Source organism: Capricornis sumatraensis, chromosome 8, assembly GCF_032405125.1.
Source record: "Capricornis sumatraensis isolate serow.1 chromosome 8, serow.2, whole genome shotgun sequence".
In the NCBI taxonomy this organism is placed as follows: domain Eukaryota; kingdom Metazoa; phylum Chordata; class Mammalia; order Artiodactyla; family Bovidae; genus Capricornis; species Capricornis sumatraensis.
In genome coordinates, this window is record NC_091076.1 from 14,491,111 (window position 1) to 14,552,058 (window position 60,948).

At 51.3% G+C, this 60,948-nt stretch overlaps 1 protein-coding gene across 1 annotated transcript; it reads right to left on the bottom strand.

Moving 5' to 3' along the window:
• Positions 1-13,797: 13,797 nt before the first annotated feature.
• ST14 (ST14 transmembrane serine protease matriptase) lies at positions 13,798-51,871 on the bottom strand. Its single transcript, XM_068978609.1, has 19 exons — positions 51,791-51,871; positions 30,077-30,236; positions 29,787-29,914; positions 29,535-29,605; positions 28,825-28,982; positions 28,593-28,628; positions 28,087-28,327; positions 24,022-24,161; positions 23,750-23,847; positions 23,071-23,180; positions 22,859-22,989; positions 21,236-21,340; positions 20,915-21,025; positions 20,705-20,818; positions 20,367-20,489; positions 19,507-19,693; positions 14,653-14,927; positions 14,238-14,374; positions 13,798-14,099 (listed from the first exon to the last, which is right to left on the bottom strand). Exons 1-19 carry the CDS (start codon positions 51,869-51,871, stop codon positions 13,938-13,940), a joined length of 2,568 nt encoding a protein of 855 aa, XP_068834710.1. The 3' UTR covers positions 13,798-13,937.
• Positions 51,872-60,948: the final 9,077 nt, after the last annotated feature.

A 60,948-nucleotide genomic window follows, 5' to 3' on the forward strand; every position in this document is an offset into this window, starting at 1 on the left:
TGGGCAGCCTTTTGTGCCATTCCTAAAAACACCTGTTTTTTCTAGAAAGACTTTTTTTTGTATTTTTTGTAAGAGCTTTCTCTTATTTCAACCATCAGTTTAATTTTTAAGTTGACAAATGCTATGTAAAGTCTCTCATACTGAGAGTGGTCCTTTGAGTTATTGAAAGTCGCACTGCTGTTCATCTTTCAGGTACCTGAAGTGAATGCCATCAGCTGAATCAGGAGTAAGATTAGTCATTTTCTTCCTTATACAAAGTAATGGCTTCTCATGCTTATATTTCAAGATATTTTTTAAAAAGACCACAGCCCCTACTAGAGTACAATTTGATCTCAGTTCACATCCCAATAATAGGTTTGATGTTTCTCTTGTTGCTGGTGCCTCCTGTTGCATCAGATAGAGATTGCCTGCCTCTTTGTAGGGCACCCTTGTGGCACCTTATGTCCAGTTGGAAGATGGCAGATGGCTTCATTTTGTGCCTCTGCTATCTTCTCAAAAGCCATTTTATAAAAATCCTAGGTAGCCTATTTTAATATTTAAATATATATATTTGTGAGAGATACTTTTAGAACAGACTTTTTTTTACTTTAAAATTCCTGTATTCCCATTTTTAAGAGTAAATTTAAACTTTCCAGGATTTGAACTTTTTCCGCAGCAGCATAATGAAAAAGTCAATTTGAGATAATAGAATGTAATTCAATGATAAAAGAGATTGATGTCTGGTTATAGGAAACACAAGGGAAGGGGAAAAGGTTGTTTTGATGTAACAAACATTTTTAATAAAAATGTTTTTGTTTTCTGTAATTTTGTATTTGCTGCTACAGTAGCTCAATGTTTTACAGAGCTAACATATAGATCTGGCTCCATTCAGAAACTGGAGTACTTTCTAGTGCAACCAACCTAAGAGGAAGGTGTGTACCACAGTCTTCCAGAAAGGTGACTGGCGGCCCTGTTTAGCTGATGCATGCTTTAAAATGCGCCTGTAGCCCAACATCAAGGAAGTGTGGGAGAAACGTTTATCTTGCTAGTTAGTAGCATTATGATTCTTTTTGGGCCCTGGCATTTTGTGAAACCCTTGAGGGAGGGAAGGTGATGCTGGAGAAGAAATGTGAATTACATTATGTAGAAGGATGTTTTCATGCTTCTGTCCTCTCCTAGAACCAGAACAGCTTTTGTATCTGTGCCAGGCTCTAGTTCACCAGCTATGTATCCAGTCATCATCTCATTCATATTTGGCTTCACTTGGTGACAGCGCCCATAGCTAAGTTACTTGGCATGTTTGACTTTGAACAGTAACAAAAATGGTTTTGGATTTTATTTCCTAAAAATGTATACAATGTCAAAACTTTACATTTTATATACTAGTATCTGGCTATTAGTATTTTACAGGAACCATGGTTCTTGGTGACTACATATATATATATATATTTTTGTGACTTTTTTGTATACTAAGTGCCGTTTTCAATGTTACAATCATTTTTAGAGTTATTGTAATCAATGTGAATATCATGTTTTTTCAAATCTGTTCTGAGCCTATAGTGTTTGCTTTGTGAATATATATGTGTATTGTATATATTCTGTATAGTTACATTGTATTGAAATATTAGCTTGTTTGATATAAGGAAAGTATGTATTGAGTACTTTTTGCTAGTTTGGTTGTTTAATCTTTTTTAAAAAGGTTTAATCTTTTTAAAAAGCAAAAACTTTAAACCGGCCTTTATTACATGGTCACAAATAAAGTTGCAGTTAGAAGGGATGGGCAGGGAAAAAAATAGTTTTGAGTGTCTTTGAATAGAAACAAGACTAAGTTTTTAAGTTTTGTTTGGTTCCCTTCCTCCCTTCATTAAAATATCTTATTAATGCTTTATGGAGTAAAACTTCCTGCTGTTGTCATTTACTGTTGGCTGGAAGGAAGAATTGCTGCTGCTGCTGATTGAGGTCAAGTGGATAAGAAAAGTCATCAGAGTAATGCGTTTCTTAAGTAAGCATCCGTTGAGTGTGTACAGACCAGAGAGTGCTCTCTGAGACAGCACACATCAGCTTCCTGGGCAGCTAAGAAAAGAGTTCATGAACACCATCCCTGAAATCAAAAGGAATATACAGGAGGCTAATAAAGAAAGTCATCAAATCCCAGAGCGACTGAGCCAGGTATCTTGTTGGGGCTGCTTTCCTGAGTGCTGGGCTGCATTTTTCTGAGCCTGTGTCGTATTGATTAGAGACCTGCTGGTGATACTTCCATAATATCTTACAACCAAGGAATAGAGAGAGTACTTCCTGGGAAAAGCTGCTCGTCGCATAGGTGAGGAGCCTGCGCAAGCCCTGAAGGAAGGCCTTCCTAACTGTAGGTTCCTCTTGCTATGGACTTTGACAGTGAGTGGTCTGCAGAGTGAGAGTAACAGGCAGGGGAAATGTTCACTGACCCCAAGTACCAGGATCACTTCAGTTCTGGGAGGAAATGGGTAAATTTTTAAGAAGCATTTTCTGTCATTCAGCGAGTGTGTTGAGTATTTTTAACAACAGTTTACCAAACTCCTCAAGGTCAACAAACTGCTGGGGTCCTCAGTAGCCCCAGCCAAGGGTGATCTCTACAAACGCAAAAGGCAGCATCCATAGAATCATGCCCTATAGTTTATTAGAGACCAGAAAGATTGCTTCTGGAGAATGATACTTAATGTGATAACCAAAGGTGTGTGTATCCTTGGCATATGGCCCAGGGATTGATAGCTGCTTTTCTGAACAGAATGTTCTGAGTACTAACCCTGAGAGATCGGCAGACATACTGAGAGTTTCAGTGGGTTATACTTGCCCATAAACATCAAGTCCCAAAGTGTAACATCATTCCCTTTCCACGTGGGTAAACTTTTATACAGATGGGAAAACTAGGACGGGACAGTCAATCCAGAAAGAGCGTCCTCATCGCAAAATGATGAGAACTAGGGTTTAAACAGCCATGGAGAGGAGGGGAAGGCCGTTTTATTAAACGCTTGGTTCATTTACTTAAATTCTTATACCAAAAACACTGAATTTCTATACCCACCCATTTTGTAGATAAGTCATTGCAGAGGCTGTGGGCAGAACTGTCTTTAGAATCCTGTCGGGCTTCCATGCAGCCCCACACCCTTCTGTCTGTTCTTCCCTATGTTTGTTTGTTTTCCACACCTAACATTTCTGGCCCCCTTTGGCTGAAGTCTAAATGACTGAATAAGTGAATGAGTGAGTCTCATTGACTAAAGAACCTGAGCATCCACACATACCCACGGCCTCTGGTAAGCCTGGCCATCTAGAGATCCTTGGGAAGGCTGCTTTAAAACAGAAGAAAAGGTCACACCAAATAGAGCTCCACTCGTCCACTCTAATTGAGGGGCTGGGGCACATGTGCTCTCTGGGGTTCAGGCGTCACTTGGGCATATGGCAGGACTTGTGTGCATGATTGATAACTTGTCCAGAAATAATTCTTGATTGCAAACAAGTCTGCCTGCAGGATGATCAAAGATTCCTTCTCAGTATGTGTTACAGTTTATAAAAGGCTAGCACTGTGAGTGACTTGGTCTTCAAAGCCCCAATGACATAGTAACAAACCTGTGACCTGCACAGATAGTTGGCACCCTTCCTACCCACTGTGAAAAGGCATAAGGTCCACCCTGAAACCTCCAGGCACCCACAGGGCTGGAGCCCGAGAAGTGTTGAGCTGACAGAGCTCTGTGCTCTGCCAGGCCCAGTGATGGGCAGAGACGCCAAGAACTTGACCCAGCCAGTGCCAGCATCAGTTCTTTGGGGCAGTAGCATTTGGGGAGAATCCCTTGAGCAGTGCTGGCAGAAAACGTGAGTTCAGTTACGCAAGTGGGTGATTCTGTCTTTCGTGCCAGGGCCTAGTTCTGAAGGAGAATCAGGTTAACTTACTCTTACGATGTATAACAATTGCACATGACATTGTCCTGTGTAAACTTCCGTAATACAGGTGCTTTTACCTAGCTAAATACCACCTCTGGACTATCCTTCCCACCCCTGCTGGTAATACCATCTTATTATTTTCTCCATCCCTACTTCTGGTACTTAATTGGAGCCTTTGTTATTGCTGGCCTAGCAACTAAAACAGCCCTGTCTCCTGCCAGGCCCACTCTGGTCCATCCTTCCCATTTCTGCTGGAGTCATCTTTTAGTTGGGCCACTGCCATACTTCAAATCTGCCTTCCTTTCTCTTGGGAAATGTCCAAGCGTTCCAGCGTGCGGAACTTGGCTAGCTGTAGTTGGACTTCACAGCACAGATTAGGCTTCACCTCCTCGCAGAACCCACCCCTCAGCCCCCACTCGCATCTTCCTCCACTTTGGGGATGCAGTCCCTCCTGTTTATTCCCCTAGCATATTTTGTTTCGCTCCCAACAAGCCACATCTCAATCACATCATCTTGTAATCTACTTCATAGGGTGGTTGTGAGAATTAAAATGAATTACAACCGTGCCTAGTGTGTATATCAGTCAGTTCAGTAGCTCAGTCGTGTCCGACTCTGCGACCCTGTGAACCGCAGCACACCAGGCCTCCCTGTCCATCACGAACTCCCAGAGTTCACCCAAACTCATGTCCATTGAGTCGGTGACACCATCCAACCATCTCATCCTCGGTCGGCCCCTTCTCCTGCCCTCAATCTTTCCCAGCATCAGGGTCTTTTCAATTGAGTCAGCTCTTCGCATCAGGTGGCCAAAGTATATAGTAGCCACTTAATAAGTCCTGTCTATTTATTACTCGTGTGTCTCCCTCAGCTGACTTAATTCTTGACATCGGGGACAGTGTCTTCTATTTGTATATCCCCTGCAGTGCCAGGCACATAGTAAAACTCAGAAAATGTCAAATGAATAATTGAATGTCCCAGGAGATGCTCACAGGTAACCTTATGTTCACCAGGGAACTTTAGGACAGAATACCAAGAATCATGTCACCTGGTAGCTTGCCTCCATTCCCACTTCACCATATACATCAGAAGCCTACTCATCCTTAAATGAAGGTCTGAAATGTGAGGCTGTACGCAGTTTAATCCCTAAGTTGTGTCCGACTGCAGCCCCATGGACTGTAGCCCACCAAGCTCCTTGGTCTGTGGGATTTCCCAGGCAACGAGTATAACTTCAGATCTAATCCTCAGAACAACTACCATCAGCCTGACCAGAATGTCCCCACGTTATCTGAAACGCTGGTCCTGCCGTCTCTATCCCCTCAGGGTTTACTCATCCATCAAGTCCACAGCCGCACTGGCTTGGAACTTGCCTGTCAGGTTCACAAAGCATCCGATGCTTCTATTACAATGGTAATTGAGGATTCAAAAGCAGTCCATTAGATTCAGTGCCATTAGGACAGGGCCCTTACCCGTCTCTTGTACTAAGGTGTCCTCGGGGCCAGGGTTGATTGAATGAAGCCTCAGACCTTAGGAATGAACAGTTTCTGAATTGAAGAATTATAGAAATAAAACTCATAGAGATATAACTGCCCTCAGAGACCCACCAGAGCATGTGCTCTGCAGATTTGGAGGGCTCAGAGAGGACATGTTGGGGAGGGGCCCTCCCTGTCTAGAGGCCTAGTAGAGATGTGGGGGCGGGGTGGGTGGGGCACAGGAAACAACACTGAGCGTGGAAGGTGGCGTGTCCACGGGTGACGGTGGTTCAGCACCCCTGAAAGGACTGAGGGTTGGAAAGCAGACTCGGGTCAGGTCAGAGGAAGGTCTTTTAAGAACCTGAGCTAATCCGGTAGGAAATAGAGAAGCATCACACATTTTGAGGCAGAGAAACAGCTCAATCAGAGCTGGCTCTAGAAAGAGGAACACACGTGGAGTAGGTTAGAGGGCTTACAGGCTGAGCTGAGACCACAGAAGAGTTACATCGGTAGTTCAGGAAAGCAGTCGGAGGAGGGTGCCCTGAGGGGCGAGAGCTGGGGTCTAGGGAGGCTTTGATGAGACGTCGGCCTGGGATCTGAAGACTCGTGTCACTTCTGGACAGTGGACAAGATGCTCTCTTTCAAGCCCTCACAGTGCTACTTCCTTGATCTTGTCAGGTTCTCAGGCAGATTCCCCTTGTTTCTGAGGAGGGACTTTGTATCCTAGACAGTAAGAGTCAGGCAGAGTTCCAAGCTGGGTTCCAGCGCTGAGCTCAGAGTGAAGGTGAGGAGAGGTTTAAGAGTAGTCCTGCAAGAAAAGTTCCGTAGCTGGGCGGCTCTTTTCTAGCAGAGCCTGGCTTCTACTAAACCAGGTTGCTGGGGCTGAAAATTCCCCTTCACTCTGCTTCTTACATTCCATCTACTTTCCTTCAACAGACTGCTACACAGGGCGCTGCTCTAGGCACTGCAAACAGCATGGAACAGCGCAGCAGAAACCTTGCCCTCGTGGAGCTCATCATCGTGGTGGGGGAAGGGGTTTGTCCAACAATAAACAAGATGAAGTGTGGGAGTGGGCAGGGGAGCAACTTTAGGTACGCTGGCCAAGGTGAGCAAATGGCCAGTAAGCTGGGTCCAAGCACATGAGGGCCAGGGCACTGCACACAGAGGGTCACCAAGGTCAAGGGTGCTGCCCGGCCTGTACAGGAAGGAGGCCGGGCTCCTCCCCACCTACTTCTCTCTGGGAAGAAGCCGAGTAGCAAAGGCTGTACCAGGAGATTATAAAGGGAAACTGAGTGTGGAGAACGGAGGAAGTTTGTTTCCACATGTGATGTCTTTTCCTGGACAAACTCAGAGAAAGTCTTTTTCCCCAACACAGGCCAAGGAACAGGTTGCTGGGAGTCAGAAACTGAGCTTAAAGGCCAGTCCTGGCAGCGGCTGTAGATGTAACAACGTAGCTGAGCTCGTTCTCTAATCCAAATTTTTGACCTCTATCTAAGATGGCATTTAAGAGACCTGCCTGTGTCAGATATCCGGATGCAGCCTTTCCTGCAAAGATGGACTGCACACGGGCTCCTGTGCACACAGCCCAGAAACGAGGTGTAGACTACCAGCGTGTAATCCCCATTCACCCAGGAGATGGGAAGTGGCTTTTGTAATACAGTTGCTCTCTCCTCAAGAACCTCCTGACAGGCGGGCAGACATGCGTAACTGCCCAGGACAATCTTACGTGCCTGCTGAAGAGGTACAAGAGGGAGGTCTAGGGCAAGGCGGAGGTTTAAACACAGGAACATGCACTAATTCATGCAGTCCTGCTGAGTACGTGCCAGGTGCGGCCACGCACAATTCCTAGCCAGAGTTGAGGTTCCACAGCACCCCCAGCCTCCCAGGTACGACCGTATGACATCTGTGAGAGCTCACATCCACTGTCTGACATGGCAGGGCTTTCCACATGGTCCCAGGAGAGACTGGCACAGATCAGCCCTGGAGAAGGCCTCGCTTTGCCTTGCACGTTGGAAGTGCCACAAAGCAAATATATAGACACAACACACACACCAAGGACGGACAAGTGAAGAAGGCAGGGTTCTCTACTTCAGTCAGGATCCGTCTACGGCTCTGGTCTCCCTATGTCTTTGGAGAGCTGCTGTGACCAGGAGTCCTGCCTATCCAGCACTCCTTCCCCAGGGCTGCTGCCAGGCCCTCCCTCCTGGGGCCCCAAGCCTGCAGCCCTGAAACACGTGAGGCCAGAAGCCCTTTCGTGCCCCCACTGGAGCTGACACCGCCCCTTCCCCCGCCCCCACTGCCACTACTTCCTTTCTGTCAGTAACAGCCACCATTCCAGAGCGAAACAGTTCTGGCAGTGTACTTGCCTCTGTTTGCAGGTACCAGGTGTGGAAGGCTTTTCCCCAGCGTGCTGAATCCCTTCCCACCTGGACTCTCACTCAGTCACTAGTTAACCCTGGCGCTCATGTGTGCATCAGTGGATTTTTTGGCTCCTCTTCCACCATAAAGTGTAGGCTGAAATGAGGGTGGAGGTGTGAACAGAGCCAAGAGCAAAGGAAAAACCCAGCAGCTCAGTATGCCCAGCAACCCCCAGGCTCCAGTGGGAGCCAAATGCCCCCACCACCCAGGCCCAGCCCACAGCGCCTGGGCTCCAGCACCTTGGAATGCAGGCCTCTCCCTGACTGCCCACACGTCACTCCCAAGTACATTACATAAGCATAATCTGTTTTCAGCGTAGACTTGAAAGTTTGGTCCTTGCTTCCCAGAATTTATCTATAATGCAGTCCCATGAATAATCCAAGCACAAATAGATGGGGCTCACTAATCCCAAGGAGAATGAGAAGTATGTGGGGAGGTCAAGTCTGAACATAATTCAGACTGAGTCCAAGATAATGTTAAGCTAGGATGACAGGAACATGTGGTGACAAACGTGCTTAAGACCTTTCCAGAGCCAAAGCCTCATCTGTGAGTCGCTGGGCACTGGTACCTTTTCCGTGAAACCATCAGCTCTGCCTCCTGCCTCTTGACGTTTCTTCCCCTCCCCTGACAGACACACAGGACAGACAGGTGTATGGGCAGCTGAGCCGCTTACCTCCCCGGGCCTCGCTTTCCTCCCCAGTTACCATGGATGCAGCCCTGGCCCCCCACAGCCTGGAGCAGGCCTGGCACACGCTGAGAGGTCAGTGAGTGTCCTCGGAAAGATTCGCTGAGGAGGGACAAATGCGCACCCTGGAAAAGGGTTCATAAGATTATCCGGTCACAGCTTTAAAAAATAGGTGTAACACCTGTAACGTGTAACCTCAGCACACTTCCTGCCTCTCACTTTCACCCTCAGCAATGGACCACAGCTGACTGCGAGCTGCTCATGGAGGAGCAAAGCTCCTCGGCAACTTCCCCAGACCTTGTTATGAACACGACTGAGAAGCCAGAAAACAGTCCCAGGGAGGAAAGCCTGACAGGACCATTTCCACGTATTGTCTGTGCTCTCAGTCCTGTCCAACCCTTTGTGACCCCACGGACTGTAGCCCACCAGGCTCCTCTGCCTGTGGGATTCTCCAGGCAAGAATCCTGGAGTGGGTTGCCATTCCCTTTTCCAGAGGATCTTCCCAAACACAGATACATTAAGTGGGATGAAATAAATCCACGCCTTGTAAAAGCTGACCCAAGGAGCTTCTGTGGGCCCTCTACGCATCCCCCCTCCACCCCAAGAAGAAAGAAAAGAGGATACTGCGTCCCCATGATAGTGACGATGATCCCAACCCCCCTGGGCCTCCCGTAAACTTGCTCCAGCTTAGGAGTCTGCCAAGCAAGGCGGCACCACGTGCAGAGGTAGCAGTCCAGCGCCTGCCAGCCTCTCCAGGATGGTGGGTTTCCCATGGGGACCACTGCCCATGAAGTTCACATCCTGGAGTGAGTGGCCTGGAAGAGGACACGCAGCACGACCCCCACACCCACCCCCGCCAGAAAGCTGCCTTCACAGGGGCACACACATGGTATTCCCCCATTTGGCAGCACAGGGTTCTGTCTGTTGGAACACAGGGACGCGAAAGACTCACCATGAATTGGGTGGGAGAGGGTCGTGGAGAGAAGCTGCCCACCACACCTTCCTTCTGGATGTGGCTGCTTCAGCCACTGCACCTGTGATGTGCAGAGCATGGGCGCCCTCTGCTGCCCTCACCTAGAATGAGCCCCAGGGTGGAAGAATCTTGGCCTTTAACCCAAACTTACAAACTATATATATGTACACGTGTTTGGCTGCACCACGTGCCACGGCTAAATTCACCATGTCTTAGCTGTGGCACATGGAATCTCTTAGCTGCAGTGTGTGGGATCTAGTTCCCTGACCAGGGATTGAACTTGGGCCCCTTGCAAGCACAGAGCCTTTAGACCATGAGGGAAATTCCAAACTTACAAAATATTTATTAAGCCTAATCAAAAGGCTTGTGTTTACAGTAGATACCCAGTGAGACACTTCAGACTGTTAACCACTCACATATTTTTCAAAAGCCCTTAAACTAGAATGAGGTGGACTGTCTTTTCAGCTCCAGGTCCTAGTGAAAGTCCCTGTCATTTGTGACCAGAAGTACTTCTGTCACCTCACACCTGCTCATTTCGTGGCTCACTCTTTGGGAGAATCTTGAGAACGGGGATTTCCTGGACTCAGCTGGCTCTCCATCAGCCCTCCTTTTCCAGGCTCTCCTCCAAGCCCAGGTGCCCCATCACTTTTGGCCTCTGTTCCTTTTGCTCCAGCTTCCCCCAGCGCTCAGCAGATAGGGCTCCAGGGAGGAAAGTGGGACAAGAAGAACTGATCCTTCTGAATCACAGGTCAGAACATGTTGTTCAGCTGCCCACAGACGAGACCTCAAGGAAACATTTTCTCCCTCCAGTCCATGCTAGCCTCAGTCAGGGGGACAAGGGGAAAGCAGATGGTTTGGCCCCTGCGAGAGGGAAATACCCAGGGGCTGCCAGGGCTGGCCAAGGAAATGAGGACGGGAAAGATTTTAAAATGCTGCAGGAGTCCTTCCAGAGCCCAGCTAGCTCACTTTAACCGTGTCCACACGTGCCTGAGCCAGGGTGCTGATCACCTGGCAAGAGGTCCCAGATCCTCGAGGCTTCAGGTGGGGAGTGCCTTGCTCCTGGAAGGCAGTGCAGGACATTACTACACAGTGGCTGGAATTCATCCTTCCTCTTCTCTTTCTACTTCTTTTTAAATGTAGTTGTTCTTTTCTTTTTTAAAAAAATATAATAATGGCCACATCAGGTCATAGTCATTTCTCGGCCTTTTGGCTAAGATCAAGTGTAGTATGGGGGCTTCCCAGGTGACTGCCAGTGCAGGAGATGCAAGAGACTCAGGTTTGATACCTGGGTCAGGAATATCCCTGGAGAAGGGAATGGAAACCCACTCCAGGCTTCCCTTGTGGCTCAGCTGGTAAAGAATCCACCTGCAATTCTGGAGAGCTGAGTTCAATCCCTGGGTTGGGAAGATCCCCTGGAGAAGCAAAAGGCTACCTACTCGAGTATTCTGGCCTGGAGAATACTATACAGTCCATGGGAATGAAAAGAGTTGTACACAACTGCGTGCCTTTCACTTTCAGTTTCCTGTATCCCTGTTGGGAGTATCCCATGGGCAGAGAGATGAGGTTGGCGGGCTAGTCCGTGGGATCGCAGAGAGTTGGACACGACCGAGCTGCTGAGGAGAGGACATGGGATCTTTCGTTGTGGTGTGTGGGCTCTAGAGCACATGGGCTTAGTTGCCCCATTGCATGTGGGGTCTTAGTTCCACAACCAGGGATCGAACCCACATCCCCTGCATTGGAAGGCGAATTCTTAACCACTGGACCACGAGGGAAGTCTGGATTCCTCTTCTCTTTAGGAGGAACCTTGAACCAGATGCTCTGGTGAGGAAGCAGTGATGGAATACACACGCAGCACTCAGCACACGATGCCCTTTGTTGCTGACCCCTCCTAGATACCATGGGAGTAGCTGATCAACCGGACCCTCCCCCGCACAGACAGCAGCGGGAGGCATACAGACGTCTCAATGACTTCTAACAGTCGGCAGGGCAGGTGTGTGGACGTGGGTGTCCTGGTACCTGGAAGTCTGTCTCCCAATATGTTAAGCAGGTTCCTACCCACCAGACCTTTGAGTTTCTTTCCAGCTGTGAGATTGAATGGAGGTGTCCTCCCAGTTCTAAAATTCAGGCAGTGGTCATCCCACCAAGTAACAGCGGGGGAGGCTCAGAACCATCCTGACAGGCATCCGGAAAAGCCGCCAACATAGGCCCAGGAGACAGGTGGTCAGATCCGGGGACCCCACACCTCCCAGGAACGTGAACCCCCAACCTACCACTGCCTGTTTCCCCTGTCATGAAGGGCACGGGCCGGCCCTCAGCAAACTCTTGTTGAATTGATGACTTCCTTCTCCAGCTCCCTCTGCTATCAATAAGCTTGTTACCATCTTCTTGCAAGGCACGTGTTTCAAACATAGATTTCAGTTTTCTCTAGCCTGTACACATTTTTCCTGCCCTATTAGTTATCTGGACAGTACTTAGGTTATCCAGTTCAAAGAGGTATTGGATGCCTTGTTTACTCTGGGAGCTGGTGGTCCCTGACAGGAGAGAGGGAGAGACGGAGAGATCTTCCCCACCCTTCTCTCTGGACCTGGTCCTTCTCGCCCACCCCACCCCAGCCTCCTTCCCCGGCCCCCTCCCCACCCCCACCACACGCAGCTCTTTGGAAAAAAGAGCACAGGTTAAGGGGAGAAGAGTTTCCTTTTCGAGTTAAATAAGTCCGTATGAAGTTCCAGCAGAGAGGTCTGGCGGAGAGACTGAGTTATTCTGGACCGCAGGGGTATGGGCAGGGAAAATGCTGATAACCTCAAGGTGAAGGAAGCATGTGGTGGAGGGGAGCACAGAGCCAAGGGGAAGGGCGAGCTGGGCTTGCACCCCAGGAAAATACACAGCCCTCCTGCTGGAAGGTTCTGAGACAATGGAACAAACAGAATGGGGTTGATTCCACCTCGCCTGGAAACAGTCTGGACCCTGACTTTTTAGGAAACAGCTGGAGGTGACGGCAAAGGGCAGACTGAACACAGTCGCCCACATGCAGGCGCAGGGCATGGTGACATGGGAGTGTGCACCCTCTGAAGAAGGAGAGGGGGAAACAGATGATGGCACTGACTGAAATCCTCAGAGCTGGGGTTTTTTCACCAAAATGCAGTCATCGCCATAGGTATGTCAGACCCTGAAGCAATTAGTGTGATGTCAAGTGCTAATCTGAGAGTCAAGGCTGCTCTTTCCTCAGCATCTCTCTTGCAGTGGGGAGTGGGGGGTGGGGGGGTGGGGGTGGTGCAGACAGCCTGAACTTGAAGACAACCCAAACCCAGGCCTCCCCTCAGGCATAGCCTGCTTGCTCCTGCTTTTCCTGATGTTGTCAGAGTCAGCTTGCCCTCCTTCCATCCGCCATGAGCTCAGTCAGCTAGTCCCGGGGAGGAGGCTGGCCACCCCGCAGGCCTAGAGGAAGGGCCACTCACTCAAAACCTCTGACAATGTCCCTCCCCAGCGTCAGTGCCCATGTTTGTTATCTTGTGCAAGAACTCTTCAGACCACCTTCTAGGTAATCCCAGGACATAAATGCAGGTGATAAATATTTAAATTCTGCTCTGGGGTTTGATCTCACATCTGAGTGGTATCTGGTGGCTTTCCAAGCTCTGTTCCTGATTGCCACCCTAAGGAATCCCAGACCAGCAACCAGGTACCTGACCTGCCAGCATGTCCCCACCTGCTTCTAACAGACCCTTTCCCCCTCCCTCCCTCCGCCAACCACCTTTACAGGGCAAGAGGAGACGCCTGAGGGCTGGTACAAACCCAGGAGCATCCTCACCACCTGAGACTTTGCTGAGGCTCCCATCCTGGGGTGCTACACACCCTCCCCCCACCCTCCTGTCTGGGGAGCCTCAGGTAAGGGCAGAAACATAGACCCCTGCTGGCCCTGGGGAGGTCACAGGGCACTGTGGTCCCCGCTCTCAGCCCGACCCTTTAGGATCTGGGCTGAGGGGAATTTAAACCCAATTTCTTGCTCCTGGAGCTAGAAGAGCCCATCAAGTCCAGTAAGAAAAACAATTACCTAAAAAGAAATAAAGCGTTTTACTCATACACACAAATACACACAGTGAACCCCACCCTTGGAGCCGGTAAGACATTCTGATCCTGGACCCGGCTGACGTTCAGGGCCTTCGGGCCTGAGCTTCCTGAAGACTGTGACCCTGGGGGTGCCACCAGCCCCACCAAGGGGTCCCAGAGGCCACACGACAGCTGCTCCCGTGCTCCAGGCAGATCCAAGCGAAGCAGAACAGCTTGGAGAGGGGAGGTTCCGTCCTCTAACGCGCCTCCCGGCACAGCCGGGTCCTCCCCATCCCAACGCCACCCCCATTTCCGAGGCTGAGTGGGGAGGCCCCCTCATCCGCAGTCTCGGGGATCAGTTCACAGTCTGGGTTCCGGGGCCCGAGGCGGGGGCGTGCGGAGTAATCCCGTCCTCGGCCGGCAGGTGTGCACCTGGGGTGACTGCGGCTGGGCCTCCCATCTATACCCCGATCTGCGCTTTAATCCAGTCCCGGAACACAGGGAGCCTCGTGTACACGCCGGGTTTGTTCCTCTGCGCACAGCCCTCGCCCCAGCTCACCACGCCGGCCTGAAACATCCGCCCATCCGCCTCCGGGCTGGACAGGGGGCCCCCGGAGTCGCCCTGCAGAGAGAGCAGGCCTTGGCACGGCGTGCCCCCACCCTGGTCGCCACCTCCACCCCGCGCCCACCATGCCAGCCCCGCCCACACCCCAAGTCCCCGCTTATCCCCCCGCCCCCTGCGTCCCTGCCCCGCGCCCACCTGGCAGGCGTCCACGCCACCGCTGAGGTAGCCCACGCAAATCATGCGTGGGGTGATCTGCTGCGGCAGCAGGTGCTCGCAAGTCGTCTGGTTGATGACCCGGATCTCGCCCTTCTGCAGGATCATAGCTCCCTGGCCTGCGGAGGAGAAAGGGCGGACATGGGCAGCTTGCCAAGCCAGGCCGCGGAGGCAGGATCCGGGTCCAGGGCTCGCGGAGCCGGGTGGGATGCTGCGCAGCCGGACACAGTGGTCAGAGTGTCCTGACCACCGGGGGGGTGGGGGTGGAAAGGCGGGGCGGGGGGGGCGGAGGCAATCCTGGGAAGGCGTGTGGGAAAGGAAGGGACAGAAGGACAGCCACGAAGCCCCCGAGCCCCACAGCAGGGCGGTTGTGAGCAGACCCTCGGCCCCCACTGGCCTGCCTCCTGCGTGTGGCCCCAGCCAGTGACCCAGATGGCCTTGCCGGCGGGGAAGGTGTGGTCGGCCGCGGGCAGGCAGATGGGCCGGATGGTGGCGCTGTACTCCACCGGCCGGTCCAGCTGCAGCAGCGCAATGTCGTAGTCGAAGGTGAAGTCGTTGAAAAACGGGTGCTTGATGATCCGCTGCAGCCCGCGCTCCTGCACCCCCGGGGCGTTGCGCTTGCTCTGGTCATGCAGGCCCAGGAAGGCCGTCCACATGCTGTGCTCCGAGTACCTGCAGGGAGCAGCGAGGGCCCGAGAGGGAGGCCTGAGCCAGGACCCCAGCCAGATGCCCTGCCCCAAGCCTGCGCCCACTCGGAGACCATGCTCAGAGGCCTCCCTCCCTGCTGCCCTCTCTCAATACACTTTTATCTCACTACTAAAAATATCTCGCTGCTTATTAATCAACCCTTCCTGCCAGGAGAGATTCTTGAGAGTCCCTTGGACAGCAAGGAGATCAAACTAATCAATCCCATAGGAAATCAACCCTGAATATTCACTGGAAGGACTGATGCTGAAGCTGAAGCTCCAATACTTTGACCCCCCTGATGCAAACAACTGACTCATTGGAAAAGACCCTGATTCTGGGAAAGATTCCATGCAGGAGGAAAAGGGGACAACAGAGGATGAGGTGGTTGGATGGCATCATCGATTCAATGGGCATGAACTTGGGCAAACTCTGAGAGATGGTGAGGGACAGGGGGCCCTGCGTGCTGCAGTCCATGGGGTCTCAGAGACACAGACATGGCAACTCAACAACAGTAAGCAGGATAAAAATAGCACATCAATCCAAGTACTTCTCTAGCGCAGCGGTACATATTTTAAGTACCAAATGAGCTGAAAAGTAGCTGGAACTTTGTCTCCCAGGTTTGTGGATGGTGGCAGAAGGGTGCAGCAATTCTCACCACTGCACGTAGGAGAACTGAACCCATAAGGACAAGACCCTGCTGTTGCTGGGAGACAGGGAGATGCTGGCAGCAGAGGCGGAAGAAGAGGAGAACCCGCACTGGGAAGATCCCCTGGAAGAGGGCATAGCAACCCACTCCAGTATGCTGGAGAATCCCCATGGACAGAAGTGCCTGGCAGCTACACTCCATAAGGCCTCAAAGAGTCAGACCTGTCTTAGTGACTAAACAATAAAACATACCAACAGGGGAAATACCTTTATAACGGAGAAACCTGGTGGACATCACCCTAACCAAGTAATCAGACTTTTCTCCAAACTGTCCTCCATTGATGGGGACTCGTGTACTTCTTGAAGACACGTCAACTGTGTGGCGTTTCCTGACCAAAAAAATGTTGAACCTAACTCTCCTCATGAAGCAACAACCAGGAAAACCCACATCGAGAGACGTTCTGCACAACAGCAGCTGGGACTTTTCAAAAATGCAACGCCATAAAAAAATAAATAAATAAAAGGCTGGGAGAGACTATTCTAGACTTAAAAGAGCCTAGCATTGTAAAGCAACTATTCTCCAATTAAAAAAAAAAAACCTAATGACTAAAACAAAGCATATCCCTTGACTGGATCCTAGACTTTTAAAAAAATCTATAAATACCAGGAGAATTGGAGGAATCTGAAATCAGGCCACATTGCCAGTTAACACTGCTATGTCAGGGCGCTCGTTTCTGGGTGTAATAACTATGGTGGTGACGTGGAAGGATTTCCTTGTTCCTGCGGACACCAGCGGCTGTACTTAGGACAGAAGCGCCATGATGGCTGCACCTAACTGGGAAATGGCTCAGAACGGTGTATGTGAATGTCTCGGGAATCACAGCTGAGATGTGACCCGCGTGCTGGAGCCCACAGATGAGTACAGTGTCTGAGAGAAGAAGGAATCTGAGAAGACTTCCGTATCAGTCAGCAGTGAGGGCCTGGAACTTCCAGAAGACAAAGAAGAGAAAAGGAAGCAGGGGGAAGAAGAGACAAAGTGTGAAAGCCCCCCGCAAGGCCATGAAGAACGCTGGTTGTGCCGAGGCAGCTGGTGACGCTGCGTGCCGCACCGTCACACGCACATCGGGCTGGATGGCAGACAGGGAAGGTCACGCATCAAGAGGTAACTCAGCGACAGGTTAGACAGCACAGCAGCACGAAACACCTGCAGTAAACCCCGGCCATTCCATTGAGACCTAAGCAGAGGTCGACCAGTCAACCATAACAAGCACTCTTCCAGAGGCTGACATGCTAAGTCATCTTATCCCTAGACACCCCATCAAGGTGGTCACGGGCCACTGACTCTACCCAGTGCTCTAGCCTGTGCTCTTGACACATGAAGCTACCTCTCTGGAACAGCCTGGGGTCACCTGCTGACTTAGAAATGTGTGCAAAGTACCTGCACTTCAGGTCCTAGCACACTTCACCCCTGCCTGTCCCTGCTCACAGCCCTGCCTTTATCTGGAAGGTCTGAGTCAACTGGTCCAGTGACAAACACCCTCACGTTTCAACACCAGACAGGACACCCTGCCCACATAGGCACTCCCCAGCAGTCACTCTCCCCAGCCTTCAGGAGAGCTCTAACGCCACACACTGGGCCCTCAACAGCCTCTCCCCAGCTCTGTGCACGCATGTGTGCACATGTGTGTATGTGTGTACCCTGTCCCCCTACCCCGGGACATCTGGAAGAGCAGGGACCAAGTCTAATTCAGCTTTGTCTTCCCATGCCAGTGATAACAATGGGTGTTGAGTGCATTCACTGACAGAAGGAAGACTGCTGAGCAGAAGAGGAAGGAAAAGGAAATGAGAAATGAAAAGATGAAGCAGGGGAACCAGGGCCCAGGGGCAGGTTCTTTAGGAGGCACTTCCCAGCTCACCCGGCCGACGGGGCTGCAAGGGGACTGCGGGAACCGAGGGTGTGCGCAGTGCCCAGATCTTAGCTTCTTCTCAGGGGAATACCTAGCTCTGGGGCTGAGCCAGAAAAATACAAGATGAGCCTGGAGCACCAAGTAGTGTCAGCAGGGAGGCGGCTCAGAAGAACAAAAGGGGGAACATGTCAAAGGGAGCCGGGAGCCAGCCTGGAGAGTTCCCAGTGGCCAGCTTCAAAACAAGCAAGTAACAGCACACAACAGGGCACCAGATTACAACCCAAAACACACACGTCCCTGCACACAGAAACAGACGATTAAATAAACGCATGGGAGGGAAGGGACAAATCCTCCTTACAGAACAATGCCAGACTGACTCACTTCCAAAGAATAGAGACCAGAGAAGGAGATCCAGGCAGGGAGGGGAGGAAACTGGCATCAGCCTCTGGACCAGATGACCAAGACGAGCATCACCAGCGATCAGCCACGGTGACATCATTTACCTGCTGATACGACATGACTGTCTTCCCAACACTCGTAACCCCAGGCTAACCATGAGAACAACGTCAGCAGCCACTGGCCTTCAGACAATTCAGGTCACGAAAAACACAGAGAGACAACTGAGAAACCATCCTGGACAGAGGACACTGGGGAGACAGGGCAGCAGACACTGAGGGGGCACCTGGAAGGACTCTTGCTGCAGAAAGGGGGCTGGTATGAAACGCGTATGGTATTAAGCGCTCATATGGCACATGGGGTGGGGGGGTGGGGCGGGAGTGGAGCCCTGGGGCAGCCCCGAGGCGAGTTTCTAGGACAGAACTGTGAGTTTCTCGGAGCTGAGAAAGGCAGCACGAAAACATCAAGGGGAAGTATGTGTGGGGGGTGGTATAGTGAATTCTGTCCTGTCTTTGCAAGTTGTCCACATTCCAAAATGATAAGTTCATTCTAAACTTTCTTCAGTAGGCTCCCACCACCCCGAGAAGAAAGCAGCTCATGTCTGCCCAGAGTGGTATGGAGTGTGCTAGTGAGAAGACAGGCCATGCTTCACCCGCCTAGCCATGCCCAGCGACCACCACTGATCCCAAGCCCCTACAGGCCTCCAGTGACCCCTCCAGCACGTGCACCAGTCAGGCCTCGCCATCTGGACACAGGCCTAGTTCCTGCTGCGGGCCCCGTCTGTCCCAAAAGTCCACGGTGCTCCTTCTCTCTCTTTGCAAAAGGGTGACCGTGCCAGCCTGGGTCCCCTCCACCCGCAGCTGCCCAGGGCTGGAAGGCTGGCCAGCTGGCAGGGAGGGCCTGAGGGAGGGGGCCCCTCTAAGACCTCAGTCTCACTCCCGCAGCCGATGGCCAGAGGGCTTGGGCGGGCTGGACCCAAGTCACAAAGAGCCCCAGCCCTGGGCCACCTGCTCCCACTAAGCCACCCTGAGAGGCCAGCTCGGCCCAGTGATGTGCTTGAGGACCCTCCCCAAGGTGGGTTCGGGTCTGCATGGGTGCCACATGGGCTCAACGCTTCATTGTCACCCTTGTGTTTCCTTCTCACACCTCTCAGCCTACAAATCACAGTATCACCGTGAGCCCCCAGGAGCCCCAGGCTCAGAAAACTTGCCCATGGCAGCCTGGCAGCCTAGAGCTGGGCCGTGCATCTGAGGGCCCCAAGCGGGGCTCCCTGTAGACACTGACCGCTCAGGCTCAGGAATCCACACACCAGGGCTACGGTCTGGTTCTGCAACTTAAGAGCTGTACAACCTCAGACAAATATCCTTACCTCTCTGATCCTCTGCTTCTGTAAGATGGGCACATATGATACCTGCCCGCCTGGCTTTTAGAAGAGGCACTGAGTCCCGCCAGACAAGCAGGGGCACCCACTAAACATTTAGTGTCCCACCCCTCCAGTCCTGCTCCTGCCTCACCCAGGCAGGCCGCACAGACTCAGGGCCTTTCCACCTCAGGAAACATACAGGGGCCCCACTCAGCGCCCTGAAGAGGCCTCCCGGCTCCTGCCTGTGACCCACCTGAATCCTCTGTCGTCGACAAAGCAGTGTGCGGCAGATACCATCCAGCTGGGGGAGATGAGAGAGGCCCCGCACAAGTGGCCGTGGCCCAGGGCGTGGAGGCTCACCTGCCAGGGCCACTCGCCTTGGTCCGAATTCTCACCTCCAACGACCCGGGACTGCCTGGTGAACGACCGCCGCCCACAGTCTGGGAGAGGCACAGGCAGGAGTCACCGGGTGGGAGTGAGGGCAGGGGCAGCCTGCTAGATCAGCCTCCTGGACCCTCTCCCTGCCCCCAGACTCAAAACCCTCACTCCCCACCCCTGGGCTCCTGCACAGGTGCCATCGCGGGCCTTCAGACCTCTGCTGGTTTGCTGAGATTTAATTTGGATGTCATTTGCCTAGATATCCTCACTGAGTGCTGAAGGACACAGCTCTCAGAGACAAGAGCGATGGGTGATGGAAAGTCAGAACAGTCCAGCTCGTCACACACTGAACCTGTGGCCAGCGCTTCTGAAATATGCAAAGGGCTGCAAATATGGGCAGGCTGCAGACAGAACCCTGCCCAGGGGTCCAGGAGCTGTGCTCTTTCTCCTCCAGGTAACATGGAGAAGCCCGGCCTTGCCCCCATGGCCAGGTCTACAAAGCAGGGGTCAGCCCAGCACCGCAGCCCAGCCCACAGAGGCCTGACACCTCTAGGGTCAGAGCTGCCGGCGAGGCAGTGCCTGGGTGCCAGTCAGCAAAGTCGTCCTTTCCTCCAGGCAGACACATCCTCTTCCGGGGGCCGAGCTGGGTGAGTGAGGCCCTGGCATGATTTCTGCCTCTGTATGCGCCTTGCTCAGTGAACCACCTGCACAACTGTACGCAGCAGCCCTGCTCACCACAGTCCTTCTCATCCGAGCCATCAGTACAGTCCTCGTTCCCGTCACACTGGGGGTTGCTCTTGTCCACACAGAGTCCGTTGAGGCAGCGGTAGGTGTGTTCCGTGCAGGTGACGGCTTTCACTGCTCCAGAAGGAGGACACAGGGGAGGCAATCCATTTATCTGAGGCACCCGACCTGATGCTCACCCACCTGTCGCCCCTCTCTTGGGCCTGCCCCACCCACCCACACTGACACCCACTCTCCTCCCGGCCCTTCTGGACGATTCTCTCCCAGCTGACACCCTTTCTCATCATGTTCCACGTTGAGTGACCGTGGGAGGCGGGCCCCTGCCTCACCGTCTTGGCACTTGGCCTCATCGGACCCGTCGCCACAGTCGTCCTTCCTGTCACACTGCTGGCTCTGAGGGAGGCACTTCCCGTTGTCGCACTTGAAGGTATTGGGCGGGCAGCCTGGGGAGCACAAGGACTCAGCAGGGGCTCGAGGGCCAGCAGCGAGGCCACGGGGAGCTGGGAAGCGACCCCCGCCCCGACCCCGGCCACACTCACTGCAGCCCTCCTCGTCGCTGCCATCCTCACAGTCCCTCACGGAGTCACAGACCCAGAACAGGGGCTTGCAGAACTTGTCCCTGCACATGAACTGGTAGGTGGCGTTGCACTCTGGAGGGGCGGAGAGGCAGCTGGATGCCAGGCTCACTCGGTACTCAGTCACTCGCCACGCCCCTGGGGATCCCATCCCGCCCGGTCATGGAGGCTGACTCGTGGGCTGCAAAGGACAGGAACGACCCCCACCCCCACCTCAGGCCTTCCCGCTCGGGGTCGCAGCCAGAAGCCGGGCACAGAGAGGGCAGAGGACACCAGGGGACTCACTGCAATCGAGCTCATCACTGTAGTCAGTGCAGTCAGCCCAGCCGTCACAGCGAAGTTCCTTCCGGATACACCGCCCCGTGTTACACATGAAACTGCCTGGGCACGCTGCAGGCAGAGGGTAGGCCTGAAGTCCACAGCCACCCCCATCACCTCCACTGCAGGCTTCCCAACCTTGTGGCCAGCCACACTGGGCACCAGAGGAGACCTCCCAGCCCAGCCCCCAGTACAGGGGAGTGAGGCTGCAGCTGGGGGCCCACTGAGATGTGGCAAGGGGTTCCTACAACCGGTGGGACAGCCGGAGAGGGTGGGGAAGGCACTGGTTGTGGTCCCTTCCTGGCCCCCATGACCAATCCCTGGGAGGCCCCGGGGAAGAGCGGAGAGAGGCCAGCGGGTGTGCACTGATTTCTACAGCCCCGTGTCCTTGGCCGGCCATGACCCCAAGCCCCAGGCTCCCCATCAGCAACCTGGAGCAGCAGCCACTCGGCAGACAGATGACGTGAGTGTCCTCCCCCAGGCACCGGGAATCACTGGATCTCCTTAATTCTAAGGTGTTTCCACACTTGAACATTTCTGAAACTAGGATGTGTCTGACAACTGATGTCATCGGGCAGATGACAAACTGAGAGGAACCTGTTTCCCTTTCTCTGCACAAGTAGCTTTGTCACTTACCAAAGGGGTTTGCTCATCTAATTACACTTTGGGTGGTGAGCCGTGCAGCTGAATGTGAAGTTAAATTTGGATGCTTGTGTGCAGTTAAATGGAGAAGGAAATGCCACCCCTACTTCAGTGTTCTCGCCTGGAGAATCCCAGGGACGGGGAGCCTGGTAGGCTGCCATCTATGGAGTTGCACAGAGTCAGACATGACTGAAGTGACTTAGCAGCAGCAGCAGTGCAGTTAAAGTGTCTTGCAAAAGGTTATTCTATGATTTGTTATTGTTTACTAGCTAAGTCGTGTTCGACTCTGCGACTACATGGACGGCAGCCTGCCAGGCTCCTCTGCCCATGGGATTTCCCAGGCACGAATACCGCAGTGGGTTGCCATTTCCTTCTCCAGGGGATCTTCTCAGACCAGGGATTGACACTGCATCTTCTGCACTGGCAGTTTCTTGACCACTGGTAGCCACCTGGGAAGCCCTATTCTATGATACAAGGTTGAAACAAACAAAAAGATCCCACTGTGGACAGAGAAGAACTGATATTCACAGCAGACAGTGAAATTAAACGCCATGGAAACAGTTAAGATCTCTTCAGTAGAGATCTCACAATTTTCAGAGCTAGGAGTGGTTCATGCGATGATCCATGTCTCAGTGTGCTCTGTCTCAAAAGCATGCTATTCATCTGGCAGCTGCTAAAAGTCCAGAGACAAGCACAGATTCTCAAAGTGGTGCAGAGCCAAAGGGACAGTGGCCCAAAGGCACTTTGAGTTCCCCGGCCTGAGGGGCTGCTCCCAGGGACCTAAGGGCACTGTTGGCTCTTTTTCCCTCAAAAAGCTACTGCAGTGACTGAGATGCCCCATACGAGCTCTGGTGGCTCAGCGTCAGAGATGCTAATGAGATGCAGAATAGACAGCCAATCTCAGGTCAGCCCTCCAGCCAGGCCCCGCTTCCTGAGCGCGACACTCACGGTCACGGGCATCGAAGGACAGGAACTCCGCCAGGAATCCGGTGTCGGTGTAGGACTGGTCCGAGTGGAAGTGGACAGTGATCTTGTTGCTCCTGCTGCTGGTGACAAACTGTGGCCTCTCTCCACAGTACCTGGGGGCGGCGGGCAGCTCAGCAGAGGAAGAAGACTCACCTGGGGCGGAGGCACCCCACTCGCCCTCCCCCAACACTCACTTCTCCCCGTTGATCTCCACGTAGTCCTTGGTACAGGAGCCCACAGGGACACTGGGCTCCTGCAGGAAGAAGGCTTTGAAGCGCACCTTCACATTTTTGTTGTTGGGCACCTACAGAGAGAGATGCTGCTGTGGGCCTGGCTCTGCACAGCCTCCCTCTTTCCTGAGCTGGGGGGGATGCGAGGGGGTTCTTCCCTCCCACCTGCCCGCCCACCCACCCGCCTGCAGGGCAGTGAGGACACGGCAGCAGGGATCTGGAAGGAAGACCTTCCCGACTCGCCAGCCGCAGCACACACTGTGGTGTTCTAAAGAAGGCCGGGCAGTTCTCCCACATCACTGACTGGACGGCGCGCATTTCTAGCCGCCCAGTGAGCGTGTCCTCCTCTGCACAGCACTCACTGTCCCCACAGCTCCTCTAGGAGGCCCCAGAGCGAGCCGCATCCCGGGGGTGGGTCCCTCCGGCAGGCACCAGCCATAGAAGGAGGGGTTGAGCTTGGCCCTGAAGATGCTGCTTCAAAAACTGCCCCACCCACAGCCTCCACACACACCCCTTGGGAGTGGCCGAAGGTGCTCATCGCCCTCTCTCCTGCCTCCCTGGAGCACCCCCAACCGCTTCCTCTTTCCTCCCCCATCTACTGCCGAACCAGCTTCTCTAACCTCCCACAGCACACAGCCCCCACCTCAATGTGCCAGGTACAGTTGACATTGGGCGGGTAGTGGCCTGGATAGTAGGGGCTGTTAAATGTCCCCTGGGCTGCCTGCAAGTAGCCTCCACAGCCTGGAAGGAAAGGCAGAGAGACACACGTGACGACTGAGGTCCCAGGAGGGCGAGGGGCCCCGAGGAGCCGGCCGGCCTCCCTCAAGCCTGGGCACCAGACGCCCACAGCTCAGGAGGGCCTGAGCTTCAAACCCCGTGGCCCCGAGGCCTGTCCCTGCCTGGGCCGCCCCTTACTGCTCATCCGGGGCAGCTGGAAGAACACAGCCTCGAAGCCGGGGTGCCTGCGCTCGGTGCTGGTCACCAGCGTGATGAGCAGCACGTTCTGGGAGGAGAGGAAGGTCAGGTTGTAGGAGGGAGGGTAGGTCCCACACAGCCTGCGGGGCAGAAGGGGGAGTGTTATGGGAGCCACAGAGCCCCAGCAGAGGGTTCAAGGCTGGGGTCCCCCACCACCCTCGGCCTGCCATTTAAGTAAAGATCTCCTCATAAGACTGTCTTTGTTTATAAAAAACCCAGAAACACTGAATGCCTAATAATAGAGGACTCGCTAAACAAACTATGGGCCCAATAATTGCAGCAGCAGTGAACAGCATAAACTGTTAACACCAACACTTACTAAGACTATACAGGCACCATCCTTACTGCTTCTATATCCATTAACTCGGGTATTCATCACAACAACCATTAAATACTATTATCCCCATTTTACAGATAAGGAAACAGAGGTGAAACAGGTTAAATAGCTTGCCCAAGACTGCACAGCTGGTAAGTGGCAGGACTAAATGAAAAAACAGCCCATAGAATGGGAGATAATATTGGCAGGTGATACAACCCACAAGGGATTAATCTGCAAAATATACAAACAGCTAATGCAGCTCAATATCCAAAAAAAAAAAAAAAATTTTTTTTTAAAATGGGCAAAATATCTAAATAGACACTTCTCCAAAGAAGACGGCAGCCCACCAGGCTCCACCACCCCTGGGATTCTCCAGGCAAGAACACTGGAGTGGGTTGCCATTGCCTTCTCCGATGCGTGAAAGTGAAAAGTGAAAGTGAAGTCGCTCAGTCGTGTCTGACTCTTAGCAACCCCATGGACTGCAGCCTACCAGGCTCCTCCATCCATGGGATTTTCCAGGCAAGAGTACTGGAGTGGGTTGCCATTGCCTTCTCCAAAAGAAGACATAACACATGGCCAAAAAGCACATGAAAGGATACTCAACACAGCTAAATATTAGAGAAATGAAAATCAAAACTACAGTGAAGTATCAGCTCACACTGATCAGAATGGCTATCATCAAAAAGTCTACAAACGAAAAACACTGGAGAAGGTATGGAGAAAAGAATCCTTCCCACACTACTGGTGGGAATGTAAATTGGTGCAGCTACTATGGAAAACAGTATGGAGCCCTTAAATAAACAAAAATAGAGCTACCACATGACCCAGCAATCTCACTCCTGGGCAAATATCCAGAAAAGATGAAAACCATAATTTGAAAAGATACATGCAACTGAAAGTTCGCAGCAGCACTGTTTACCGGAGCCCCAATGTGGAAGCAACCCGAATATCCATTGACAGGTGAATGGATAAGGAAGACGCAGTATGCACATACAATGGAGTATGTACCCAGTCACAAAAAAGAACGAAATAATGCCATTTCCAGCAACATGGACCTAGAGACCATCACACGAAGTGAAGAAAATCAGACGGAGAAACAAAATACCCTATGATATCACTCATGTGTTGAACCTAAAACAATTACACAAATGAACTTATCTATAAAACAGAAAGAGACCCCCAGATATAGAAAACAAACTTCTGGTTACCAAAGGGGGAAGGGAGAGAGGGATAAATTAAGAGGTTGGGATTCACAGATACACACCACTATGTATAAAGTAGTCAACGAGGACCTACTGCATAGCACAGGAAGCTCTACGGGATACTCTGTAATAACCTATATAGGAACATAGGCTGAAAAAAGAATATAGATATGCATAACTGAATCACTTTTCTGTACACCTGAAACTAATACAACACTGTAAATCAACTACACTCCAATATAAAATAAAAAATGTTTTTTAAATTTTTCAATGAGTAATAAGTCAATGAAGGAAAAAGAAATCTCTGCTCACCAGAAAAAAAGCAGCAGGACTGAATTTCAGATTCGTCACTTTGCACCGGAGCCCTCACTGCTAATAAATACGGCCTATGAGCTGACCGACACCAGCACCGTTAACAGTGACACAGACATGCCACTCATCTGGGAGGGCCATCATAACAGGCTTCATCTTTACAGAGCAGACAGTGCAGCCAAGTGTGGCACATACGCCTACTTTTGAATAAATACACAGATATACACAGAGCAAACAAAACCTGCAAGAAGGTAGAACACATTTAACAGTGACCATTTCCAGATGGTAAGATTATGAGTGGTGTCTGCCCTCTCTGTGCACATCTGTTCCACCCTCTGCCTCTCAGGACCAGGTATGTATTGGCTGTACAGACGATCAGTCAGAGAAAGAGAAAGAAACCCAGCATGAAAGGGGTGTTTAGACAGAAGTCCTGGCTGCAAAGCTGGGGCAGCAGATGGCTCTCTCTGGGTTTCAGCCTGAAGTTTAGCCCCTTATTAATCACAAAACATCTGTCCAGCTCATTTCTACAGACAACAATCGAAGGCTCCGGTCCACTGAGTCCAAGGTGCCAGGGGGAGCTGAGTGGAGGCAGTTCATCCCTACCTGCAGGCTCTCATTCACCTCAGCACCCCCCAGCAGGTGTATTATGCCTTTTTTGAACTTTTTAAAATAATTTATTTCATTTTATTTTGGGCTGCGCTAGGTCTTCGCTGCTTTTGCTTGGGCTTTCTCTAGCTTTGGAGAGCGGGACCTACTCCTTAGCTGTGGCACACAGGCTTCTCCCTGCCGTGGCTTCTCTTGCGCCACAGCATGGGCTCGAGGGTGCAAGGGCCTCTGCAGTTGCAGCATGTGGCCTCAGTAGTTGCGACTCCTGGGCTCCAGAGCACAGCTCAACAGTTGTGGTGCACAGGTTTAGCTGCTCTGCTGCACGTGGTATCTTCCCAGACCAAGGATCGAACCCTAGTCTCCTGCATTCGCAGATGGCTTCTTTACCACTGAGCCACCACGGAAGCCTCCACGCCTTTTCTTAATTGAAGCGTAGTTGATTTACAGTGTTTCTGGTGTACAGGAAGGTGACTCAGTTATATATATATATATTTTTTCTTTTGGATTCTTTTCCATTATAGGTAATTATAAGATATTTAATATAGTTCCCTGTGCTTATATATTTTATATACAGTGATGTGTATCTATTATGCCTTTTTATTTTCTATAATTCTGATGCTCTGACCCCTGGGGGCTTGCTAACCCTGGAGAGGTAGCCTTCCCCCCACTACCCCTCAGGGCTAGTCAATCCCTCGAGACAGTTAACACTTAGGCAAGACTTTTACATGCAGACTAACTGGAGCCCACACCCCAACACCTTCTCTGTGAGGCTCTTCTGCTGGAGACCACTCTCTACCTCCCCTAACTGCCCAGGTACCAGTCTAGCGGAGACGGTCCCAGGCTACGGAGCCCGCTGGAGTTATTCAAACCAACCCATCCTAAGGTGTAACTCTGCCTTGCCATTCCTGCAGAATGCACACAAAGGCTCTTGCCCACATTATCCTCCAGGCCCCTCTGCCTCCTGAACAACCCTGATGCCTCCCCCTGTGGCCCTATGTAGCTCCTCCTCTCAGCAACTAACTGTCAGCTTGTAACAAACTGTCTTTTCAACAGCAGTCATCTCCCATCTGTAGGCCTCGGCATTGCTGAGCAACAAAAAAACCTTCATTCACAATAGCAAGGGCGGCAGGTAGGGTGGTGGCAGGGGCAGGACTTCCCTGGTGGTCCAGCAGCTAGGACTTGGCATTTTCACTGCCATGGCCTGGATTCAATCCCCGGTTGGGGAACTAAAATCCTGCAAGCCTTATGGTGTGGCCAAAAATAAAAATAAAAAAGAGAGAAAGAAAAAAACACAGTAATAGGCAGCACCTTCACGGGGGCAGGTAAAGGACAGATAAAGGAGCACCCTGCTCCTTTAGGGACCTGTGGGCCTCTGGCACCCTTGCCAAGGCTGATGGTCACCTCTAGATGCTCCCTGCAGCTCACACTGAGGACCACGCCACCCCTGCTCTGTGATGCCTGCAAGTCGGCTGTCGCCTGAAGTTCCAACCTCCACAGCGGTCATTCCGGAGGCTCAGCCCACCACAGGCAGCCCACTGCCCACCTCCACTCTCCCAAGACACTCACTGCACCATGGCTCGGGGTTCCACGGGGCTCAGGGTGTCATACACCGTGACCAGGTCACTGCCACGTTCATCACAGGTGGCAACATCGAAGCTGCGGAAGGTGAGGCTCAGCACGGAGTCAGCGTCCCCCCGCAGCGTCCACTGGCAGCGGGCGTGAGATGGGTAGGGGCTGTCGGGGAAGCCGGGTGTGCTGAAGCGGGTGGGCTCACTGCCCTGGGCGTGCAGGGCAAAGCTGCAGCTGTCTGTGTGGGGCAAAAGGACACGGGGCAGAACTGGGCAGGAGAGCCACCAGGACCCCCGCCCATGAGGGTGCAGCCAGCCCTGGCCCCTCTAAGGTGCCCCAGGCTGCTCTAGACCCGGGAGAGGCCAGGAAGGGGGTTTGTCCTGGCCTGGGAGAGGCAGAAGGATCTGGCCATCACCATGTGTGACTTTGGCAGACCCCCTTGACTGAGCGGGCATGTGGCCACATCGCTTCCCTTCTCCTTCGGGAGGAGGGCAGATACTTACTGTCCCGGGTGTTCTGTACTATTCTGGGGTCACTGGCTGAAGAACAAGAGGGAGAAGAAAGCACTTACTCATGCAGTCCATTTCCTCATTCCCCTAGAGGGAGGTGCCCGGCCAGCTCACAGTCTCCTCTCCCAGGCACTGAGTCCAAGAGAGCTGAGGCCCCCACACCAGCCCAGGAGCAGGCCCTGCTCCAGGCTGGACAAACGCCCACCCCCGTGGCCCCTGCACTCACGGAAGGCCACCACCGAGGTCATCACAAAGGAGCTCATGGAACGGGCTCGGGGCGGCACTGTGACCATGCGCTTCTCCGCCATGGCCTGCTCAGCTTCCTTCACCAGGTGCTTGGGGATGTCGAACTCTGACCAGTAGTAGGCAATGACGCTGCCCTCGCTGGGGAGAGAGGGCTGAGCCTGAGACGTGGGGGTCCACAACTTCCCAGGTGCCCGGTGATGACGAGGCAGGATTAAGAGCCTCCTGGCTGGAGGAGATGCTCACCAAGAGACCTTCTCCAGGCCGGTCCCCCGACGCCGCCCTAGGCTCCTGTGTGCCCACCCACCTGCTGACCCCTGAGCCAGAGGCCTGGCCCTTGACTCTCATAGGCTCACACCCAACGGGACTCGCTGGGGTTGCGGCTCAGGCTCAGGTGGGAGAGAAAACCTGGAGTGGAGTGTGGGCTCTCCCTCTAGCCTGGGCACACTGAGTGACAGTTCGAGTCTGTTTCCTGAACGTGAAAGGGGCCGACGGCGCCGCCTGCCAAGCTGCCTCCGTAAAAGATTCAATGAGACCAGCAAACTCTAAGGTACTTTCCGGATAAAGTCAGAAGAAGGACTGGCGGGCATCCTGGCTCTTCAAGCAGGACCTCATGGCCTCATCACCCCGGCGGGCCCCACACCCTGCCCGCCCCCCAGCGGCCCGCCTCCCGCCAGCCCTCCCAGCACCCACCTGAAGGCGGTCACAGTCGATGTCTTGTAGTACGGGCCCAGGACCGGGATCCCACTGTATAAGAACTTCAACTGAGGGAAGGAGAGGAGGCTGACGGCGGGCCAGAGAGCGCCAAGGACCCTGGCCCCCAGCCCAGGCCACTCCCTCCCTCCTGGGACCTGGGCCCCCTAAACAAGCCAGGTGCTGGAGAGCCCCCCGTCACATGTCTGGGGGTGCCAGAGCCTACAGCAGTGCCAGGGGGCCAGGACTCACCGCCTCCTTCACCTTCTTGGCCAGGTTTGCAAACTCAGTGGAGTTGGAGTTCTCGTAGGCATCCAGGAAGTTCTCGTTCCGGACACTCAGGTAGCCGTTGAAGATCTTCTGGACTCGCACATTCCGGTCTGTGAGAGACCCAGGGAGGACGGTGGTCAGAGGGAGGGACGTACGCCCTCCAGTGCCCGCACGGGCCCAGCTGCCCTCAGCCACCCCAGGGAGCGGACCCTGCCGTCTCCTCTCCCTCCCCCGAACCGTATCCTCCCTCCACCCCGGGGAGGGTCACTCACCCTGGAAGCGCCATGCCAGGAGCCCCGCCAGGAGGGACAGCGCCAGGAAGGCAGCCAGCACGGCCACCAGCACCACCCACCGCCGCGGGCCGCCCTTCTCCACCTTCCTGCTGTTGTTGGCCGGCAAGAACTCCACGCCTTCCTCACAGCCATTCATATTCTGCACAGAGAAGCCAGCGCACTGCCCGTCAGAACCCCCGGCTCTGCAGCCTGCCGGCCCCGCTGGGGAAGGACATGTCCAGGCTCTCAGGTCCAGCTGCGCAAGAAAAGCCGGGAGGACCGAGCAGTGGCCTCCCCTCCGGGTATCTGCAGGCATGCACTGCCTGAGAACTGTGAGTGTAAATAAAAAGGAAACAAGCAGCCCGTCTGAGCTCAGTCAGCTGAGACTGTCACCTCCGTGAGTCACCTCGGACATAGGAGGAGGGCCAGGTGTGGGGAGAGCTGGCCCAGCCCAGGGATCACCACCTCAGCACCTCCGGGCAAGCTGCACTGTACACCCTGACCCCAATCCTTGCTCTGCCAGTGTGTAAGCAGCCAGAAGCAAAAGGGCAGTAACGTGGGCAGCTCTGCAGTGCCACAACAGGGCAAGTCTCTGCCTTGAGCCTGAAGTCTCCCAGCCCAGGACACCATAGCGAGCTGAGAAGGCCAGGTCTCTACTGGAATCCGTGCGTGTCCATGCTCAGACCCAAGAGCATGAAAAACGAACGAAACTTCCAACAAACAGGATGGCGGGGGTGGGGGGGCTCCAGGAATAGGGGGCACAAGTATGGACAGGGAGGTGGGGTGTCTGCAGTGTGCAATGGCAGATAGGCAAACTCACCCGCCTACAGGACACACTCTTACCTGCAGCCCTAAACAAGCAAAAGCCCCACCCCAAATTCCACAGAGGTGCCCGTTTAGTTTTCAGACGTGGCTGTCTTGGTGTGAACCTCAGACCTATGCTTGAGCTGACATTTCCTGGTTTGTCACATTCAGACATTCTCACATAGCTTACTCACTGCTGTGAGAGCTTGTCCCCACGCCTGCCCCATTTGGGTGTCTGTATCTCGAATTTTAGTTTCCTAATGGGTTATATTTATGACTTCATCTAATATCAAACCCAGACATACACCCTCTAGCTAACCCCGCCATGATCATCGTACTACAATATATAAACGGATCAAACCAACACGTTGCACACCTCAAAATTACATCTCAAAATGAAATAAAATTTTAAAAACAAAAAAGAAGCACACCCCAGAGTCAACCACTTAAGATGTTTTCAACCTGCTCGCTCTGGAATTTGTCTCCATATCTCTGAATAATACGCCAATACCACCAACTCGATTCATCTATAAAATATAATTAGCTGACTTATATTACGGAAATGTGTATTTCAAAGTCCTTCCTTCTGTCTTTCACCCATCTTCCCAAAAGATACAGGGCTAAAGTTAAAAAAAAAAATTATATCCATACTCTATGTTTTCATTATTAGTCTCGAGAATATTGTTCACTATAATTTCCTTCTCGCTACAATTGATTTGTTTTTCCGGGTGTGAATATTCATTTACTTGGGTTTCCCCTCCCCCCACATATATCTAAGTCTTTCCATACGATCTAAGTGCTCTGTAATGTTCTTCTCACCTTCCACATATAAAGTCTGTCAAGAACCTCTCATTTCATTTTCTTCCTGGAGGCACTCTGTCCTTTCCCGTAGCTGCTGTCTGGAACTTCCCCCACCACCATGACCCTGGGAAGTTTCTGAATTCAACTTCCTCTTGGGTGGATAATATCTGTGACTTTCAGGATTATAGTTCCCCGACCAGGAATCGAACCTGGGGTCATGGCAGTGAAAGCATTGAGTCCTAACCACTGGACTACCAGGGAACTTCCAATTCCCTCTTGCATTAAAACCCCCATTTCCTGGATTCCATGTCTTCATCTCTGTTGGCTTACTTCATTTTGGTAGACACATACTTCAGTAGTTTCTAGAGAGAGACATTTCTTGCAACTTTGCATGTTTCAGAAGGACCTTAACTCTGTACTCATGTTTGTTGATGTCTGGGCTGGGTATAATTTAAATAATTTTCAAACTTAGAATTCTGAAGTCCCCAGTGTTCTACAGCTTTTAATTTTGCTTTGCAGAAATAAGATAATAGTACAAATCCATCATTTTTTATCCATAATTTGTTGTCTTTCTCTGAAAATCTTGAGGAAGTGTTTGGAGTTGGATCTTTCAACTTCACAACACTGAGCTCTCCGTCCGCCCTTTGAGCTTGGAAAGTTATATCTTTCAGTCTGGGAAAGTTTCCTGTATTATTTTAAGTTATGCCCTCTTCTTTATCTTCTCTTTTCTCTTTCTAGAAGTCCTACTATATGGATCCTTTATTTATCCTTTCTCTGCTACTATTATCCATCTTGATTTTTAATCTTTCTATTTTTTCAGTTCTGCTATCAAAACTTTCTTCTCCAAAAGTTCTGTCTCGTTCTCTGATTTTTTGATGCAAAAATGTTCTCATGCTGATATTTCTATTGAGTAACTTTTTCCAATAGAGAAACTGCTGTTGATTTTCTCTTTTGTGTTGAAGGCTTTCCTTAAATGCCTGAGAATATGAGGCTGTTTACTCAAAATCAGGAATGAAGTCCTAAAGGCTGTTTGGAAGTCCTGTGGACATGGCTGGCCACAGGTGGCTTCACTTCGGGCCACAATTCAGTGACTAGACAGATACTTTACTGGACAGCCCCAACTGCTAGGCTGTGTAGATCTTTTCTATGGGATGGCTTAGTTACTGCAGAGAATGATTTTCTAGTCTCCAGGATGGGATAATTTAAACCTGCTGCTGCTGCTGCTAAGTCGCTTTAGTCGTGTCCAACTCTGTGCGACGCCAGAGATGGCAGCCCACCAGGCTCCCCCGTCCCTGGGATTCTCCAGGCAAGAACACTGGAGTGGGGTGCCATTTCCTTCTCCAGTGCATGAAAGTGAAAAGGGAACGACCCCATGGACTGCAGCCTACCAGGCTCCTCCACCCATGAGATTTTCCAGGCAAGAGTACTCAAGTGGGGTGCCATCGCCTTCTCCAATTTAAACCAAGCCACTAGCATTCAGAACATGGGAGAGAAGAGACCTATGAGTGTTTTCGCCTTCACTGCAGCCCTCTAGCTCCCGGTGTCCTCGAGTCTGGAGAAATCAATTTCCCATCCCTTCTACGAGATGTGTGGGTAGGAGCATTTTTGTTTGGAGTGGAGGTGGGACTCTGGAGATTTCTAATAATGCCTTTCCCTGTCTCACCTCTGTCTTCTATAAATACCTGAGCCCCATTCCTGAGTCTGGCAGAGGACATTATCAGAGAAATACTAGAAGAATATTTCCAAGCACTAAAGAGTCATATGTCTTCAAAGGGCTCGCTGAATAATGAGAAAGATAAATGAAAAAGCACACATAACAAAATACATCATGACGAGGTTTCAGAACACCGAGGTTTAAAAGCACATCCTCTACTGCATGATGTGACCGACAAGGGCTTCATTTCCAAAATATACGAGCAGCTCATACAACCCAGTAACAAAAAACAAACACCTCAGTCGACAAATGGGTAGAAGACCTAACCAGCCATTTCAAAGAAGACATACAGATGGCCAACAAGCACATGAGACGATGCTCAACCTAGATAATTATTAGAGAAATGCAAATCAAAACTACAATGAGGTACCACAGGTATTCACTGGTCAGAATGGCCATCATCAAAAATTCTACAAATAATAAATGCTGAACAAGGTGTGGAGAAAGGGGAATCCTCGTACTATTGGTGGGAATGTAAACTGGTCCAGTCACTATTGAAAACAATATGGACGTTCTTCAAAACACTGAAAACAGAGTTATATGATCTAGCAATCCCAGGCCTGGGCCTATACCAGAACAAAATTGTAACTCAAGAAGACACATGTTCCCCTATGTTCCGGGCAGCACTATTCACAATAGCCAAGATATTCAGTTCAGTTCAGTTCAGTCGCTCAGTCGTGTCCGACTCTTTGCGACCCCATGAATCGCAGCACGCCAGGCCTTCCTGTCCATCACCAACTCCCGGAGTTCACTCAAACTCACATCCATCGAGTCGGTGATGCCATCCAGCCATCTCATCCTCTCTCATCCCCTTCTCCTCCTGCCCCCAATCCCTCCCAGCATCAGAGTCTTTTCCAATGAGTCGACTCTTCTCATGAGGTGGCCAAAGTACTGGAGCTTCAGCTTTAGCATCATTCCTTCCAAAGAACACCCAGGGCTGATCTCCTTTAGAATGGACTGGTTGGATCTCTTTGCAGTCCAAGGGACTCTCAAGAGTCTTCTCCAACACCACAGCTCAAAAGCATCAATTCTTCGGCACTCAGCCTTCTTCACAGTCCAACTCTCACATCCATACATGACCACTGGAAAAACCATAGCTTTGATTAGATGGACCTTTGTTGGCAAAGTAATGTCTCTGCTTTTCAATTGAAACAACCTAAATGTTGACCAGAGATGAATGGATAAAGAAGATATGGTATATTTATACAATGGAATATTTCTCGGCCATACAAAAGAATGAAATATTGTCATTTGCAGCAACATGGATGAACCTAGGGATTATCATACCGAGGGAAGAAAGTCAGACAGAGACAAATACCATACGATATCACTTCTATGTGGAATCTAAAAATTGACACAAATGAATCAAGCAAAATTTCATGGTCATGGGTTGGAAGACTCAAGATAGTTAAGATGTCTTATTTTCCTCAGATGCCTACAGCGTCAGCACTATCTTGATCAAATCCTCAGCAGGCTGTTCACAGAAATTGATGAGCTGCTTCTGAAATTCGTACGCACCAAGCTCTGAAAAGGAACAAAACTGAAGGACTTACATCACCTTATCTTGAGATTTACTGCAAAGACAACACATTTTTTTTTAAGTCGTGCATTTCATTTCCAAGAGTGACTTTGATTCTTAGATGGTTCTTTTTTTAAACCATAGCCTTTTCGATTCTATGAATCCACCACCTTCTTGTTGTTTCTTAGGATACCAACTTGATTGTTTTTATATGATCTTCAGAATCATGTTTTTGCCCATCTAGGTTGCAAGATTGCTGTAAATGTCCAGTGGTCTTTGGTTGTCTAAACATACTGGAAAATGAAAAAACAGTAAGGCTTTAGCTAGACTCTGAGCAAACTGTGTGTCTCTGTTTATATGTGCTGGAAGAAATGTAATAGAATAATAGTTTATCCAGTTTATTTTCAGCGTAAAGGGTAATTTCACAACTGTTTTCTTACTCAAGCCCCACAACAACCCTGAAAGCATTCATGACAGGTATCCTCACTACCATTCTACAGAAGGGCAGGGAGAAATGATGAGTTTGTGGGACCACACAGCCACGAGGTGGCGCTTCAGATTTGACCTTCATCTTCGGCCTGCCTCAGTCAGCATCCAGAACTCAGGGAGCAAGTATTCTGGGAAACGGGAAAGCAAACTCCTTGGGAAGGAAAGGTGGCTGACAGCATGGACAATGGACCCCAGGGGCGACTCCAGGCTGGCTGCGGAGCACAGTGTCGGCGGTGGGGCTGGCTCCAGGGTCTGTTCATCCCTGCAGTGTGAATCCTGGGCTCCAATCAGCCCAGAAATACTGTTTAATCAGTAACTAGATGACTTATTTTATTACCCTACTCTTGGCTCCATTTTCAGGTATATGAGAGATCATCTTGCCTAACCCAGTCATTTTACTGATAAGGAGACTGAGGCTGAGAGACAGGGAGTGACCTGTCCAAAGTCACAAGGGAGGTGTTGCTGCTGTTGTTCATCACCAAGTCGTGTCCGACTCTTTGTGACCCCATGGACTGCAGCACGCCAGGCTTCCCAGTCCTTTACCATCTCCCGGAGTTGACTCAAACTCATCTCCATTGAGTCGCTGATGTCATCAAACCATCTCAACCTACGTCACCGTTTTCTCCTTTTGCCTTCAATCTTTCCCAGCATCAGGGTCTTTTCTAATGAGTCAGCTCTTCCCATCAGGTGGCCAAAGTATTGGAGCTTCAGCTTCAGTCTTCCAATGAATATTCAGGACTGATTTCCTTTAGGATTGACTAGTTGGATCTCCTTGTTGCCCAAGGGACTCTCAAGAATCTTCTCCAACACAATTAGAAAGCATCTTCAGCACTTAGCCTTCTTTATGGTCCAACTCTTACATCCGTACGTTGGCTACTGGAAAAACCATAGCTTTGACTCTATGGACCTTTGTTGGCAAAGTGATGTCTCCCCTTCACAAAGGGAGTGAAGCCAGTAAAACAACAAAGAGGGATGAGCCACACCAACCCTTGTGGCTGGGGTTTTACGGATGCATGGGACCGGGAGGCCCTCAGGGAAATAGGAGGCAGGCAGTTCCCACTGGCTCAGGCTCAATGGCAAACACAGCCTTCTCCCTACATGCGACCACCTCTACAGGCCAGAGAGCCGATGGAAGTGGGAGTATCTGCATGCCCACCTGGGCCTCTCCTTTCTCTTTCATAAAGTAAACACGTTTGCAAGTGCACACATAAAACCCGTGCTGTGCTGTGAAGCAGGTGCTGGCCTACCACAAACAGAGGCCACACAACTCTCGTGGCCTCTTCTCACCAGCCGGCTTGAGTCAGATCCTGGAGGCTCAAGGCCAGCTCAGACAAGAGAGGGAGGAATGACTTCCTGGAGAACAGACAGACATCACAGGTGCACAAGGAGGGACTCACAGGTGCACACAAAGCTCCTGGAGGGATGATCCAGGGAGCGGGACACCAGGGCAAATCCGATCACCACGCAGTCCACCCGACTTCCTGGAGGGATGGGGGGGTACCACCCCAAGACCCAGGAGTAGGGACATGTAAACCGTAGACAATATCATATTTTCTGTCGGTTTAAAGCACGCCAGTGCAAATGATGCCTATCCTCCCCAAAGTCAGGGGTTGTCCAAAAAACAAATTTATAGAAGGTAAAAAGGAAAAGGCATATTTTATTTGATGCTATAGGAAAGATCCTTGTGGGCTTCCGCAGTGGCTCGGTGGTAAAGAATCCTCTTGCCAATGCAGGAGACACGGGTTCGATTCCTGGATCAGGGATGATCCCCTGGAGAAGGGAATAGCAACCCACTCCAGTATTCTTGGCTGGAGAATCCCATGGACAGAGGAGCCTGGAGGGCTACAGTCCATGGGGTTGCAAAGAGTTGGACACGACTGAGTGAGTAAACAACAGACCCTTGTAGCCACCCTACTCCTGTTAAGTACCAAACTCACCAGAGCTAAAAGCTACATGCTTAGCAAGCAAAACTGTGTCCAAGTCAGCCTCAGAAGCCTCCTCTGGACAGCACCCTTCGCCCAGTTCCCCGAGTGCCCCCGGACGGGCTGGCACCACTGCTCGCCGCCCAGGCCGGCTCTCCCACCGATTCCAGGGACCAGCAGATCCAGAGCCAGCAGCTGCAGCTGGCAGCCTATTACAGTTCTTGCGGGAGAACAGCTACTGGTGAGTGCTTGTGTTTACAAACAGCAGAAAGGACAGTAACGACCCAAAAATCCACGCGAGATTCCAGTCAAAGCAGACAGGGAAGAAATAAATAGTCACACCAGGCTCTCCTTTTTAAGACTGTTCCTCGTTTGGCCAAGGTTGGGTGTGATCTGTTGGGAAGGCAGGGGATGAAGCTGAGGCTAAAGAGGTCACGGAGAGTCCTGGGAGGGGCCATGAAACGCCCTCACGTGACGCCTGATGACGTGCTTCTGCAGCTGAGGATCAAGATCAACGGGCAGAAGTGATGTCGCTGGCTGCAGACACCGACGTGAGGCTAGACAGGGTGGCTGGCTTCATGCACCACTCCCAGCTCCACCGTGACTGCTGGTCACAGTCTCCGTGACTCAGTATACCCACCAGGTGGGACAGATTTCAATTCTTTTGTAAGAGTTATTTGTTTCTTTATTTTTGACTGATCTGGGTTTTAACTGCACACAGGCTTTCTCAAGCTGAGGAGGGTCGTGGCTACTCTCTAGTGGCGGGACACGGCTCTAGAGCATGGGCTCAGTAGTTGCAGCACACAGGTTAGCTGCTCTGCAACACGTAGGATCTTCCCAGACCGGGGATCGAACCTGTGTCCCCAGCATTGGCACGTGGATTCTTAACAACTGGACCACCAGGGAAGCCCAGGATGGATGTCAATTCCATGATGAGAACCAGAAAATATCCGTGAGATGGTTCAAACAAGAAAGCATGGTGTGCATGCCTGCAATCATTTCCCAAGGTGAGGGTCCATCTCGTGCGACTTCGAAGATGCCTTTATTTTCAAGAGGAAAAGACAAAGCCAGCATAACTCTCTTGGCCACTTCCCAATGCCAGGTCAAGTTAGATCCCGGCCAGAGTCCCTAGAAACTCAGCGTGGCTCAAGGCCACCAGAGATGACAGAGCAAGGAGTTAATTCCAAAACGTAACACTGTCTTTGTCACCCTGGGAGATACTGAGTGCAGTACAATGCATAGCACTGAGATACCAGGGGTGAACCTGGAGAAAGGCCCCTTCTTCAAGTTGCTAGTTATAAAGGGACCCTGTCTCCAGGCAGGAGGGGCCCTACTTAGATGGGCTCTCTCCAGTTTAATCAGCAGCATGGGCTTACCGGGTGGGCCAGTGGATAAGAATCCACGTTGCAATGGCTTGATCCCTGGTCCGAGAAGACCCCATATCGGGCAGCTAAGCCTGAATGCCACAACTACTGAGCCCAAGCTCTAGAGTCCACGAGCCCACAACTACTGAAGCCCACATGCCCTAGAGCCTGTGCTCCGCAACAGAGAAGCCACTGCAATGAGAAGCCCGTGCACCTCAGCTAGAGCAGTCCCCGCTCTCTGCAAGCAGAAAAAACCCAGGCGCAGCAACGAAGACCCAGCACCGCCAAGTAAATACATAAATCTTAAAAAACCAGCACCCATCAAAAAACACTCAAGCGGCTGCAGGCAGGAAGCAGCCGACATGTAGGCTCTCAAGGGCAGGGACTCCACTCACTCTGCAGTCACTGCAGTCCCAGCCCTGCACAATGACCGGCACAGAGAGCACACTTGATCTGCTCATCACAGGATGACTGAAGCAACAAAGGAGAAGGGAAAAGGCACCCACTTCAGAATCCACTCACTCACCAGCCCTGGGGCGACTGATTCCCCAAAGAAGCCAGATTCTCAAGAAACAAGAGGCTCTCCTCAGTCGCACCACCCCAGCATTTCCCAGACTTGCCTGGTGTGAAAAATAATGATTAAAATACACCAGCGAAAGGAGCATAGGGCTTGCCCAGTGTCCAGAACCCCTGGCCCCTTTCCTAGGAGGTTCAGATGCTGCGGGGCAGGGGCACCACCCCAGGGTCTGCAAGCTTAACCCGCATCCCAGGTCATTCTCGGGAAATGGATCTGGAGAGTACCAGCCAGGCCGCCTACCCTTTCCTGGAGGCTGCTGGCCCGGCCCACCCACCTCCCCTCTCAGTGAGAGGAGCCCGCCAGCTGGGTCATGTCAGTTTCAGTTGGCCTATTTTAAGCAACCGCCTGGGATGCAAGGTACCTGCAAGAGGGGCTGGACTTGGCGTCCAAGCTCAGGGCCCCCCCACGACAGCTTATGAGCAGCACCCAGAAGTCCTGGAGGCTGCCAGCAGACACACACTGCCAGCCGAGGCTCGTCAGCGGCTGATGGCCTCCCTGAGCTCTCTGCCTTCTTGTTGCTCGACCCTCTGACCCTTCCCTTTCAACCTGGTCTCTTCTCTCAGCTGCTGACCTGCCAGGAAATGGGTGAGGTGCCGGGGCCCTACAGAGAATCCAGAATTACCTGCAGATCTGTGACCCCAAGGCATCCAGGAGAATAGAAAGCTGACTCAGAGCCAACGGCTCCCACTGGAGGAAATAAACCCAAACTCTGTACACCTGGTCAGAGCTGGACGGAAAGTTCCCAGCGTCTGACTCAGTCAACTGTGGGCACAGGACCTGGTGATTCTCTGCCAGTCAGCGTCCGGCTCCTGCAGGTTTCACACCTGTATCTCCTCCCCATTCTTGGCACTGCCCAGGGCCCCGCCTGGCCACACCACTGTGGCACCAGGACCACACACACCTGCAACCAGCTTTGGCAGATACAAGCCTCTTCTTTCTTTTACGAGGGGTCGGGCTGGATGGATTTCTACCCCTCCAACACTGGTCTGGGCGTGCTAACCTTGTCCTCAACCAGGTGGCCCCCAGACCTGTGAGGAAGTAGGTTGGTGCCCATCCCGCCACCCTGAAAGGCTCGGCTCCCATCACCACCTCTGAAGCCCAGTGTGTCCCCGAGGACAAAGCCAGGGCCCAGCCCCTCCAGGAAGTGTCTGTGGACCACCTCAGTCCACAGTCTTGGTCCCTGGGACCTCTCCTTCCTTAGACCCTTGGCATCAATGATATCCCCAGGGCACAGCGGGCAGACAGGCAGTCCTGGGAGGTCAGGTGCCCCAGTTTCCTCTTTCTACTGCTTCTCTCCCCCACACCCTCTACCCTTGACTTTGCCCAGGGTTAAAACCTGATTGACAGACTGGCTGAAGGACTTCGCTCTTCACAGCCAGAACTAAGTAGCCTACCCAAGACAGGTTCCAAGGCCCAGGGAACTTTCCAGACCTGCCTCCACTCCCCTGGAAGCGGAGAGAAAGCTCAGTCTACCCAGGGATCAGCTGACAGCTCGCCAAGCTCTCTGGTGTCAGCCACCCTGCCACGCGCTATAGCTTCAGCATCTAACTTTGACCTTCCTGGCCTCTTCCTCTCCCAGTCCTCAGTTACACGCTCCCCCTCTTTTGTAATTCCAAGCAGAGAATTCTATCTCAGATGGGCTCCAAGATTCTAGAACAGAGCAGCACCCCTCAATACAGCCAGTCTCTTTGATCCCACAAACTTTGCCCCACTGTGCCCTTTTTGGTCAGAAACCCTCTTCTGGGCCCAGCCACGCCCACCTTTCTCCTGTCACCTGACCGGGAGCAGAAGTATCTGCCTGCAGGGGCCAAACCAGGCACATTCCCCCAGAAGCTAAACCAGAAAGAAACTGAACAAGAAACTTAGAAACTAACAAGACTAAGAAGCTAACAAAGGAGAAACTGAAGACAAAGGTGAAAGGAGCACCATGCAATTTTTTTTCACCTTTCTTCTTGACTTTATTCTCACTGAGCCCACGTGGCAGTTTCATGGGATAGTGCTTTTTTAGTCGTTAACACTTTTGTTGAGATCACTGTAAATTCAAATGCGGTCGTAAGAAATAATATCAAGATCTCTTGTACGCTTCACCCGTCTCCCTCAATAGTAACATCTCATAAGACTGTAACACCACGACACTGCTATAATCCACAGATCTGATTCAGCTTTCCCATTTTACTTGTCCTGATTATTAAGTTCCATAAGATTTTATCACTGGTGTATGTCTGTGTATGTATATGTCTGTGTATCTACCAACAGTCAGGATTCTGAACCAAGACTTCCCTGGCAGTCCAGTGGTTAAAACTCCTCGCTTTCAGTGCAGCAGGCATGGATTCGACCCCACGGACTGTAACCTGCCAGACTCTGTCCACGGGATTCTCCAGACAAGAATACTGGAGTGGGCTGCCATTTCCTTCTCCAGGGAATCTTCCTGATGCGGGGATCGAACCCGAGTCTCCTGCATTACAGGTGAATTCTTTACCATCTGAGCCACCAGGAAGGCCCCAGGAATGTTAGAAAAGTGAAAGTGTGAAAGTGTTAGTTGCTCAGTCGTGTCCGACTCTTTGCGACCCTATGGACTGCAGCCTGCCAGGCTCCTCTGTCCATGGGATTCTCCAGGCACGAATGCCGGAGTGGGTTGCCATTTCCTCCTCCAGGGCCAGGAACATTAGCTCAACTGCAAATCTAGCAGTTTGGGAGAAAGCACTGAATATGCAAATAAGAAAGCCCCATCCCCAGGGAGAGGCCTGGAGGCCCCAGTCCACGATTACAACCCGTGCAAGGACAGAGGGAGCAGAGAACTGCAGAACTGTGTCTGGTCCCATCCCCTGGGGGCCACCCTTTCTGGGGGAAACAGCTTTTAGGGCTACGGCCAGCGTTACAAAATTCTCTCTTCCCCCAGGGCGCTCGGCATCACAATAGCCCAGCATATTAGCGTTGCAATAGAACCAGCCTCGTTCCTCCCATCTCCTCCAGCTCCAAGCAGCTACAAAAACACTCCTCTGGGTCTGCTCTTTGTCCAGCTCAAATGCTCAACTCAACCAACCGTTCAAACTGTTGCCTGAACCTCTGGTCGTCTGGTGCCACTTCACAGGAGCAATGTTCCCGTTAAGACCTGGAACCCAGAATTCAGCAGCAGAATTCAAGCGGGTCAGGGCTGTTTGTCAATTTCTTCCCCTAGCCCTTTGGCTCTGTTTCCATTCATTGTTCCAAAACACAGGCAATTAGCACACACAAATACCACAAATAAAATAACAATACGGAATGACACATCCACTTGATGAAACTTGACACAGCAATCAAGAATAGCTTTTCAAAGAGTAGGAAAGAACTCTCTAAAATACAATGTTAACTGAAGAAAAACAAAGTCAGTGTTGGGCCCTTCCCACCCTTCCAAACTCCCGCTTAGGTGCCTCCTCTGAGAAGCTCCGCAGGAAAGCCCTGCCCCTTCCAGTCTCCCCAGCGTCCCAAGCACAGCTCCAGTGGCAGTTGGTCAGTGCTCAAGGTCAACCACCTGCTCCTTAAGGATGGAGGTGGGGAGCGGGAGGGAGCCATGTCTTGTTCCACAATCCTAGCATGCATAAAGATCTGTAATAAATGTGTGATGAATTAGTTCATTACAACCATGCCTTTAGCTGCAGAACAGGAAGAACATTATGATTCCATTTGGGAAAGAATATATGTACACATAATATTAATATGCATACAAGTATTGGTTCATGCATAAAAGACTGGGGGAATAGAAATCAAACTACTTATAGGGATTCTGAAACCTGGGGGAGAAAATTTCAGAGGAATTTCACTGTGTATATTTCTACATTGCTCAACTTTTAAAAAAAAGTCCTGAGGCACCCCTGGTGGTCCAGTGGTTAAGAAACTGCCTGCCAATGAAGGAGACACAGGTTTCATCCACGGGTTCGATCCCTGGTCCGGAAAGATCCCACATGCAGTGGAGCAACTAAACTCGTGGGTCACAACTACTGAGCCTACGTGTGCTACTGAATCCCACTCGCCCTAGAGCCCGTGCTCTGCAACAAGGAAGCCACCGCAACGAGAAGTCTGCACACCACAAGAAGAGTAGCCCCTGCTCACCACAACTAGAGAAAACCCACACAGCCAAAGATAAATAAGAGTCTTTTCCTAACCTCAACAATCAGAAAAAAGAAAGCAACTTTTTAATAGAAAATATACACAGGCAATACCAAGATGTTAAAAAGACTCTCTAGGGAATTCCCTGACGGTCCAGCGGTTAGGATTGGACGCTTTCACTGCTGAGGGCCTGGGTTCAACCCCTGGTCAGGGAACTAAGATCCCAGAAGCCGTGAGATGTGGCCAAAAATAAATAAAATAAAATATGAAAATAATTGTTTAAAGTATGACCAAGTAAAAACGCTGGGGAGCGGGGAGATTTACTTGACATTTTAGGGAGACACATTACAGGTCTGGCTTCGTCAACTCAAAACTCTGGGTCTGCCGTGGAGTCCTGAGGGCTCCTTGGACTCGTTCGGTCCCAGCCGTGGGAGGCTGAAGGCTTGGCATTTCCAGTCAGGGTGGTGCGCTCACTCTCAGCGAAGCCGGAAAGAGTGCTATTCTGCACGGCCTCTCCGGAGGCAGCCCAGGGCCTTCTGACTCATGATTAAGTCATCCCAGGTGTCAGCCTTTCCCTCCCGGTAGGATGCCACCGACAGAGACGATTTCTCCAAGACCACGTCAAAGCTATTTCAATATAAGAAACGACACAGGAAGGATGCAGGGACAGCCCCAAGGCCACCGCCCTGAGCAACTTGGGTGCGCGAGGGCACCCTCTTGGGCACAGCTGTGCAGCAAGACACCCGTTCCTCCAGCCTGCAGTCCTCCACTGTGCCCAGCAGACAGGAGGCTGAGACGCCTTCCGGAACATACACTGTACATGTGCAACCACACACTAGGCAAAACCCCTGTAACATGGCACAGACTGCACAGAGCATGCAAAACTATACCTGATTCGTTTCCTCTGGCAGGTGAAGTCCTTCGATTTTAAAATTCTCACTATGGGCTTCCCTGGCGGCTCAGTGGTATAGAATCAGCCTGCCAACGCAGGGTTGATCCCTGGTCAGGGAAGATCCCACTGCAGCAGAGCAACTAAGACCTTGTGCCACAACTCCTGAGCCTGTGCTCCAGAGCCGGGGAGTCGAAACCCCAGAAGCCCACGCACCCTTGAGCTGGTGCTCCACAACAAGAGAAGCCACCGCAATGAGAAACCAGGGCACCGCAACGAAGAGCAGCCCCCCTCTCACCGCAACTAGAGAAAAGCCCGCACAGCAACGAAGGCCCAGCACAGCCAAAAATAAATAAACTTGAAAAAAAATTTTTTTAATTTCAATAAAATAATTTTTAACCATGCGTATCCTAAACAAAAGCTACATTTTTCAGCGTCCTCTCCAGTCGGTCTCCTGGTTTACCAGGTGAGGTTTACCAACCTCATCAAAGGAGAAACCAGTCGGGTGTGGTGTGAGAGGTCGGCAGTGGACCCATGTTGGTGCCTGGTGCTCAGGACTCTCTGTTCAACCACGTGTTCCAAGGCTTTCCTGGGGGTGTGCGTCAATCACCCACCCTTCAGAATACAACTGTACAATGGCTTTGCGGTTAAGGCCGTGGACTTTGAAGTCGCACAGATCTAGGTTTGAACTCTCATTCTGCCTCTAACTGCCTTTCAGCCATTCTGTCGGTTCAGTCCTGTCACTCAGTCGCGTCCAACTCTTGGCGACCCCATGGACTGCAGCACGCCAGGCTTCCCTGTCCATCACCAGCTCCAGGAGCTTGCTCAAACTCATGTCCACTGAGTTGGGGGTGCCATCCAACCATCTCATCCTCTGTCGTCCCCTTCTCCTTCTGCCTTCAATCTTGCCCAGCATCAGAGTCTTTTCCAACGAGTCAGTTCTTTGCATCAGATGGCCAAAGTATTGGAGTTTCAGCTTCAACATCAGTCCTTCCAATGAATATTCAGGACTGATTTCCTGAATATTAGGATGGACTGGTTGGATCTTCTTGCTGTCCAAGGGACTCTCAAGAGTCTTCTCCAACACCACAGTTCAAAGGTATCAATTCTTCAGTGCTCAGCTTTCTTTACAGTCCAACTCTCACATCCATACACGACTACTGGAAAAACCATAGCTTTGACTAGACAGACCTTTGTCGGCAAAGTAATATCTCTGCTTTTTAATATGCTTTCTAGGTTGGTCATAGCTTTTCTTCCAAGGAGAAAGTGTTTTTTAAATTCATGGCTGCAGTCACCACGGCTGCAGTGATTCTGGAGCCCCCCAAAATAAAGTCTTTCACTGTTTCCATTGTTTCCTCATCTGTTTGCAATGAACTGATGGGACTAGATGCCATGATCTTCAGTTTTTAAATGTCGAGTTTTAAGTCAGCTTTTTCACTCTCCTCTTTCACCTTCAAGAGGTTCTTTAGTTCCTCTTCACTTTCTGCCATTAGAGTGGTATCATCTGCATATCTGAGGTTGTTGATATTTCTCCTGGCAATCTTGATTCGAACTGTGCGTCATCTAGCCCAGCATTTCACATGATGTACTCTGTATATAAGTTAAATATGCAGGGTGACAATATACAGCCTTGACTTACTCCTTTCCTAATTGGGAACCAGTCTGTTCCATGTCCGGTTCTAACTGTTGCTTTGTGAGGTGCATACAAATTTCTCAGGAGGCAGGTAAGGTGGTCTGGTATTCCCATCTCTTGAAGAATTTTTCACAGTGTGCTGTGATCTACACAATCAAAGGCTTTGGTGTAATCAATAAAGCAGAAGTAGATGTTTTTCTGGAACTCTCTTGCTTTTTCAATGATTCAACGGATGTTGGCAATTTGATCTCTGGTTCCTCTGCTTTTCTAAATCCAGCTTGAACATTCAGAATTTCACAGTTCACGTACTATTGAAGCTTGGCTTGGAGAATTTTGAGCATTACTTTGCTAGCATGTGAGAGATGACTGCAATTGTGTGGTAGTTTGAACATTCTTTGGCATTGCCTTTCTTTGGGATTGGGCCATTATGCAAACCTTTTGAATCTCAGTACTGTCCTCTGTAGGGGCTTCCCAGGTGGCGCAGTGGTAAACAATTCACCTCCCAAGGCAGGAGACGCAAGAGACATAGATTTGTCTCTTCCCCTGGTGGGGAAGATCCCCTGGAGGAGGAGATGGCAATCCACTCCGGTATTCTTCCTTGGAGACTCCCATGGACAGGGGAGCCAGGTGGGCTACCATCCACGGAGTCACAAAGAATCAGACACAGCTGAGCAACTGAATACACATGGTCATCTATAAACTAGGCATTTTTCTCCTATAGTTTCTGTGAGGATAAGAAAGAATAAACCAAAGTGCTCATATTTAGTGATGGGTAGTAATGACTGTCATCCTATTCTTCTTCACATTTCACCACCATCACCACCAACTCAAGAGAACAAAGGATCCAAGATTCTGAGCTGCTAGTCAACCATCACAAGGAGTCTAAAGATTCTGTTGCTAAGCTTAGAGGAACAAGCAAATTCTGAAAACATGAGCTTCCAAGATGGAATTCTTAGTAGGAATCTGCTTCTAGAAAAGTTCTTAGCAAAGAAAAAAGGGCAAATACGCCCACAAACATGGAGCAAACCCCAAACACTCTTCTCACCACTGCCAGCCCGGGTGAGAGTTCCACGAGCCTCTCAGAAGTTCCCAGTGACCCTTCCTATACTACCAAATGGTTATTATAAATATGTTAAGTCCCAGAAAGTCCCAAGAAGAAAAATCCATTTTCTTACCAAATCAAATCAGCTCTTACCCTTAGTGCTTCATCCCTTTCTGAGCCCACTGGGCTACTAGCCCTGTATTTCATGAAGGCAGTCCAAGTGGAATATAGCAAAGCCAGACTGCTTGGGTTCAAATTCTGATCTCACCACTGTTTCGCTCTGTGACCTTAGGCAAGTTACTTAGCCTCTCTGTGCTCCACTTCCTTCACTTATAAAAGGATAATAACAGTACTGATGCTAAGAGGTATAATACATGGCCCATGCTCAATAAACTCAGCAATGATTAGTATTCTAAACACTCCAGCAGCATGCATGTGGCCAGAAGCCACATGTTTGGGACCTGGGCTCCTTGGGGGTTTGTCACACAGTCACTACTTTTCTAAGAATAGACTTTCTCTTTTAGAAGGCATGAGCCAATAGCCTGGGCAGGACCACAGGCCAGAGAAGGAGATGACAGCAGGGGAACTCCAGAACCACAGCAGCCACAGGCCACAGCTGGCCGTCAGGTGTGGGCGGAGGAAGGGGGCTGTGATGAGGTGCATCCCCCACCAAGGAGACTCCCAGGGGTTTGCAGGTGACACAGCCTTCTTCCTTGGGCAGCTGTCAAGCTAGTGCCATCTTCTCTTACCCTCGGTTTTCCCGTGTCCTAAATGAAGGCCATGGATTTCCAGGTGTTCCCAGGACCAAGGTGGAGGGAAGGCTGGCTAAGAGCTGAGGAACACAGGCTCCCTGTCCATTCACAGCACCCAGGTCTCAGTAACGCCCCCCAACCCCCCACCGCACACACCTCCCAGCACAGGGCCTTCCCCTTCCGGAGGGGCCAGCACAGAACCGAGAAAGAAGGAAGTGCTTAAAGTTCTGTTTTATGTGGTGGGAGGGAGAAAGGGTCGAGTAGCCGGTCTCAGCACCGTTTCCCTTTCCCAGGAGGACCTTGTTCATAGAAGCTGAGTAAAGGGAGAAGAAATAAAGAGGGTCTCCATCACTGGGGAGACATCCCCTGTGTTCTGGAGACAGGCCACACACCTGTACACCAGGCTGAGCCTTATAAAGGGCTTGCATGTAAATTACCCCTTTTAATCTTTGCAACAAGCCTGTAACATACATACCATTCTTATAACACAGAAACTGAAGCATAGAAAGATTAGGTAACATCTCTGAGATCACCTTGAGGGAAAGCAGTGGCACCAGGTCTTGGCTCCACATTAAATATTCCTGTCACCACGTCACAGGTGGCTCTGGCTATAATTCACCCACCCTGGTCCTTCAAGCCCGAGTCAGACACCCCTCCCAAGTGGCCCCCCAGCTTCTCCAGAACCCAGTTCTTACCATGAAAAATCAAATATCTCTATGCTACACTATGGCATCACTGACTCAATAGACAAGAGTTTGAGCAAACTCTGGCAGATAGTGAACGACAGAGGAGCCTGGTGTGCAGCAGTCCGTGGAATCGCAGAATCAGACACAAATGAGCAACTGAACAATAATAACATTGCTACACTATACTGGGCGGTCCCTGAAGGCAGAGATTGTGTGGCTGGGCTCTCCCTCAGGACTACTGCCCAGGGCCTGGCACTTGCTCTGTCGATGGGCACCTAATAACTATCTGTCATGTGGATGACCAACTACTAAAGAGAGGAGACCCTGAGAATAGCCAGAGCTGCAGAGCCTGGCCCCCAAGACATCTGATTTTGACCCCACCAAATCTGCTCTCCTAATCCTGGTCTCTGCATGCCGAGGGGACACTGAGTCTCACCAGGCAACACCGACTTTAGAAAGAACCAAGGACTCCTTCCAAACAGCTGCCTGACCACCATCTAAGGCTCGACTGGGGCCAAGACACCGAGTGAGGCAGGCTTCCCAGTTATCGTCAGTGTCCATGATAACTGACATCTGTGTCCCTACTCGCATGCAGGCTGGGCTCATGGTCGCCAGACAGGACATGCACATCAGGTCTCTACAAACACCGGGGAACACAAAGATGGCCACCTCCCACTTAATAGTAATAGGATCAGGTGGAGGGCGCTGGGGCCAGAGTCATCAGCCTTGGGAAGGAGGCAGCCAGATCCAAGCATCACCAAACAGAACCTTTCTCCCTCCACAAAGGGATGGAAGTGGCCAGGAGAAAGGAACTCAAAAGCAACAGCGCTTCTGAGGGACTCAGCATGACCCAGACTGGTTCTGCGAACGCAGAGGACAAACCCAGGGGCAGCGGCTGCACTCCTGGTCAGAAGACAGCTGAGGCAGAGTCCACAGACCCTGGCTGCAAACATGGCAGGGTGATCCAGAGTGTGAGAGAGCTGGGGAAGCAGGAAGCAGGAAGGCACAAGGGGAGACTTCCTGGAGAAACTGAAATGAGTTTTGGGCACAGCAAGCTACTTTCTTCAGGACAGTGTTAAACAACCGCTCAGTCATGTCTGACTCTTTGCGACCCCATGGACTATATAGTCCACCAGGCTCCTCTGTCCATGGGATTCGCTGGGCAAGAGTACTGGAGTGGGTAGTCATTTCCTTCTCCAAAGGATCTTCCCATCCCAGAGGTTGAACCTGAGTTTCCTGCATTGTAGGCAGATTCCTTGCTGTCTGGGAGGCCAGGGGAGCCCAGTCAAAGTGAAAGTGAAAGTGAAGTCGCTCAGTTATGTCCAACTGTTTGCGACCCATGGACTGTAGGCCACCAAGCCTCTCCGTCCATGGGATTCTCTAGGTAAGAATACTGGAGTGGGTTGCCATTTCCTTCTCCAAAGGATCTTCCCATCCCAGGGATTGAACCTGGGTTTCCTGCATTGTAGGCAGATTCTTTGCTGTGTGAGCCGCCAGGGGAGCCCAGAGTCACGTCTAATTTTCATGCACTTCTCTTACCATGGCTCTCAAGAGCGTAAGGGCCTCCAGGGAAATAGCCAGATCTTATTTGTCTTTGAGAGCCCGGCCCAAGACCCGGACAAGGTACTGCCGGTTACAAGGAGGAGCTTGGCGGGAGGAAAGATGGAGTGATCCACGTGGGAGAAAACGGCAGAATTGGCGTGGAGAATGGATGAGCTTCACGGAAGGTGAGAAATGAGGAGGGACCAAAGGGGAAGGAAGTGAGGGCTGATGGGTGGCCGTGGGAGCTCAAAGGCCAGTGTGGCATGTGGGCAGTGTCAGCTGGAGAGGGTCCCTGAAAGGGAAGTGAGGAAGAGGGAGGGAAGAAAAACAGTCCTGAAATAACACCACCAGACAGCAGGCTCTCTGCTGAGAAGGCAGGACTCTAGAGCTCCTATTAACAGGCAATTATCAGGGATTCGCAAACACGAACTATGGAAAGGAAACATCGGCCACCAGCAGGGCAGACAACTGGCCACAGACCCCAGCCTCCAGACTGGGTGCTGAGTCCTGCTTCCTCCCGCACAGGGTGGCCAAGTGGAGAAAAGAATGCCCACCTCAGTTGTGATTGGTGGCTCAGGGCACCAGGGCAGACCCTAAATCTAGTCTTGGCAAGCTCCCTCAGTCCGCACGCCACTGGAGAAATGGACTGATCGGTGAGACCTCCCAAATCAGGCCCAATGTGGGCCCAACCACCGAGTGCAGGCCAGTAGAGGAGCTCACTGGCCCCAGGGTCTCAGGAGAGAGGGGGACAGGCCCATGTTTGCAGAGCCCCAAACAGCTCCTGCGTCTCAGCAGCCCTCAGTGCTGGTGACCTGGTGTGCAGGGGATGCTGGGGGCCCCACTACAGGGAGGTGGAGGCCTGGCTGCCAGTCCTGCCTGGGCACTGCCACCTAGGGCGCCCTTTTACTGCCATCAGTAAAGAAACTAACAACCCATTTCCACTCTCTATGGTAAGATTCAATGTTTTCAAGTTCCCAACTCATTAGAAAAAACCCTGAGGCTGGGAAAGATTGAAGGCAGAAGGAGAAGGGGGTCAACAGAGGATGAGATGGTTGGATGACGTCACCAATCCAACGAACATGAGTTTGAGCAAACTCCAGGAGATGGTGAAGGACAGGGAAGCCTGGTCTCCTGCAGTGCATGGGGTCGCAAAGAGTCAGACACGACTGAGCGGGACAGGGCTGACCGACTAAACAGCAACAAAGATCCTTTCCGCCAAACGAGAGCTCCCTGCTTCAGAGTCTCCAACAGGTTCAAGACACAGGTTCCCACTTCCTTCCCAAAGGGCTCCATCCGCCTTCCGAGAAGACCAAGCAAGCCCCACCCTGGAGTCCTAAGCTTCACGTTCTATGGCAACCGAAGTTCTGGGCTCCCGGTTGCCCTCTGCCCGGGGGGCTCAGATGCCTTCTGACCAGTAAGACAAGAGTAAATTCCCGCAGAGGCCAAGGATTCCAGAACGCCAGAGCCGCCTGGAAACTTCCCTCCCCGGCCCCAAACCACCGCTCGCAGCCTGCGCCGCGGCTTCCTTCCCGAGGCGCACGGACAGCGCGGAGATAATCAGGTGCCGAGACGAGCCCACTTCCAGGCCAGGGAACTGCCCGGGGTTGGGGTCGGGGAGAGGGCCGGGGGAGGGGACCGCGGGGCTGAGCCGAAGGTCCGGCCAGGCACCCGCCAAGCAGGAAATTCCACCTGTCGGGCCGGCGCCGCGGCCACAAACCGGCAGCGCAGCGGCTCCCTCGGCCGAGACAAGCGCGGCGCTGCCGGTTCCCCGGTCCCCCTGGTGCCCCCGGCGCCAAACACCCCCCGATTCCCTGGCCCCCCTCGGCCCCCCCTCGGAGCCCCCCGACCCCGGAGCCCCCGCGCGTCCCTCCTCGACTGCGCGCGCGCCTCCCACCTCCGGCCGCGAGGTGTACTTGAGTCCAGCGCCGAGGGCACCGGAGCCGCCTGCGCCCCTGCGCGCCCGCTCGCTCTTCATGGTCCCGGAGGCCGTGGGGCTCTAGCCATCGCCGGGGGGCCGGGGCCGGGGCGCGGGACGGGCCTCGTTCAGATCGCAGGCCCAGCGCTCCGGCCGCCCAGGCTCTGCCCGGCCCTTCCTGTCGAGCGCAGGTAGTTTCAGGGTGTGGCTCCCGGGTCGCCCCGCCCCGACCGCCGCGCCGCCGCACCTTCCCGGCCCGTGCCCTCCCCGCCCTCGGCCCCAGCCCTCCCCACTCCTCCCCCATCTCAGTCCCCTCCCCTTCCCCATTCCCACCCCCACCTGCCCCCACCCACCGGGCTCGCGGCTGCCTCCTCCCCCGGGGAACCGGGAAGCGCGGCCACCTCCTGAAGGTGGTGGAGCCGCCAGGCTGACTACCTGCCTCGAGGTGGCCCTCGGCTCGCACTGTGCCCCGCACCGAAGAGGCCCGCGGGAGGGACCGAGCGATGGCGAAACTTAACCCTTCTGCCCTCCTCCTCGCCTAGAAGTGGCCCTTTCCGCTGGAAGACAGCCTCCCAGCCGCCTCTCGAGGCCTGCCACGATTTCCTTCCGTCCCTGCCTCCCTCCATCTTCAAGCTCTCCTCACCTAGCTCCACATCCAGGTCCCACGTAGAACCCCTCCAAACCCAAACAAAACCCAGGAACGCCCCTGGGCCAGCCTGGCCCTCCAGCCACTGCCCTCCATCCCTCCTGCCAGCAGCTGCCCGCCCAGCCCTCCCCAAGTTCCTCAACCCCGTGCCTTCTTCTCTGTCCTGGGCTCCATCACCCATCTGCAGCATCTGATACCCATAGATCCAAGCCTCCAATGCCCACCTTACCTGGCTCAGGCCTCCAATGCCCACCTTCCCTGGATTGTAGTCCTACCTTCTTGCCCCTAAACATCAAGGTTCCTAAAGCTCTCTCTTTCAGCCTGTTTTTCCTCTACACTTTCTCAGCAACTCATCTTATGGTTTCAAGGAGGTAAATCTGGGATTTCCCTGCTGGTCCAGTGGCTAAGATTCAGGGGGCTGGGGTCGATCCCTGGTCAGGGAACTAGATCCCACGTGCTGCAATTAAGACCTGGCGAAGCCAAATAAATATTTTTAAAAACCCACAAAGCCAACATGCCCTGCATTGTTAAAATAACTTAAAAAGGAGGTAAGTCAATGGCAACCCACTCCAGTACTCTTGCCTGGAAAATCCCATGGATGGAGGAGCCTGGTAGGCTGCAGTCCATGGGGTCACTAAGAGTTGGACACAACTGAGTGACTTCACTTTCACTTTTCACTTTCATGCACTGGAGAAGGAAATGGCAGCCCACCCCAGTATTCTTGCCTGGAGAATCCCAGGGATGGGGGAGCTTGGAGGGCTGCAGTCCATGGGGTCACTAAGAGTCGGACACAACTGAAGCGACTTAGTAGCAGCAGTCTGCCTTCCTAGCATTGATATTACAAAAAGTGGCAATCTGGCATTAACAGTTCTTTGGGAACTTCTCCATGCTCTACTGGTATTACACAGTCAACAAGTAATACTGAGCACAGACTGTGTGCTGAGCCTTGCTCTAGGTACTTGGAGAAAAGAGTAAACAAAATAAAAGCCCCCCTTTGCAGCCAGCAAAGGTACATCTAGTCAAAGCTATGGTTTTTCCAGCAGTCATCTATGAATGTGAGAGTTGGACTATAAAGAAAGCTAAGCGCCGAAGAATTGATGCGTTTGCACTGTGGTGTTGGAGAAGACTCTTGAGAGTCCCTTGGACAGCAAGGAGATCCAACCAGTCAATCCTAAAGGAAATCAGTCCTGAATATTCATTGGAAGGACTGATGCTGAAGCTGAAACTCCAATACTTTGGCTACCTGATGCAGAGAACTGACTCATTTGAAAAGATCTTGATGCTGGACAAGATTGAAGGCAGGAGGAGAAGGGGACGACAGAGGATAAGATGGTTGGATGGCATCACCGACTCGATGGACATGAGTTTGAGTAGGCTCAGGAGTTGATGATGGACAGAGAAGCCTGGCGTGCTCCAGTCCATGGGGTCTCAAAGAGTTGGACACGACTCAGCGACTGAACTGACTGAACTGAACTTGCAGACAGCAAGCTCCGAATGTCCTTCCCAGACTTGTCCATCTTGCACTGTTTCCTCCAGTTATAATATGATCATTCTCCTAGGCTCCAAACCTGACTCTCCACCCTCCTTTGCGTCTTGTATGTAATTTGTTCCAGACCTCACCAAGTCTTTCTCTTAAGTGGGTGATGTGTAGCATCCTCTCTTTCCTCTCCATTCAGAGGATCCCACTCCAAGCTCTTACCCACCTTTGCCTGGATTAGAAAGTGAAAGTGAAAGTCACTCAGTCGTGTCCAACTCTGTGCGACCCCCCGTGGACTATACAGTCCATGGAATTCGCCAGGTCAGAATACTGAAGTGGGTAGCCTTTTCCTCCTCCAGGGGATCTTCCCAAGCCATGGATCAAACCCAGGTCTCCCGCATTGCAGGTGGATTCTTTTTGCCTGTATTAGTGTAAGAATCAAATGGAGAATGTGCCCACTGTGTCCATGGAGAGAAGCTGTGGTGCTGCACTCTGGCCTGAGGCACTGGGGCACCTAGACAGGGAGGATGTCAGCTCCATTAGTCCGGGCCACTGTCCGGACAGTGGCTAAGACTACAGTGGCTTTCCTGCTGGTCCAGTGGCTAAGACTTCACACTGACAATACAGAGGATCCAGGTTCAATCCCTCGTCAGGGAACTAGATTCCAAAAGCCACAATGGAAAAAGATCCTGCATGCCGCAACTAAGACCTGGTACAGTCAAATAAATATATATATATATTAAAAAGATAAGCCTGAACACATAGGTTTGCAAGTTGGTGTCCCAACCAGGGGTTGTAATGGCCTTTCCTACATGCTAGAATATACAAAGACAAAAGGAAACTGTGATGAAGAAATTGTTCAAGATGGAGTCAGTTCAGACTGTTTATCAAGAAGAAAGCACAGCCAGCACTCTTAGAAACAGAAACGGATGATGCTGAAGACACATTGTTTATGTTCAATAACCCAAACATCAAAGGAAGGTGTGGCTGCCAAGAAAGCTTAATATTTGACTCTTCAGAACTATGCAGTCTGTGGGCCCCAGGAGAACTGCAGAAGCTCCAAGGTTTATTGAAGAAACCACATGACTGTCACATGCTCAAGGTCTGCAGTATCTGGCCACCCTACAAAGAGAACAAAGCGATGCATTTAAAAATAATAATAATAAGCAAATGGATCTCCTGCCTCCAGTTTGGCCACCCTTTTATCTCTCCTACACACGGCAGTCAGGTCACTCATGCTACACCACAGCTCCTTTAAAACCCTCAGTGTTGGATTTCCTTGGTGGTCCAATGGTTGGGAATCTGCCTGCCAAGGCAGGGGACATGGGTTCAATCCCTGATCCAGGAAGATTCTGCATGTCAAAGATTCCACAACTAAGTGAGCCTGCAGAGAGCCCGAGAGCTGCAACAAAGACCAGCGCAGCCAGTAAATAAATAAATGAAGCCCACAGTGTCTCCTGGATCAAATCCCGGACCTCCTTGCCTGGCTGTCACAGTGTGACCTGTCTTCCTTTGCTAACTCATCTCCCAGCACTCCTACTGGGATCCCTTCTCTGCAGCCAGAATTCCCCACCATTGCACTCTTCCTAGTGCTTCTCACCCACTGGAAGCCTTTCTCCTTCACAGACATCTCTGCACATCAGGAGAAAGTCACCTGCCACAACAATAGTCATTTGTGTTCTTCACAAAATATTTCTAGGTCTCTGCCTTCTAGGCACAGGCAAGGATTTGCAGTTAGATGTGGCCATATGGCTAGCTGTGGGCAGGGAAATGACAAATGGCAGATGATAAACATCTCTTCCAGGTAGGAGCATGAGGAGGCAATGCACAACCCCAGCGTCGTCTAGCAAGACCCCCATCACCCCCCAGCCCGGCTGCAGTGAGCAGAGATAAATTGTGGTATTAATCACCTTTTCTTTGCATTTCTGTCAATATCTTATGCACCTTTGAGTCCTCAGGGCCTAGCACACTGATTGGCGCTAGTAAATCATGTCCACTGAATAAGTAGCAAAAAAAAAAAAAATCTGCCACCTTCTGCCGTATGAAGCACTCTAAAGCTAAATAGAAGATGTCAGAATGTACTTTTCTGCATAACGGGACAAAATCACCTAGGGAATTTGTAGGTGTACAAAGTAGGTGCTCTGCAGTCACCAGTGATGCAGTATTCTTCAGATAGGGTAGATGATTGAAAGTAACCCATCCCAAGTAATGACAAGGAGAGACACTCATGGCACTGAAAATGCTACTCCACCCCCGCCCCACACACAAAAGAAGCATCTCATATTGTCTCCCAGGTTCCTTCAGCACCCCCTCTTACCTCATGGAGCTGTGAATGCCTTGCACATAGAAGGCACCCAGTGCTGTCATCTGAATGCAATGTACATGTATGCGTTTACTGCCATCCCAGATCAAAAGAAGGTGAGGCAGGCCAAGATCCTTCCCGTGACACTGTGTCCTGTCAGCTTCCTGAGTGCACACCATGCGTGTGACAGAGGAAGAAGTGTAACCACATATCCTGACACTAAACTCATGACATGTGAGGTCAGTGCTTCTGTTCCTAAATGGTACGTGAAAAAAGCCAAGAGCAGAAGCCTGATCTTCGTAATACACTCACATGCTCATCAGTTTCATGGCCTCGTGCTTCCCTGCAGCCACATTTAGAGAGCTCTTTCGTGGACCAGGAAAATCAAAACGCCCTGGTGTGCAAGCTCTAGTTGAGAAGAGTTCCAGATTCTGGGGGAACTGAGGGGGACAGATGAACTCTGCCTGTGACACCTTCATAGGAGTGACATTTGGGCTGAATTTGGATTTCACCGGGCCAAGGAGAGAAGGCAGGGTGGGGTGATATGGGGAAGACGCCAGGAGGATGCAGTGTTGCTGTCAAGGCCCGGGGTGTGGGTGGGCGTCCTGCAGGGAGAAGGCTGTGCCCACCAGACAATGGGTATTTAGAATCTAGTTCATGTTTACCCTACACAGGGAAGTAGGTGTCAAATACAGTCCTTGTTCTAGAAGGTTAAGATACATTCATGGACGAGGGCTCCCTAACAGGTTGACTCTGCTCTCCCCTGCTCTTTCCAGACCTCCCGCACACCAGACTCGAGTGCAAACTGGTCCTCGCAGGAGTGGCCACTGCAGGCCGGCCTGGCATGATCTGCATCACCTGGGTCTGCGCCCAATCTCATCACCTTGAGCAGCAGAGCTCGATGATTTTAAACTTGAGCTGGAGCTGCCTGACATGACCCCTACTCACTTCCATGTCATCACCCATTGAAGCCAGTGTCTTTCAGCCTGCAGCCAGGTCCACCCGTGGACACCCTGTAAGTAGCTCTGGCCCCAGGGACGTTTGGGTGGTTGGAGCAGCCTTCTGAGGCGGCCCCCATGGACAGAGTCCTAGGGTCAGGAAGAGCAGGACTTACGGGGAGGGGATGGCAGCTTCGGACACGGAGTGTTTGTCGGGGAAGAGAAAGGTGATGGTGGAGGCTGCGTGACACGGGCTGAGGCCGACACGGGTTAGAGTCTGGACACACCCCTTAGGAGCGTGAGAACCTGGCTATATCCGACAGGCTGTCTGCTCTCAAGTTTCCTCAGTTACCATTTAGGAACGGAAGCACTAACCCATGTGCATAATTTACGAGGATTAAAGCGAGTGGGTTTAACGTCAGGACATGTGCTTGCACTTCTTCATCTGTCACACGCATGGTGCGCACCCAGCTGTGCGCCACAGTGTGGGGGAAGGGTCTTGGCCTGCACCGCCCTCTCCCAGCCTGGAATCGCACTAAATGCATGGCATGCACGCTGCATTCAAATGACAGCACTGGCTGCCTTCTACACGCAAGGCAGTCACAGCTCCGTGAGGTAGGAGGGGAGCCTGAAGGAGCCTGGGAGGAGGTATGCGACTCCTTTTGTGGGTGGAGTGGGGAGGGCAGCTTTCAGTGTCGTGAGCGTCTCTCTTTTATGTTACTTCAGGTCTGCCCACCTTGGTAATATTGGCTTCATCCACTTAATGAAAAAATTGTAAAGACATCTCTGGGGACTTCCCTGGGGATCCAGTGGTTAAGATTCTGAAGGCACAGGTTTGATCTCTGACTGGGAAATGAAGACCCCGGCATGCTGTGGGGGTCTTCAAAATAAAATAAAAATTGATGCAAAAAAAAAAAATCCATGATGTTGGCACATACACACACACAAGACATCACTGATTTCTTTTTCTTTGTCCCACTCAGCCCCAAGAAACAAATCTGTCAGTTTTACCCCAAAAAATATTTGGAATCTGTCTACTCCTCGACCTTTCTACTATGTCTCTCTATTCCAAGCCACCATATTCTCCTTCCTGGATGACACATGACCTCCTGAAGCACTGCCTTCTTCCACTTGGTTCCACTCCAGCCCGTTGTGATGACAGATACATGGCGCTCCATCAGCCACCTCTCGAAACACAAAGCACCTGACTTCCCTGGTGGTGAAGTAGTAAAGAATCCATCTGCCAATGCAGGGGACACAGGTTTGACCCCTGGTCCGGGAATATCCCACATGCCACAGGGCAACTAATCCCACGCACCCCCACTACTGAAGCCCGTGTGCCCTAGAGACTGTGTTCCGCAACAAGAGAAGCCACCGCAATGAGAAGTCCACTCACCACAACTAGAGAGCAGCCCCTGCTCCACAACTAGAGGAAAGCCGGAGCAGCAACAAAGACCCAGCACTGCCAAAAATAAATAAATAAAAAGTTAAAAAAAAATAATAAATTTTTAAAAAACCCCACAAAGCTCCTGAGGGCCAGAATTGCTATCTGCTTGTTCCCCAGCTCATACTCAATAAATGTTTGTTAGATTATTGATTTACTTACTTTTATTCAGCATTCATTCAACACGTTTATTGTATATTTACAGCATGTTAGGTACTGCTCTAACATGGAGGATACAAGGCCCTATAGGATAGAAAATGTTCCTTTTCAGAAACTGTTCCTACTGTCATGGGACATTGTAGTTGTGGGGGTCAGGGGGAGTAAACACTTAAAGAACAAGATAATTTGATAGAGATACATACTATGAAGTGTTAAATTATTTTAAAACTAAACGAATAAGTGAAAACGTTTTCTGGTTTTCTGTTATCACTTAAAACTTTTTATTGTTAAATGCAACACAAATATAAAAAAAACAGCATAAAATAAATATACAGTGTTCTGGATTACTCTCAGGCAACAGCATCTTGTCAACACAGCCAACCCTGAGCCCTCCATGTGCTGGTCCCCAAACAACCCCACTTCCCCCCTGACTAGCTGTGTACCCACCTCTCTGGGGATTACTTGCATGTTTTTTTGGAATGGTTTTTATCATGCAGGCCTAATCTCTGCACATCAGGGTTTAGCTTCAACCCACTTTTGGTTTGTCTGTTCTGTTTTAAATATGTTTTTTAGGTCTCTTTTAATCTAGAGATTCCCTTTTTCCTTCCTTTACAACTTATTTACTGAAGAAATCAAACCATTTGTCCTGAAGACTTTCCACAGGATTTTTGTGGATTCTCTTCTCCAACTGTTGTCTCTTTAGTGAATTTCCTCTCCATTTGTATTTTCTACAAATTGTAGTATCTAAAGGCCTGGGCTTCCCAGGTGGCTCAGTGGTAAAGAATCCTGCCAATGCTGGAGATGCAAGAGACATGGGTTCAGTTCCTGGGTCTGGAAAATCCCCTGGCGGAGGAAATGTCTACCCACTCCAGTATTCTTGCCTGGAGAATCCCATGGACAGAGGAGCCTGGCAGGCTACAGTCCATGGGGTCATACAGAATCGGACACTACCGAAGTGACTGCTGCTGCTAAGCTGCTTCAGTCGTGTCCGACTCTGTGCGACCCCATAGACAGCAGTCCACCAGGCTCCCCTGTCCCTAGGATTCTCCAGGCAAGAACACTGGAGTGGGTTGCCATTTCCTCCTCCAATGCATGAAAGTGAAAAGTGAAAGTGAAGTCGCTCAGTCATGTCTGACTCTAAGCGACCCCATGGACTGCAGCCCACCAGGCTCCTCCATCCATGGGATTTTCCAGGCAAGAGTACTGGAGTAGGGTGCCATTGCCTTTTCTGACTGAAGTGACTGAGCAGAGGCTTAATCAGATAAAGGTTTGATTGTTTTTTGTTTTTAATTAATTTTCTGGCTGCACTGCATGGCATGTGGGATCTTAGTTCCCCAACCAGGGATGGAACCTGCACCCTCTGCAGTGGAATTGCAGAGTCTCAACCACTGGACCTCCAGGGAAGTCCCAGTTTGATTGTTTTTTGGAGGGAAGATGCTTAATAGGTGGTGATGTGTCTTTCAAGTGAGGTCCCTGTCTGATTATCTCATTCTGTTTTGTTAGTCCCATGCTTAGACTCTAAATTCAGGAGGTATAACCAGTAGTGTTTTAACTTATCACCCCTTGTTTATTTACATGCTGGAATACTTCTAAATAGAGAAGTTTATCATCTATGTGGTTACCTGGTGGTAATGTTTCTACAGGAAGGGGAGAGTAAAGGCCTGTTGTTGTTGTTGGTCGGTCACTAAGTCACGTTCAACTCTTTGTGACCCCATGGACTGCACGCCAGTCTTCCCTTATGCTTCACTATCTCCCAGAGTTTGCTCAGACTCACGTCCATTGAGTGGGTGATGCCATCCAATCATCCCATCCTCTGTCACCCTCTTCTCCTCCTGTCCTAAAGGCCTGACTCTCCCTCTATAAGCAGTTTTCAGAATAGCTCCCTAGCATCTTCCAAAGGAACCAATTGGTGTTCGCTTTGTTTGTGTATTATTCTGGCTTCTTGCATTTAAATGTATTTGATATGTTTTTGGTTTGTTGCCATTTTTATGCTATCGATGTTCAAACTCTCCCCTCTGTGACCAGCAGGAATGTCTTTAAGTGAGTTCTGAGTCATGTTTGATCTATTCCTCCTCATCTTTGATCATTCTTTGCTTTCTGGCCAGATGTTGCAGGGGCACCTTGTACATTCTCTGCCTACACTTGCAATCAGACATTTTTCCAAGACATCC

What these genes read in the sequence shown, in the direction of transcription:
- ST14 (XM_068978609.1), bottom strand. Translation starts at nt 51,871, where the DNA reads ATGAAGAGCGAGCGGGCGCGCAGGGGCGCAGGCGGCTCCGGTGCCCTC. An exon ending in AGTACACCTCGCGGCCGGAG is followed by an intron (nt 30,237 to 51,790) that starts GTGGGAGGCGCG and finishes TTCTCTGTGCAG; the next exon opens with AATATGAATGGCTGTGAGGA. An exon ending in CCAAGAAGGTGAAGGAGGCG is followed by an intron (nt 29,606 to 29,786) that starts GTGAGTCCTGGC and finishes TCCTTCCCTCAG; the next exon opens with TTGAAGTTCTTATACAGTGG.